The sequence below is a fragment of the Lactuca saligna genome, chromosome 8, assembly GCF_052625555.1.
Source record: "Lactuca saligna cultivar CGN05327 chromosome 8, ASM5262555v1, whole genome shotgun sequence".
Lineage (NCBI taxonomy): Eukaryota > Viridiplantae > Streptophyta > Magnoliopsida > Asterales > Asteraceae > Lactuca > Lactuca saligna.
Genome location: NC_136424.1, coordinates 263517817 through 263589905, shown reverse-complemented (window position 1 = coordinate 263589905; position 72089 = coordinate 263517817). Strand labels below are relative to the sequence as shown.

The following is a 72089-nucleotide window of genomic DNA, read 5'->3' as shown; positions in this document are numbered from 1 at the left end:
GATAGCATCGCACACACCACAGCTTTAGCTTTTATCCTGGGAATTGATTTAGTTTGTTTTGATTTGACATAGTATGATATAGTTTTCCGCACAGTGTTTTTATTATGTTTGGGATACATCACGTATGGTTTTATGATATGACACTCAGATTATGGTTTTGGTTATATTGAAAAACAAAATTTTTGGGTCGTTTAACACCATCACATACAGCCCCAACCACCTCTACCCCTGCCTCGGCTATCTCATCACCACTTTTCCCACCACCAGCAACTAGAACCCTTCTAGATATTGAACCAACAGCTGCATCTCCTAAGATAATTCCACCCACTGCCCCATCCCAACAGCCCCCACCTTCACCCATACACACCGCACCTTAGTCTCCTACACAGCAACCAACCACCTGCTCATCAAATATTGATCCGCCTATTGTATCTGTCACACCTTACCAACAATGAAACCAAAAACGGAACTCAAAATACTTCGACAACAACCTCATAAATACTACCACCCTACATCCAATACCTACAACCCTCGAACCTACTACCCATAATCAAGCTTCCAAAGACCCGAAATGGAGATCTGCAATGGACTCCGAGTTTAATGAACTCATTCAAAACAATACTTGGGAACTAGTTCCTGCCTCCACTCACACACCCATAGGCTGCAAATGGGTTTTTCGAATAAAACGCAATCCGGATGGCTCCATCTCTAAATATAAAGCCCGCTCGTAGCCAAAGGTTTCTTACAACAATATGGCAAGGATTAGTTTGATACCTTCAGTCAGATCACTAAACCTGTTACTCTACGCACTTTTTTATCCATTGCTCTTTCCAACAATTGGCCGTTAAGACAATTAGATGTTAACAATGCATTTCTTCATGGTACACTTCATGAAGAAGTATTCATGACACAAGCACCTGGCAACACTGATCCCAAATACCTTACTCATATTTGCAAACTCAAGAAATCCATCTATGGCTTAAAACAAGCCCCACGGGCTTGGTACATCGAACCTACCACCTTAATTCGGTTTGGGTTCGAAAAATCGTTAGCTGATGTGTCACTGTTCATTTACCAAAATAAATCAATCACTTGCTACTTCATGGTCTACGTAGATGATATAGTACTCACCGGTAACCATTCCCACTTTCTCGATCACTTTATCACTTCTCTAAGTGCAAAGTTCTCTCTAAAAGATCTTGGTGCATTACATCACTTCCTTGGTGTCGAAGTTATTCCTACACCCACTGGTTTGTTTCTCTCTTAACACCGACACATACAAGACATCCTTACTTAGTTTCACATGGAAGGTGCTAAGGAAGTCACCACTCCCCTTAGTGCCACTGAACCTTTATCCATCACCGATCAGTCCCCCACCGTAGATGCTACTTCGTATCGTAAACTTGTAGGTTCACTTCAATATCTTGCATTCACATGTCCTGATATCTCCTTTGCTATCAATAAACTTTCCAAGTTCATGCATAATCCCCATCAAACTCATTGGCAAGAACTCAAGCGTCTTCTGCGTTATCTTAAAGGCATCATTCACCACGGTCTTGTTCTCAGTCGAAACTCGTCTCTCACTCTTGCGTTATCTTGAAGGCACCATTCACTACAGTCTTGTTCTCAGTCGAAACTCGTCTCTCACTCTCTCGGTATTTTCTGATTCTGATTGGGGAGGTGTTCACAGTGCAGGTAGATCAACAACTGCTTACTTACTTTATTTGGGTACTAACATTGTCTCATGGAAGTCAACAAAACAAAAATCAGTTTCTCGCTCATCAACGGAGACCGAGTACAAAGCTCTTTCCAATGCTATTGTCGAACTCATATGGTTAAAGAATTTACTACAAGAACTGGGTATCACACCTACAACTACTCCTACATTATTTTGCGACAACACTGGTGCTACTTATTTGTGTGGAAACCCTGTTTATCACTACAGAATGAAACACATTGCTTTGGATTACCATTTTGTTAGGGAACAAATCTCTTCCGGTCTTCTCAAGGTTTTTCATGTCAACTCTCAAGATCAACTAGCGGATATGTTAACTAAGCCACTCGCTCGTGCTCCATTCCTCCGAAACAGATCCAAGATTGGAATCTCCGATGGATCCTCTATCTTGCGGGGGCGTATTAAGGATATACAGTCCGAGCCCATTAAACAACATCAATAGCAGCCCAATACATCAGTCTATGAGCAATCTGAAGATCCGATCCAAGGAGCTGATACAACACATTTATAATTCCCTTTGTATATTCAAATGTATAGTCAATTAGATTCTATATTTGTGCCTACGGAATCGCTCTCTTCCAGTTGTATAATCTGTTGTAAATAGCCTATATAAGGCATATCCATTAATGAACAAATTAATTCATTCGATCATACAATTATTTCTCTATATTATAAACATATAATACCAAATATTAAATTTGAAGTTACAGAAGTTATCCTCTAGTGATCTTGACACGTCAACTTGTTAGTCATTTACAAAATATTATACATTATCTTTGATTTCTAGGGAATATAAATGCTTTTTTGTTGAATACTAAGTCATATTCAATTCATATTCTGTAAATAAAATTTGGCCAGATTCAATTGCTTTGTAATGGGGAATAGACAGGCCACACAAGAATAAAATTTTGTCATTGACTTCCAAGTCTTCCATGGCAAGAAGCTGATATTCCTTTATGGATTTATATATCAACCTGGTCCTCCATCATAGGAACCCATCACTTCATCTTAACAATCCATCCTTCTACTCCAGCTCTTCCTTTCCAATCTCTAAATTAACTAACCGAATTAGGGTTGATAATGGGGAATCAAAGGGGTTTGGGGCTCCATCTCAATTTTGTATGTGCTTTTCTATTTGCAGGAGCCACGTATACTCCTTGTTTGGGTGATCAAAATACCAGTGTTACTGTTTGCTCTGAGCAAGAGCGACTTGCTCTTCTCAAGTTCAAAAACAGTGTTGAAGATGGTTCTGGAATGTTGTCATCATGGGTTGGCAATGACTGCTTCCTGTGGGAAGGAATCCACTGTAATGGTGTCACTGGAAAGGTAGAAAGCCTTCATCTCAGAGGAGATTTTGATGTTTGGCGTCAAGGCTACAAATACTTAGTTGGTAATGAGATGAAGTCTTCTTTGGCAGAGTTGTGGAATCTCAAACACTTGGACTTGAGTGGGAATTATTTCCAAGGAAGTCAGATCCTTAAGTTCATTGGATCCTTGAAACAACTGGCCTACCTCAATCTCTCTCATGCTTATTTTGAAGGTATTATTCCTCCGCACATTGGAAATCTTTCTGATTTAAAGGTTCTTGATCTCAGTTCAAATGGAGGTCTGAAGGTAGATGACATGGCATGGACCTCTGGCCTTTTGTCACTTGAGCATCTCGACTTGAGCGAAGTAGATCTTGGGGGAGCACGAAACAGGGACATGGTGTTTTACATGATTCCTTCCTTGAGAAAATTAAGTTTGTGGAGATGTGGACTTTCTAATGCTGATTTTGGTCCTTTTCTTAATTCCAGTAGAATACTTCCCAACATCAAACACCTTGATCTTGTCGGCAATTCTTTCCAAGGTCCACTCCCTAGCATTCTTCAAAACATGTCATCATCCCTAACATTTCTAGATCTTTCAGGATTCAATCTTAGTTTGGCATGGAACTTTGCAAACCTGCTAAGCATGATACCTTCTTTAGCAGAGCTGCATTTGTCAGCTTGTGGGCTCCATAAGACGCATCTATCTTCCCCTCGTCACAATTTCAGCACACTTTCTAACATCCAATACCTGGATCTAAGTGGAAATTTAATTCATGGCACATTTCCGTCTGTCTTCACAAACATGAGTTCCCTGAGAGCCCTTGACCTCTCAGGAAACATGCTGAATTCATTGGTTCCTATTATGCCTAACCTTTTAGATCTTTCCCTTTCCTATAACCAGTTAACCGGTCGCATTCCTACGTTCCTTGGGAATCTTTCCAAACTTGACCTTTCAGGTAATCAGTTAAATGGCTCAATTCCAGAATCTGTTGGAAATCTAGCAGGTTTAACATATTTGGATCTAAGCTCCAATCAGTTAAAAGGCCCCATTCCAGCATCTCTAGGAAGACTTATTTCATTACAATCAGTTTCGTTGGGTTCAAATTTCTTGAATGATACCATTCCAGTTTCAATTAGGCTACTTTCCAAACTCCAGCATCTAGATATTTCTAACAATTCTTTAGAAGGAGTAGTTTTTGAAGCCCATTTTGCTAACCTTTCAATGTTGAAGCATTTGTATGCTTCTCTTAACACCAAGCTGACATTTAATGTTTCAAGTGACTGGATACCTCCATTCCAATGGGAAAATTTTCAACTCCATTCTTGCAATATCACAAATGGATTTCCACAGTGGCTTCGAAATCAAAGAAAACTTTGGATGTTAGTGTTATCCAATGCTAGAATGTCAGGACCTCTGCCTGGATGGTTGCGGAAGATGCCCATCATTCCTCACTTAGATCTCTCTCACAACCAACTTAGCGGACCTTTGAAAAACCTTCCTAATGTGGCAACTTATGGTCGGTATCGATTTGGTCCTTCATTGTTTCTGGAAAATAATTTTTTCAGTGAGTCGATTCCAAGTTCATTGTGTAGAAGGAGAGATTTGGTATATCTTGATCTTTCCAAAAACAGGTTAACAGGTAAAATTCCTACGTGTTTTGTGGATCTGCAACAGTTGTATACCTTGATACTTAGCTCAAATTGGTTGTCTGGTGTCGTCCCAAGTTCTGTAGCTCTTAATTCATTACATCAGTTAAAATTGAACGACAACAACTTTGTTGGCGAGCTTCCTCGAGAATTAGCGAATTTACTATATTTAAGTATCTTAGATTTGGGTGATAATAGATTGTCTGGAAATATACCCGAATGGGTCGCAGAGAACCTCGCAAATTTGGTAGTTTTGAGGTTACACAAAAATAACTTCACCGGAAGAATTCCGCAATCATTACGCAAAGCTTCACATCTTCGAATTCTGGATGTTGCAGACAACAACTTAAAGGGAACCATCCCTCCTTGTCTTGGAGAATTGGATGCCATGGGTAATGATCACGATTATGGATACTTTCCAGGTAGCTTCTTGGACGATGACGAAAATGTTGAGCAGGTCATGAAAGGTGTTAGTCTTGAATACACAACAACTTGGGATTTGGTTTATAATATGGACCTTTCAAGCAATAAAACTGCACTTATCAAGTTGGTGGGTCTCAACTTGTCTAATAATCATCTCAGCCGCTATATTCCAGACTCCATCGGAAACATGACGGAGTTAGAATCTCTTGATTTATCTGGAAACGAGTTAAATGGGATGATCCCTCCGAGCATGGCAAATTTGACCTTTTTGAGCCGTTTGAAATTGTCACACAACAACTTGTATGGACGAATTCCAACAGGAAGGCAACTGCAGACACTTACAGATCCATCGATATATGAAGGGAACAAAGATCTCTGTGGACCTCCATTGCCTAACAATTGCTCAAAACCTGGAGAAGTCCCAACAAGAAGCAAGAAGAAACAAGGAGCATCTGATGAGAAGACTGAGGTATGGCTGTTTTACGTGGACATAATTTGTGGTTTTGCAACAGGGTTTTGGGGAGTTATTGGACTTTTGTTGTTCAAGAAGCAGTGGAGATGGATCCCTTTCATGTTTGCTGAGGAAACCATGGACAAGATATATGTTGCAATCGTGGTAAGAGTTAACAAGATCACGAGAGGAAGAGAAGCCGTGCAGGTCCTTTGGAATCAATCGTAGCTTTGCTTTGTAATACCGATAGTCGATAGATATTTCACTTAATTTGGATTTTGTTTTTTATAAAATACCCTGCCCTTTCACTCTGGACCTCTTATGCTCTCACAAAAGGTCAACAACCTGCTGATGCATTTGTGGCTTTTCATGTTCATGGCTATTTCTTGGATGAACACACACACACACACACACACACACACACATATATATATATATATATATATATATATATATATATATATATATATATATATATATTGGTTCTGCTGCTTTGTTTGTCGTATTTTATCTTTCTATTTCAGTTTTTTTTCAGGCTTCAAATCATAGTTGATTTAAATAACATAATTGTAAGGGATATCACTGAATTCACCAAAAATGAGGGCTGTTTGGAGTTTAGACAGTAAATGACCACCTTTTACACATTTATCACAAATTGACCAGTGACCACTTATTTCACAAAAAAAAAAAAAAATTTAAATTACTTTTACAACCATTTTTCGTATAATATGATAATTTTGCACAATGTATTTTATGAAATCTATTTTCATATTTTACAAGTTTACCTATTTCTTGCATTATAGATAGGCAAAATAGACGTGCACTATTTCAACACTAATTGGGCGACAAATTAACATCATTATGCACTATTTCAAGACAAAAGAAGCTCTCCAAGACTTGTTTTCAAGGATTGACTTTCTAATGAATCAATTTTTGCAAACCCGAAAACCATACTTACTAATTTTTATTTTAAGGTGCACTTATACATTAATAAGTTATGTCCTTAGGTGATATGGTCATGAGTTTTTTATACCTTTTTCAGTAGGCAGTGTCTCTTGTCTAAGGAGCAGTGCCTGTCCTTTTATACCATGAAAACGATACCATTATGTACAATATTTTTGCTTTCAGTTAGCTCCTGCAGTGATGATTCTTTATTGCTATAAGTTTCTTCGTGCACAAGCATTCCATTCTTTAAATATTTAATATATACCCCAAAGGCAATTTTTTTTCTTTCTAGAATATTTCATCTCAAATTCCTTCTTTAGTCATGTATTCAACTGCTCTAGAAAGCTATTTGGGAGTTCTAATTGTATTCAAATAATCAAAATATATGGAAATCATAACAAAATTGGAACCAAATACTTCTATAAAAATGCATGGCCAGATAGAACAACTTGTATATCCGTACTTCAACAAATATTCACCAAGGCGATTGCACCCCATTTGACGTTGTTTTGATCCATATAAAGATATTTCTTGATTTGATCAAATCGTGCTCTCGGATTGGGTCTTACATCATACATGTTTCTATTATTAGTTAAACTACCATGAAATTAAATGCAACAAAAGGGTACGACTGTCATTTCATCTAATAAAGTTGATGATAATTAATATTTTCTTAATCTGTTTGCTTTTTGTCCGTGGACCATATTTTTGAGATAGAAAGAGTATAATCTTATCCATTTCCAACTACATGGTTCAAAATTGTCACGTCTAAGTTCTAACACAACCGTAATGAATTTGACACAACAACTTTGTTATTTATTGATCATTTACAAAAATATTATGAATTATCTTTGATTTCTCGAGAATATAAATGCTTGTTTGTTGAATATTGTGTCATATTAAATTCATATTTTGTAAAAAGCTTTGGCCATATACAATTGCCAATGCAACGGGGAATAGACTTGGTCATAAACCACTTATTTTGGTCAAGATAAGACAATTAGCCAATGACCACACCCAATAATACAAGTCTTTCATTGACTTCATTCATTCCAAATTCTGTCTAATTCAAGTGGATATGATGCTTTGCCTTAACCTTGTATTTTAAGAAACAATGTTTTATATCTGAGTGTCCAATTAAAGTAATAATAAAAAAATAGACCAAATGCTGTATGCAATATTAAGGTGTCAAAAAAATAATGACAAAACATATACGTGAACTGTGAGGTCTACTATGAAACTAAATAGAACTCTTAATTATGTACTAACCTGTGATCAAATTGACTGGTAACCTTGAACAATAAGAAAATTTCAATGTAAAGTAATTATCCTCTATCGGGCTTGATATATCAACTTTGTTAATCATTTACAAAAATATTCTAATTTGTCATTGATCTATCGAGTATAAAATGTTTGTTTGTCAATTACTGTGTTTAATTCCGTTTAATTTTATAAGATTTGTGGCCAGATATAATCACTTATTTTGATCAAAAGAACAACAAATTAGCTATAGGACCACACACGACAATATAATTCTGTCATTGACTTTTAACTCTTGCATGGCTTTTAAAATCAACCAGTTCCTTCATTGTAGCAACTCATCACTTCATCTTTCTACTTCCAATTCAGTTTTCCAATCTCTAAATTGCTTTACTGTTGCTAATGGGGAATCGGAAAGGTTTGGGGCTCCATCTCATTTTCGTATGTGGTTTTCTGTTTGCTGGAGCCACATATACTTGCTTGGGTGATGGAAATACCAGTCTCACTGTTTGCTCTGAGAAAGAGAGACTCGCTCTTCTCAAGTTCAAAGACAGTGTTGAAGATCCTTCTAGAATGTTGTCATCATGGATTGGCAATGACTGCTGCCTGTGGGAAGGAATCCAGTGTGACACTGTCACTGGAGATGTCGTAAGCCTTCATCTCATGGGAAATGATGAAGGCTACTTAGTTGGTTATGAGGTGATGTCTTCTTTGGCAGAGTTGAGACATCTGAAATCCTTGGATTTGAGTGGGAATGATTTTCAAGGAAGCCGCATCCCAAAGTTCATTGGGTCCTTGAAACAGCTGACCCACCTTAATCTTTCTCAAGCTGGTTTTCAAGGTATTATTCCTCCTCACATTGGAAACCTTTCTAATCTAAAGGTTCTTGATCTCAGTTTAGGCAAACGCACGTGGGGGCTAAGGGTTGATGATATGGCATGGACTTCTGGCCTTTCATCGCTTGAGCATCTTGACTTGAGTCCGGTATATCTTGGCGAAGCACAAAACAGGGACATGCTGTTTTACATGATTCCTTCCTTAAAAGTGTTAAATTTGTGGGGATGTAGACTTTTCGATTCTGATCTTGGTCCTTTTCGTAATTTGAGTAGAATACTTCCCAACATCAAACACCTGGATCTTGGCTTCAATTCTTTCAATAGGCCACTCCCTGGATTTCTTCAAAACATGTCATCAACCTTAACATTCCTGGATCTTTCTAACTTTAATCTTAGTCGGACATGGAACTTTGCTACCTTGCTAAGCAAGATTCCTTCTTTATCAGAGTTGCATTTGTCATCTTGTGGGCTTGATAAAACGCATTTATCTTCCCCTAGTTATAATTTCAGCACACTTTCTAACATCCGACACCTGGTTCTCAGCCAAAATTCGATAGAAGGCCCATTTCCATCTGTTTTCACAAATATGAGTTCCCTGAGAGTCCTTGTCCTCTCAGGAAACATGTTGAATTCATCACTTCCTATTATACCTAACCTTATAGATCTTGATCTTTCCTTTAACCAGTTAACCGGTCCCATTCCTACACACCTTGGCAATCTCTCCAAACTTGACCTTTCTTCCAATCACTTGAATGGTTCAATTCCAGAATCCATTGGAAATCTAGCAACTTTAACATATTTGGATCTAAGTTCCAATTGGTTAACTGGTCCCATCCCAACATCTCTAGGAAGACATATATCTTTACAATTCATTCGGGTGTCTTCAAATTTGTTAAATGGGACTATTCCAGTTTCAATTGGGCAACTTGCCAAACTTCAATATCTTGATTTCTCTAACAACTCTTTAGAAGGAGTAGTTTCTGAAGCCCATTTTGCCAACCTTTCAATGTTGACGTACTTGGATACTTCTTCTAACACCAAGTTGAGATACAATATTTCACGTGACTGGATACCTCCATTCCAATTGGTATCACTTCTACTTCGTTCTTGCAATATCACAAATAGATTTCCGCATTGGCTTCGAAATCAGAGGAACCTTCATGTGTTGGATTTGTCTAATACTACAATTTCAGGACATCTGCCAACATGGTTGCGGAAGATGCCCATCATTGGTTACCTAGATCTCTCCCACAACAAACTCAACGGACCTTTGATAAACCTTCCTAATGGAGAAACTTATGGTCGGAACTATAAATTTCCGATATTATTTCTGGAAAATAACTTTTTCAACGAGTCAATTCCAACGTCATTGTGCAGAAGGACGGATCTCGAATATCTCGATCTTTCCAGAAATAGGTTAATCGGTCAGGTTCCCAAGTGTCTTGAGAATCTGCAACATTTGCGTACCATGATACTTAGCTCAAATCAGCTGTCAGGTGTAATTCCAAGTTTTATGGCTCCTAATTCTTTAGAGCGGTTAAAACTGAATGATAACAAATTTATTGGTGAACTTCCTCGAGAATTGGGTAATCTACGAGTTTTAAGTATCTTAGATCTGGGTAATAATAAATTGTCTGGAAACATACCAGAATGGTTCGGAGCAACACTTTCATATATGAGAGTTTTGAGGTTACACAAGAACAACTTCACCGGAAGAATTCCCGAGTATTTGTGTAAAGGTTCAAATCTTCAAATTTTGGATGTTGCACACAACAACTTAAAGGGACATATTCCTCGATGTCTAGGAGAGTTGAATGCCATGGTTAATGATGGCGGATATAGGTACTCTGCTCCTCCCTCTTTCGACTCTGATGAGAATGTTGATCAGGTCATGAAAGGTGTTGATCTTGAATATACAACAACTTGGGATATGGTTTTTAACATGGACCTTTCGAGCAATCAACTTGTTGGAGAAATACCTGTCGAGCTAACTGCACTTTCCTTGTTGGTGGGTCTCAATTTGTCAAATAATCATCTCAGTGGGGGTATTCCAGACACCATAGGAAACATGTCAGAGTTAAATTCTCTTGATTTATCTGGAAACGAGTTGACTGGTGTGATCCCTCCGAGCATGGCAGATTTGACTTTTTTGAGCCATTTGAATTTGTCTCACAACAACTTGTCAGGACGAATTCCAACAGGAAGGCAACTGCAGACCCTGATTGATCCATCGATATATGAAGGGAACAAAGATCTATGTGGGCCTCCACTGCCTAATAATTGCTCAAATCCAGGAGAACACCCAACAACAAGCAAGAAGAAAAACAAAGCAGCTGAGGAGCAGATCAATGTATTGTTGTTATATACGAACATAATTTGTGGTTTTGTAACAGGGTTTTGGGGGGTTATTGGAGTTCTGTTGTTGAAGAAACAGTGGTCAAAGAAACTTTTCAAGTTTGCTGAGGATATGATGGAAAATATATACGTTGTAGTCATGGTAAGAGTTGCCAAGATCAAGAGAGGAAGAGATGCCGCATAGATCCTTGGGAATCAATGGTTGCTTTGGTTTCTAATATTGATATTTTGCTTTTTATATATACTAGTATTTGGATTTTGTGTTTGTAATATGGATGTTGTTTAAAGGTGTCAGTTTTGAAAATATTTGTTGGATTTGTTATTTTATACAAGATCAAGTAGCCGGTTTTATTTGATTACTATTGAAATGAATTCCAAAACCTATGATTGGCTGGATTTTGACATGAAATGCACTGCTATGTAACTCTCGACCTGCTTCTGCTCTCACAAATACTTGCTGCTGCATTTGTCTCTTTTAATTAGCATGGCGTCAAGTTAGGATTTAGGTAGTGGCTTTTTTTTTTTTTGCTGCTGTATTTGTTGCTTTTCATCTATCAAATACCGTTTTTTTGGAGCTTAAATTCATAGTACATTTCAATGCCATAATTATAAGGAAGATCAATGAAGTGATCAAAATCAGAGGTGTTTGGACACCAACTTACCATCTATTACACGTTTATTAAAAAATGACCACATATTTTGCAAAACAAGTGATTGTCAAATTACTTTTACGAAAATATTCTGCACATTAACTTTTTGGGTAAATGTTACTGTAACCCAACGAACATTCAGATTTTGGTTTAAATGGTCCCTTGTGATATTTTTTTGCATTATAAGGGAACGAATTCAACTCTTATCGGTTATTTTGGTCAAGTCACCTGTAATAATAGGTTACTGATGTCAAAAAGAGTACCACATAGAAAATAATATGTTGATTTGTAATTATATATCTCTATATCGGTCCTAGTCAACAAATATTGGTCCCCACCACCTTCTTCCCTTATTTCCTTCTTCAGATCGTCTCATTCCCTCCTTTCCATCCTGGTTTTCTTTCTAACATAAATGAAAGCATTTTTTTTTATCTTGGGTATGAAATTGAAGATGAAGGTATCCCTGTCAAAATTAAACCCAAATCAAACCTCACCATTACTTCAGAAAAATAAAAACATCATAGGTTTGAAACCTATGACCGCCCTGTTTACCGAACCCTATATATTGTTGCTTTGGTTACCGTCAACGATGATGCCTCCTTTTTTCGTTGCTCTGCTTCATCTCTACTTTAGCCACCAGCCGGTGAAAGTCCTCCCCTCCCCTCCACTCACTAGTTGACCCTTCCCACTACCCAAATCAGATCAAGATTGGGAGAGATCAGGGGATGAAGATCATGTGTTTATGGCTGGACGATGAAATTAAGCCTAAATCAAACCCCCACCATTAAAAATTGAACCCAGATGAAATTAAGCCAAAATCAAACCCAACGTCCTGAATGTTCAAGAAAGAAGAAGTAGAGCTTTACGAGCATATGATGGATAGTCCTTACAAGCAGTTTTTGGATCAGCCTTAGGAGCTTCAAGGCCTCCTCAAATTTCCTCTCTAACAACAGTTTTTTGATCAAATTCTTGTAAGTCGCCTGCCATGGTTTCACCCCACCTGTCTTGTCTCAGTTATTTCAACAAGCACCTGGTGTGCTTCAATAGCCTTGTTTTGACTCAATAACCCATGTACCAAAACATCCAAAAGATCTGCATCAGCCTTGCAACCTTTCTCGATCATGTTGGCGAAAATGATTAGAGCTTTGTCAACTTCATTGGCTGAACAGTGTCCCTTGATTAGAATCGTCCATGTCTTGATGTCAGGATTGCAACCATTGGCTTGCATTTCATCGAGCACCTTGGCTGCATCTTCTAGTCTTCTGGCTTTGCATATACCAAAGATTAATTGGCTGTAGGTTATGTTATTGGGTTTGTATCCTGCATCTTTCATGGCTGTCATCATCTTCTTGGCTTCATCAAATTGAGCTACACTTGTTAATGATCTATGAATACCATCATAAACGCTTGTTGAAAGAGAGTTTCCCGTGGCTTCAAATTTATTTACTACCCGAAAAACAAGATCCAAATTTGGTGAAATGTTGCCTGCAATGGTTTTTAGAAGAACACTACAATGTTGAATTGAGGGCTTGTAAGGACTATCCATCATATGCTTGTAAAAAATCTGGTTGAGGACGCTCGACATCACAATCATGGGAGGTTAACGAAACGTTGGAGTCTATTCACGTTTTTGGCAGGGTCTCTTGACCTAGATCTGATTCATAGAGGTTGCAATATAGAGAAATTCATCGATCCCATAGAGGGTCATTGTGACGTCTCAAATATTTAGACATGTGGCAAGTGAAGTGGCCTACTTGTCTAATGGTACATGATGAAAAAGAAGGGGTTCAACGGGTGATCCTTTCACATTTTTGATAATGGCATTTTAAATTCTGAAAACATGAATTCGTTCCCTTATAATGCAAAAAAATATCACAAGGGACCATTTAAACCAAAATCTGAAAGTTTGGTGGGTTACAGTGACATTTTCCCTAACTTTTTAGTGATTTTTTTTTAAAATTTTATAAATATGCAAATTTTTTGCAAAAATAGACTGCGAATTTTTAGTCCGGCTATTCATAGGACTGTTTTGCAAATCCCTTTTTGCGATATAAATGTGTAACTTTTTTTTTTTAGTATTTTAGTGATTAGCATAATTCGAAGCATATTAAATCTAGTATTCCACTATTTAAACTTTTCTTATTTTAGTATTCAGAATTTCCCAAACATTTAGACACCTTTAATGTGGTTATCTTAAGATTTGTTGGGGTTTAATAAGATGATGCAAGCAACGATCATATATATTAGAGGACGTGATTAAAACAAAGTACTTAAGTATTAGAGGACGTAATTAAAACAAAGTACTTAAGATCTCAAATATTTGAGACACAGCCGCGTGGCTAAAATCTCAAATATTTCAGCCCTTGCTCTACGAATATATGCCCTTGATGCAACCATTTATTACGAAAAACCCCCAAAATTCGGACCCCAGAGAACCAATGACACCCAAGATCTAGTTCCAGGTTTGAAAATAAGACTTCTGAAAAGTCAGAACATCAACCCGAAGCATAGTCAAAGGTCAAGCAGCTCACATGTGACAGAGGGTTCAAGACCAAGAACGAGATAAAAGAAGAGGAAGAAAAACTCTGATGGTCGAAAAAAAGTAGTTAAAATTTGCAGCTTCTATTCTTTGTAGACTTGTAAATGCTAGAAAGATAGCTTTGATTCATTGATGCACATAGTGATCGAACAAAAGTTGAAACTGGACAGGTGTAGTATTGTGTTTTAAATATTTGTATGCTTTGTGTTGAACGTGGAAACGTACTACATTGCTTTGGTGCCATTGTGAAAGTTTTGGGAAAAGAGGCCCACACCCCGGCCAAATAGAACCAGGGTGATTTCTAGAGGCTTACATTGGTTTGGAACTATGATGTTGTACTGCGTCCAACATGTATGAGAATGGGTCTGAGTCTCTGAGATTGATGCTAATAAAACCATATTGTTAGTTTTTGTCCCATGGGAAAGTATGGAATAAAGGTGGGACAAAGACTCGTTCTTGAACTCGAGTAACTGTAGGTCAACAAACCAACAAGAAATGTTTTCAAAATAGTAGCAAACTTCCCCATGAGACTCCCTTTAACAATAGCAAAAATACGATTTCCCGGGGATTATCAAACAAACAAATAGAGGATAAATTTCATACTAATGTAAACAGAAGCGAGGAAACATAGATATGAAAAATTACTATCTCATGATCCATTAAAACTATATCAATGTTGTTTAATTACCACATATTTACGTATGTATGCTGGTATCATAACCGAACAAAACGTCCCTTGAACCTTCAGCCGTCCGTATATGTGTTAACCTGACTCAACAAATGATATTACAAACTCATAACAATTACAACAATGGAGATTTAGTAAGACACAACACCCACCAGTTACATAGCGAATTAATGACACAATTAAATAACCAAAAACTCCAACCATAACCCCTTACAGTACATGAAGATCAAAAGTTGCCATTACAACTACACATATTATTCACCATCACATCCAAAGCTAAACCATAACTGCAACCAACCAAAGAGTCACATATAATTGAATGATACGTTGCAAAACCAAGACAACCTATACCCGATTATTCCTAGATCAAGCTCATTCATGCACTCAACATGACATAGAAGTTCTCTCTCACTACAAGAAATATACCCTTTAGCGGCGACACTATTACCGGCGACTTTAGATATTGTCGCCGCTAAAAACCAATGTCGCCGGTAATTAGGCCTGTCAAATCGGGCCATCGTATCGTGTTTTTGTCTGACACGACACGACAATGTTTTTTGTAACACGAACACGCCATGACACGATGTCGTGTTTTTTTTCACTAACACGAAAACGAACCAATTAAAAAACGACAACACGACACGACACGACAAAGATAATATTACCTAACTATTATTTTATTTAATTCATATTTAATCATATATAACACGATAAAAACAACAAACACGAAAACACGACAAATACATGCTCAATCGTGTCAATTTCGTGTGGATTTGTAAACACGAACACGACACGACATCGTGTTTTTTAAACTTGACACGAAAACAAATTCGAATTTTGATTTCGTCCCGATTTCGTTTCGTGTCGTGTATTTTTGTCGTGTCGTGTCATAAATTGACACCCCTACCGGGTTGCCACCCGAATCTGCGCTTTCCCCCTCTGTTACATCTGAACCATTCGATGAGATATCCAATCCAACGGGTGGGGTGTCTTATCCTGTCTAACCTAATACCGACAACATATATGTCGCTGTTAAAGGTTAAAAAAAATCGCCGCTAATAGTTCACTAAAAATGACGCGGTACCCTTCCCTCCAGTTTGTCGCCGCTATTAGTGATTGTCGCCGGTAAAGGGTTCCCTGTCGCCACTAAAGGAGTCGCCGCTATTGCCTCTCGCAGATAAAAAAAAGTGCACGCAGAAACCCTCCATTCTTCTTCTTCTTTCTGTTTGCTCCCAGTTTCCTTTCGCCATTTCACATTATTCACCGTTTTTCTCTTCAATTTGCTTGTTCCAAGCAAATTTCTCTCCACATTGTTCCAAGCAAATTTCTCTAGGTGTGGTTAAAGCTTTTGGGACCAATTTCTAATTCCATTTCTTGAAGAAAGGCAACTTGATTTAGTAATTTCATTTTTAATTTGTATGCTAATTTCGATTTGTAGCTTCATTTAGTGATTGAATGGTAATAAATTGTTCATATTCTTGTTTTTGGTGGTGTTGTTTTGGATTAGAAGTAAGTTGTTCAATTTCTTGTTTGTGGTGATTGAATGACAATTAGTTGTATAACTTTCACTTGTAGTTTAGCCTTTACGGACATTTGATGATTATTAAAAGCTGAATTTGATGAGTAAATTGCAATAAATTGTTCAATTTCAGTGATTTTGGTGGTGTTATTTAGTTTTTTCGGTGAGGGTACTTTCGGATGAAGACTAGTTTTTCTGGCTACATATCCGTTGATTTCCGCCACTACAGGTTCTATTATTTCATTTTTTTTTGTGAATTTTGTATTTATATGTGAAATTATGTGAAAATTGTCATATATGAAAATTAGATAGTATATTTCGTATTTGTTTGAATATATGCCAATGTAAGTGTGTTTGATGTATATGTGGTATATTAGTATTTGGTAGAAATTATATGTATTTGTTATAAGTAGGATGTTATTGTGTGTATGTGAATGTATGTATGTTTGTTGTAAATGTGGTATATGATTGTGAAACTTTTGTATTTGGTATAAATAGGATCTAATTATGTATATATGTGAAATTATGTATATTTGGTTTAAGTAGAATGTTATTTTGTGTGTATGTGTATGTATTTGTATTTGGTGTATATGTGGTATATGTATGTAAAAGTATGTGAATTTCATCCTCTTATGTATTATGTAAAACTATGTGGTTTTGGTATAAGTAGGATGCTATAATTGAAAAAAAATAAAAATAAATTATTGTTATAATTAAAAAAAAACACAAAATAAAAAATTATAAAATTGTTTAAAAACTTATATACAAAAACTAGACAGTTTATAGTTTTTACCCAAACTAACTCCAAATTAATTAACCAATAAGTTATATAGTTAACTTATAATCTTCAAATTAATTTATAAGGTTATATTTTTGTAACCAATAATAATTGGTTACCATAAAAATAGGTTAAAGGTTGCTATAATTGAAAAAAAAAATTATTGTTATAATTGGAAAAAAAACACTAAAAGATTAAAGAGTTTATTTATTTATGTCTTAAAGAGTTTTTAGATTGTTTTATATAAGATATAAATTTATTATTGATTTTTATAAGATATAATTTATTGTGGTTTGACATCACTAATAAGCACTTTTAAATGGTTGTATAAAAAAGATTAAAACCATTTATTAACTTGAATGATATATTTTTGATAGGTTGAATCATCTTTTTTTTATTTGAAATTGTTTATATTTTACATTTCTACGCTTAATCATCATCTCCTATCATTAATGCTCCTCGTTATTGGCTTATGTTAATCCCACATGCTATTAGATACTATGATGAATTATTGATTTAAATCTATAATTTGTGTTGAAATTTCACGTGATAGGATTTTTTTTCATCATCTCAATTTGTTAGCAAAGAACATGTTAAAATAATTTGTTAGCAAAGAATCTATTAGCACATATTAAACAAAGAACCTGATAGAAATAACAAGAAGATATTGAATTAATTTGTACTGGATTGTGAAGGCAATATAAATTATTGAGGTTTGGGTTCTTTTGCCCTTCTAAACCACTTAAAGCATTTAGAATTATCTTATACCTAGTGTCTACCATTATCTTTTTCTGTTAGCATATGATGAAAAACTAAGCGCATCTTCGCGCGTTGCGCGAGAATAGAATTATATAGTTATAATAATAATTTTTACCAAATTATTATTTAATATTTCTACTTTGAAACAAAATGTTAGTAGTAAAGCAAACATTTAGTTAACATATTGGTTTTATTAAACATTATACTTTAATTTTTAAGTCATTGTGATATATACAATTATCTGATAATTTTATAAACCATTTAAAATATTGTAAATTATATATCAAATGAATGATAAAATAACGGCTAACAAAACGTATGAATAAAAATATAAACTGCAACTTTTAGTAACATAAAAATAGAAAAACATCTATTATAACATTTGTATTAATATATATATATATATATATATATATATATATATATATATATACACACACACACACACACACAACAAATAATAAAAAAATATGAAAAATAAATACTATAACTTTTAATAATATAAAAACACTAAAACATTTATTATAACATTTATAATAACTCTTCATATTTAAATCACAAATCTTTTCAAATACATTAATGTTTTAATGAGCAAAACTTTACAACCTTATAAAAGAAAGGAAAATAAAAAGGTATTAATGATTACTAATTAATAATAATAAGTTAAAAACTCTTAAGTTGTAACTAATAAATATACATAAATTAGAAAACTTTTGAGTTGTAGTGTGAGTTTCAAATGAATATGGTACTTCCAAATGTGTATTTATTATTATTATTATTATTATTATTATTATTATTATTATTATTATTATTATTATTATATTCGTCTAAATAATTGATTTTGATGTATCATTTTAATCCCTTCAATTATTAATTTAAAGATATTTAATAATAAATTTATAACATACATAAGTGCATATACATGTCAAACACACACACACACACACACATATATATATATATATATATATATATATATATATATATATATACACGTAAATGTCATATGTAAATCTTCTGGTACTAATATGGATAAATTACTTTCATAAGAGGAACATATCATGATAAGTCTATCATAATTATATATCAAATGTTAAAAATTATGTTATGTTTTAAATATTGTCTTTTAAATATGTTGTGTAGGATAACCAAACAAAAAAATAATAGAAAATAAACATAATTAAAATAGAAAAACTACAATCAAATAAATAAGAGTATTGGGTGGTTGAATATATAAATAAAGATGTTACATAAAATACATTTAAATCAAAAGAAAAAACTAACATTCGTCAACTTTGCTTAAACAAAAAAACCCTATATCCGTTTTATGAATTTTTCCATTCAACCATAGAAACTTCATGACAATTCTTCACTAACTTGCAATCAAAATATTTTTCTTGAAAAAGAAGAATCAGAAAAATATTCCAAGCAAGACATTGATGTTTGGAGAGTCACAATCAAGAATGTGTAATACACACAAATCACATATAAAGATTAAATGAGAAACTGAATATAAAGAAAAGATAGAAAAGCTTCATTTGTTTTGGTTGAAAGAAAAAATCATATTATAATTACCATCGATGTGACATAACCCATTTTTTTCAAATAATCATATTTGGATCGTGAATGCTTCACCTATATGAAAACTTTTGAATCACAATATCTTCAACCAAATAACGACTTTTTGTAAGAAAAATGTACTAATATAACTACATATATAATAAGAGAATACAAAAAAATTAATGGAAATTTATAAATATTATAAATGGTTTTATTTAACGAATATAAAAAGTTATGTAGGTTTCAAATCAATATGGTTTGAGAAAACAAAATATCTCTAAACATATGATTTTGAATGATATGGTTTGAGAAAACAAAATATCTCTAAATATATGATTTTGATTGGTCTTATTTGTATTACTTGAAAAAAATATAACACGGATCAAATTATAAGTAAAAAATGATACATTCATCCACAACCTTGACTTGTAGAGCTCTTTTAGGGGACTCCATCACTGTAAATACATTATAAATGAATTGTGCCTATTGAAAAAATTTTCTTTTCATTTTCTTATGACATCCTTCTTACATGTAAGATTTTATATAACACAAAAGATTGCATTTTTATAATAAACTTTTCACTAAATGCTAATTAAACATAATAGAAGTTATAAAACTTTTGAGTGTTAAATCATAATTAAGAAAACTTTTGAGTTGCATTAGTTAAAAAAAGAGGATTTCAAATGAATGTGGTTTGAGAAAGTTAAAAAATGGGGTTTCAAATGCATGAGATTCAAGAAAAAATACTAGCTTTATAAGTATGTATGATTTTCCATTACTATTATAAAGTATATACCTATTTGAGTTATTAAATATATATATATATATATATATATATATATATATATATATATATATATATATATTTTTCATGCTATTGTATAAATGCTAAAAATATTATTATAAATAATGATAAATAAACTATTATGCATATAAAGGGCAACGATGTCAATATTTTTATTTATTTATTTATTTATTTTTATCAAATTAAATCTATAAACTAGTTTGTTAAATATTTAGACACGGCATATATATATATATATATATATATATATATATATATATATATATATATATATATATATATATATATATATATATATATATATATATATATATATATATATATATATATATATAGGGTTAAGTTCATGTGAGACGGTCTAATTTTGTGAGACCGTGAAACGAATTTTTCTATTTTTTTTAAATTTTTTTTAGTTAATTCAAGTTCCGAAAATAATATTTAAAAAAAGAATTTTTGGATTTTTCCATTTATTTTGCATTTTAAAATTATTTTTTAGAATATATCAGTGTGATATTCTATTAGAATATTTCACGTATTTTTCAAAAAAATGGAATTTATTTTTATTTTTTTTAGTTAATTCAAGTTCCGAAAATAATATTTAAAAAAAGAATTTTTAAAATTTTCTGTTTATTCTGCACTTTAAAATTATTTTTTAGAATATGTCAGTGTAATATTTTATTATAATATTTCACTTATTTTAAAAAAAAAAACGGATTTTTTTAAAATTTTTTTAGTTAATTCAAGTTTCGAAAATAATATTACTTTTTTTTTTTTTTTATTTTTCCATTTATTTTGCATTTTAAAATTATTTTTAGATTTGGTCTCACGGTCTCATAAAATTAGAATTGTTTCAAATAAAACTGAACATATATATATATATATATATATATATATATATATATATATATATATATATATATATATATATATATATATATTAAAAAAATATAAAAACTAAATATTAGATTATTGTTGTTCCTTTTTGGCGATTCTAATAAACCAAAACAAATTGAAGAAAAAAGACGAATAGAGAGACGCAAAAGAAACGAGACAAACAGAAAGACCCAGCAACAGTGAAGTCTATGAATGCCAAAGAAAGCGGGCATATTGAAAGTTTTCTTCATGGGTCGTCGGTCGAAGTTCAGATATTGATCAGATCAAAACTCATTACGCAGACGACGACGACGACTAGGTGAGAGTGGAAGGGCAATTAGGTCAAAACCCACCTCGGACGATAAACTTCACTAAAACACTTTTCAAATTCCAAAATGCGGTCAATCTTTTTAATAGTAGCGGCACTGGGAATCGCTATTTTCTTCACGTCGCTATTAACTGCACGTACAACCGCAAACATTCCAATGTATCCACTGTACGCTTTCAACAGAAGAAAAGCTCTCGAAGACTTGTTTACAAGGAACGACTTTCTGTGTTAAGCTGCAGTTTTACATTAGTAAGTTATATCTTTATGAGAACGTATTATAAAAAATAAAGTCATGAGCTTTCTAGACCTTTTTCAGTAGGCAGCGTATCTTGTCTAAGGAGCTGTATCTAGACAGTTATATATGGTGTTTGATTATTTTTATAATGACTTAATGGCTTAAGCAAAAAAACCTAGCGTAATGCATGTTTAAAGGCACCAATCAATTACCTATTTGCATGGATTCTTTTTTACTCCCAACTCCGCTCATGCTAATACATGTACTTTGATACACATACATTAGATGTAGATAAATGTGGTACTCTAAGAACAGCAAATTTACAAAGAATAATATATCAAGTTGTGTATGATCAGCGAGATACTTTAATGGTCCAACAACACTTAATTAATTCTGGTACATATACATTGATACACATACAAATACATATGATATTTCCCATCTTAGCATCTTTTGTATATAACCTTCTTGGTGCTCAAGTATTCCATTCGTTAATATTCAATTTATAACAAAGACAAAGTTTCCTCCTTCCAGAATCTTTCATCTTAAATTCCTTCAGGTATTCAACTGCCTTAGAAAGCTCTTTACAGATACCAAGTATATTCAAATCATCAAGATATACGTGAATCATAATAAACTCAGATACATGTCTATTCATAAAAATGCATGGCCAGATCATATAAGAACTTTTATAGTCTTCCTTCAACAAATATTTACCAAATCAATTGTACCCCACGTGCTGTATTTATTTTCATGAAGTAACTTAATTTACTTAATTCGTATTTTGTTAAAACTTGTGATAAGGTACACTTACATCTACCATGGGGAATAGACTTGACCAAAAGCCATTTAATCAAGTGAAAACGAAAAATAGTTTAGAAGCAGAAAGAATACTAGTTGGTGGATACAAACTGTTGACTAAGTTCCGAGTCTTCCCTGTCAATAAGTAAATATGCCATAGGGAAAAGATTTAGCCAACAGAATACAAGTTAGTGGATACAAAGTCTCCATTAATTAATTTCCAAGTCTTCCATGACAATAAGTGAATTCCATTATAACTGTGAGTCAAAGCCTAAATTATTTCATATCATCAAGTATCGGTTTTGACAAAAGAATCCAATTTATATTTTCATGCATGTAATTAAATTATCGTAATTATCAACAAAGATGTAGCCTCTTATACGCATTAAATGACAACCTTACAGACATGATCTCCAGCATGCAACAATAGTTTTATTTGAATTTAATAAATGTAAATATGATTTGGAATACCTTTGAGCATTTTTTTTGTTAAAAATCAATAGATGAATCAGCAATTTAATCTGTCTATTGTATTAGGTGTGAATGTTGGTAAAAGCTAGCTTTATGAAGAGCTTGATGCCAGCTTCAAGTAGGCAAAAAAATCATTTTAATTGGAAGGGTACTTTCTTGAAAATTTGCAAGATATATTAAATTAGCTAATTAGTGGGATTTGATAAATTCTTCGTTTTGTTTAATATTTGACTTGATTGTTGGTAATGCACAAATCTAACTCGCTATCTGGTATCCGAAGTATAATATAAGAGGGTGTTTGGCTTAGCTTTTTAGAAGCCAAAAGTCCTTTTAGGAAAAGATAGAAAACAAAAGATGTTTGACAAATGCATTTTAGAAGCTACTTTTGGATTTGGATACAAGTAAAAATGAACTTTTTGGAAAAATCAGGAAAACCTGACTTTTTGTAACTTTTCCAAAAAGAACTTTTGCTCCCTGAAAAGCCAAGTCAAACACCCTCTAAGTTTGTCAATATTAATCTTTTATTGACTTCCAAGTCTTCCAATATTATTGATTTCTATTCATACTTTTAATAAGTGTCTTGATGTCTTGATCACCACTTAATTTCTTCAAACCAAACAACACATTATGCGCATGGAAGAACGGATTCACAATAATCAAACAAAGTAATTCAATTTCATGACCACAAGTTAAAAAAAAAAGTTGAACGCATATTGATTCATTATTTCAAGGCTTCTTGTAATTTGATATTATTGATAATAATATAGTTCGATCTGTTTGATCCGCTTGACCCATCTGCAGCTTGGGGCCATTTCACTTATTCTCCAAGTATCTGGATTGAAATTTTCAGGTGTAACAACTAACAAGACTGTAATGCATTTCACAGACTGTTATTTCTAAAAAGATAATACCAAATATTGAATTTAAAGCTACAGAAATTATCGTCTATATATCCGGCTTGACACATACAGTAAATAATAAATTATCTTCTTTCTCTAAAAAAGGTGAATGCTTGTATGTTGAATACCGTGTTTTATTTTATAAAAGAGTTGATCAAATACAATTGGGTATGTAATGGGGAGAAGCCTTGTGCATAAACCACTTATTTTGATCAAGAGAAAAAGAAAATAGTCAGTCATTGAATAATTGACTTCGAAGTCTTACATGGTATAATGAGTTTCTGTTTATTTATGGCTCTATAAAACAACTAGTTTCTTCCTCATAGCAACCCATCGCTTCATCTTAACAATCCATCTTCTTACTTGATTTTTTTTCCCAATATCTATCTAGACTGCCTTAGGGTTGATAATGGGGAATCGGAGGGGTTTGGGGCTCGGTTTCATTTTTGTATTAGCTTTTTTGTTTTCCACCACATTTACCTGTTTGGGTGATGGAAATGCCAGTGTGATTTGCTCTGAGAAAGAGAGACTTGCTCTTCTCAAGTTCAAAGAAAGTGTTGAAGATGCTTGTGGAATGTTGTCATCATGGGTTGGCAATGACTGTTGTCTGTGGGAAGGAATCCACTGTGATAAAACTGTTGAGGGCCTTGATGTCAGAGGATATAGTGGCTGCTTCCTAGATAGTAATGAGGTGAACCCGTCTTTGGCAGAGTTGAGCCATCTTAAACACTTGGACTTGAGTGCGAATAATTTTCATAAAAGCCGCATTCCAAAATTCATTGGGTCCTTGAAACAGCTGAGCTACCTCAATCTCTCATATGCTGATTTTCAAGGTATTATTCCTCCCCACATTGGTAATCTTTCTAATTTAAAGGTTCTTGATATCAGTTCATACGAAGATGGACTGATGGCAGATGATATGGCATGGACTTCTGGCCTTTCATCACTTGAGCATCTTGAATTGAATTCAGTATATCTTGGTGGAGCACAAAACACAGACATGTTGTTTTACATGATTCCTTCGTTAAAAGTGTTAAGTTTGTCATGGTGTAGTCTTTCCAATGCTGATTTTGGTCCTCTTCTTAATTCAAGTAGAATACTACCCCACATCATACGCCTGGATCTTGGCTTCAATTATTTTGAAGGTCCACTCCCTGTTTTTTTTCAAAACATGTCTTCCCTATCATTTCTAGATCTTTCATCCTCTAATCTTAGTTTGGCATGGAACTTAGCAAACATGCTAAGCATGATACCTTCTTTATCTGAGCTACATTTGTCAGGTTGTGGGCTTGATAACATTCATCTATCTTCCCCTCATCTTAATTTCAGCAGACTTTCTAACATCCAGCACCTGGTTCTTAGCGAAAATTTAATTGAAGGTGCATTTCCATCTGTTCTCATGAACATGAGTTCCATAAGAGTACTTGACCTCTCGACAAACATGTTGAGTTCATTGGCTCCTCTTATGCCTAAACTTCTTGATCTTGATCTTTCCTATAACCAGTTAATCGGTCCCATTCCTACATTCCACATGAATCTTTCCAAACTCGACCTTTCTTTTAATCAACTGAAGGGTCCATTTCCAGAATCCATTGGAAATCTCACAGCTTTAACATATTTGAATCTAGATTCTAATCGGTTAACGGGCCCCATCCCAACATCTCTAGGGAGACTGGTTTCATTACAATCAGTCCGTGTATCGTCAAATTTGTTAAATGGGAGTATTCCTGTTTCAATTGGGCAACTTTCAAAACTCCAATATTTAGATTTCTCTAACAATTCTCTAGAAGGAGTAGTTTCTGAAGCCCATTTTGCCAACCTTTCAATGTTGAAGTACTTGGATGCTTCTTCTAACACCAAGTTGACATTCAATGTTTCATGTGACTGGATGCCTCCATTCCAATTGGTAGTTCTTGATCTCAGTTCTTGCAATATTGTAAACGGTTTTCCTGAATGGCTTCGAAATCAAAGGAAACTTGGGTGGGTAGCATTGTCCAAAGCTTCAATTTCTGGACAGCTGCCGACATGGTTGCGGAAGATGCCCATCATTCCTCGCTTAGATCTCTCTCACAACAAACTCAATGGGCCTTTGATGAACCTCCCTAATGGGGAAACTTATGGTCGGTTTATAATTTTACCGGTATTACTTTTGGAAAATAACCTTTTCAGTGGGAATATTCCAAGGTCATTATGCAGAAGGACAGATCTGGAATATCTTGACCTTTCCAGAAATAGGTTAACAGGTGGAATTCCCAATTGTCTTGAGAACTTGCAAAAGCTGTATACAATGATACTTAGCTCAAATCGATTGTCTGGTGTCATTCCAAGTAGCATAGCTCTTAATTCGTTATATTGGTTAAAACTGAATGACAATTACTTTGTTGGTGAGCTTCCTCGAGAATTGGGGAATCTACACAATCTAAGTATCTTAGATGTGGGTGACAATAAGTTGTCTGGAAATATACCGGAGTGGATAGGAGTGAAACTTACATCTTTGGTAGTTTTGAGGTTGCATAAAAATAACTTCACTGGAAGAATTCCGGAGTCTTTGTGCAAAGCTGCAAATCTTCAAACTTTGGATGTTGCACACAACAACTTAAAGGGACCCATCCCTCATTGTTTAGGAGAGTTGAGTGCCATGATTAATAATAGTGGATCTGGGGAAGTTGGTTACTATCTTGGTAATGATGGGATTGTTGAAGAGGTCATGAAAGGTGTTGATCTCAAATATACAACAACCTGGCATATGGTTTTTGACATGGACCTTTCAAGTAATCAACTTGTTGGAGAAATACCGGTGGAGATAACTGCACTTTCCATGTTAGTGGCTCTTAATTTGTCTAATAATCATCTCAGAGGGAATATTCCACACACCATAGGAGACATGGTGAAGTTATTTTCTCTCGACTTATCTGGAAACGAGTTGAGTGGGGGGATCCCTCCAAGCATAGCAGCTTTGACCTTTTTGAGCCATTTGAATTTGTCACACAACCACCTATCAGGACGAATTCCAACGGGAAATCAATTGCAGACCCTCACTGATCCATCAGTATATGAAGGGAACAAAGATCTCTGTGGATCTCCATTGCCTAAGAATTGCCCAAATCACAAAGATCCAACACCAACAACAACAATCAAGAAGAAACATGAAGCAGTTGTTGAGCAGATTAAGGTATGGTTGTTTTATGTGGATGTAATTTGTGGTTTTGCAACAGGGTTTTGGGGTGTTATTGGGGTTCTGTTGTTCAAGAAACAGTGGAGACAAAAGCTTTTCATGTTTGCTGAGGAAACCATGGACAAGATATATGTTGCAGTCGTTGTAAGAGTTGTGAAGATTACCAGAGGAAGAGAAGTCGCATAGATACTCTGGAATTAATGATTGTGTTGCTTTCTAATATCTACTGTACTTTTTTATACTATTATTTGGATTTTCTATTTGTAATATGAATGTTGTTTAAGAGTGACACTTTTGAAATTCTTGTTAGATTTGGTATTTATACAAGATCTCAAGTAGTTAGATGAGATTGTTTGAATGAATTCAAAAATATCCATGAGTAGTTCTTGGTTTTCAACATTATTTGATTAGAAGTTCTTTGATTAGATATAGATAACTAATGCGAGATGGTTTAGGACTACAAATCTAACTGTGGGTCCTGGTAAAAAAAGATACAGCTTCACGAGAAGTCTATTTACGATCTTCTTGAACTAGAAGGTAGCATATATATATATATATATATATATATATATATATATATATATATATATATATATATATATATATATATATATATATATATATATATTAAAGTCCCTTTTTATAAATGTAATATTGTGTTGCTGATTTTTCTGTTAATCAGATGATTTTAAGTAGGGAAATCCTGGAGAATCGCAATGTACTTTACAGATAATAAAAATGTACTTTATTTTTTACCTATGTACTTGCATTTTGTTATCAGTACGGACACGGCATTCTAGTTTATTTGTTACATATCGCCATTATTGGTAAAGAAAAGTTAATATGTTGCTATTATGAGTAAACACTTGTTTCTACGCCGCTATTATGTGTAAAACAAATGTAAGCTCAAGTGTGTTGTTGTTATGAGTTACATATTGCAATTATCGGTAAAGAAAATCTCTAAGTGCCTGCTATTATGGGTAAAGAAATATAAATTTATTTATATTAATTTATGAGTAGAGGATAAAGCAGGTTGCCTATATCTGTACAAAGAGTAAAGTATGTTGCTACTTCCTACAATTTGCCTCTCAACTAATATGATTTCATGTTCCATTTTAGGGGAATATAATGCAATTATCATATGCCTAGTTGCGAGATCCACTTTCCTCCTAGAGCTCTCACAGGCAACCTTCCATAAGGATTTGCAGAGGTGTCACTACCCACTTCCATCCACCTGAAAATATTAGGTATCTGATAAAACAATTTAGCACAAATGTGCAGCACTAAATCAGATCAAGTTTATAATAAAAATGTTAGGTTTACTTGTCCTCCAGAATACAAGATACTTATTTACACATGGGAGTGGAAATCTTGCAACTACTAACAAAAAAGTGTCAGTGGATGAAAGCTTCAAAAGCTTTGGTAGATCTTTTAACAAGTATATCCTAGTGTAACAGAATGGAAAACTTATAATGGAGACCAAAGTTAATCATGAAATGACCGTAGTTTCTCTTTTCAGTCTAATGTTGAACATTGAGTTTAAACATTCTATAGAACACTAAGTTTATACAAACTTCGAAAAGCAAGCTTAGATACAAAATTACAATGCTCTTTGGTTATGCATTACCCACTTGTACTTTGATCTTAGTCACTAACTGCTAGGTCATATGATCAACGTATATGTTTATTACAATATGTCTTTTGTGTATATTAAAGTTCTTAAGGTTGTATTTCTTATGTAAAATCTTGAAATCTACATGCTAGCATCTTCTCTAATCTATCCATTTGGACATCTGTGATGAGTAGAAATATGTTCACATGATGCCTTTATTTATTATATTTGTATATAATTAGTTACTCATATTATTATTATTATATGAAGTACACAATATTTTCAATAATTGTTAGGTTTAAATATTATTTTGGATTAAAGTTTAAATACAACAAATTTGTTAATAAGAAGTTTAGAAACTATCCTATGTACACGTTTTGGAATTTACTATACCACATTAATTTAAAGAAGACAAGTTTATTTTCATATGGGTTAATTTTATGGTTGTTAGATGCTTTACCCTTATCTCTTGATGGCGTATATTTTCTTAAAGTGCAAGTTATTTTGTGAGCTAACTGCAAGAAACAACCACATACTTCCATTTTGTTATGTATTATAGCACGCTACCTTCATTTCTTTATATTACAAAATTATGCTTTCAATCTCTTTTTTATTCAGAAATTGTACTTTAAAATATCTATCAAATCATAGCATTGTACTTTCAATTTCCTTCTTATTAAGAGCATCGCACTCCAAAAAGTCTGCCTAGTTAGAAATTGTACAATCGGTTGAAACGGTTTTCATAGTTATGTAGATAAAAACATACGTAACTAGATATGATTTTCTAAATAACAAACATGTGGGTAGAAACAAATGTAACATCAACATTACAAGACTATCTAACTGCAAGAAAAAAAAAACATATTCGACTCTAAACATTCAAGTTATTGCCGATCGTTTTCAATATATTTTGTAAAAATAAGTTTTAAAGATAATTGCATAAAAGACACTATGTTTTTATTCTTTTAGTTATTGACACTATTTTTTTTGTTCAAAATTGAATACTACATTTTGGGTATCTGGTTACTAGGCGACACTGAAAAATGCTAAAAAAGTAAAAACTAAAGTAATTGTTGATTGCCAAGTTAGATTGACACTTGTTAATCATGCTATATATTTGGATGGATTAATTGGTCATGACATCTAGTGGTGTAATCGAGTCGAGTATTGCCAAGCTCGAAACTTGAGTCGACTAAATAACCCGAGCTCGAGCTCGACTCAAGCCTTAATTTCAAACTTGAATTCGAGCTTGATAAAGTAATCGACACTTTCGAGCTCGATTCAACTCAATTAACTACTAAGACAACAAAATTACATTAATTTACAACATTTATGTGATTAAGCTCGTAAGCTCCACTCGACTTGGCTCTATAATATGTAATTATGAATAAAACAAAGGGTAAATGTGTAAAAATAATAATGCTCGATTAAGCTCATGTGCTTCACGAGCCGAGTATACCCTCAAGATTTGCTCAATAGTGTACTCAAGTAGCTCAAGCTTTACTTGACATGAACTTATTCGATTTTGAGTATTTTTCAAGTTGGCCTCAAGTATCTCACGAGTTGGTTTGAAATACAAACTTTTTCATACATAATGTTCTCGAGTTTTTTAAGATGAAAACTCACCAATTTCTTTTCCAAGCTTCAATCTTCCCAACAATCGAGTCTCTCACGATTTAGAGTTTTTCTGGAGCACTCAGGGAAGATAGAGGCTGAAATGAAGGCATATCATTCTTTAAATAGGGTGCAAACCCTAGGAATTAGGGTTTCTCATTCCAGCATAGACTCGTCGAGTCCAGCCTCTGACTCGGCGAGTCCGATCACTTTACATGTGCCCAACACATGCTTAGACTCGACGATTTGCAACTCCTACTCGCCGAGTTCCTCTTTTCCAAACTTACACTTTACCCCCTGAAATCTTGATTCTGACTTGGGATGTTACACATCATCTATGAGTTCTTTGAAGTTACAAAAAAATCTTATTTTCAAACTATTCCTATGATCTGGAGGATCCTTTTTTGGATCAATTGGATGAACTAGTCTAAAAACATTGACATGACGCTACCTAAATTGGCCAATGTTTATTATCCTCTAACTTTTGGATCTTCTCATTTCCTGCTCAAATTCAAAACAAACAAATCACATTTAACTTTGAAAACAAAAAGATGGTGTCTGGAAAGAAATTTTTTTCTTTTTGAAACACAACTCAATGCAACGATGATCCCTAACCAATAAAATAAGTTAAAAAGGATAGGTATTTATTTAATTATGATAAGGATCTTGAAATTCAAACTTATTTTGTTTGTTTTGACACAACTTTCAAGTACTAGGATGTTGTTCAAGCAGCTGATGATACTAAGGTTAAGATTGAAAGCATTCTTGCTTTTCCTGAGCCTGGAAGATCATGAATGTTTAAGCATTTTAGCTTCCAAGAAGGTTCTTCCGCAACTACTCTAATGCCTACTGGTAAGGATCCTTCTATTTAATTTTTTCAATTCTGGGATCTTGAACCCGTGAGGGTTCTTTGCAATTTTCCGGATCTAAGGCTACACATTTAAGTGCAGGCTTCTCCCCCTCTGAACTTGATGAGGCCATTTCTAGTGGTCAACTCTTGGCAAGAAGGAGAATACATCCTCATAGAGCATGCCTTAGATATCAAGGAGGTGATTGTTGAGGTTAAGAGTAGCGCCAATGAAGCCATTAGGGAAACGAATATTAAGTTAGCGAAGGATGTGGTGAACACAGGATCTCGGAATTTGACTCATTGGCATGAAGATCTGTCCAAGTTAACTGGCAGGCACGTTAATGTCATTCAAGATCCTGTAGAGAAGAAGAAAAGAAGGGAGTAGGAGAAGAAGGAAACAGAGGATACCTCGATTGGGGGTGATCAAAGCTTCAGTTAGGTTTGATTAATTTTTAAAACAGTTTTAATTTTGTGATATATAGAACAATATTTTCTTTTGTTGGGTTGGAGGGCAACCCCTTAAAATTTGATGCTTTGCTTTTTCTATTTTCTTGCATGGTTGCTTTGGTTGTAGAAATAGGATAATAAATTTTTCAATAGCTTTCCAGATAATTAAGTGCCTAATAAGTTTAGAGTTTATACAAACTATTAGGATCTTAATAAATTGAATTAAATAAACATCTGATTGGGATCCTGTAATATCGTTGATCTTTAAAATTTATTTAAAAAATATTGAAAGTTTTTGCATAAATTTTTCAAAGAAAAAGAAATGTAAATGACAATCTTAGGTGTAATGATAGATAGAACCTAATGTCAGCCAAAACTCCAATTGATCTTTTGGTCGTCTCTCTAAACATTACTTTGGATAGGTTTTATCATCTTGAAGAGAGTTCTTCCAATTATGTTTTTGGGAGATGATCCCAACCCTAGAATTTACTAGGAACAGTCCAAACTCAAGTAATATTAGGAAATATCCCATATAGTAATTCACTAGGGAACATCTAAACTTAGAGTTTTACTGGGAAAAATCCAAATTAAGAAATATTGGGGAAGATGCCTTCTTTAGATAATAACTTCTGACACTTGGTTTCAGATTTTCTTCCATGTAAAGGGTAGTGGCCTAATAATCAATTGTCATGATGCTTAGGGACTTAGGGAGAGAGAATTTGGCCGTTTTCGAATGTGGGTTTTATGGTTTAAGCGATCCAAGTGCTCGATGGTGTCTTTGGAGCCCCGATGTATAATCATACTTTGATAACTCGGTCTTTTATGGATTTTAGGTTTTGTTCAGGAGCGTTTAAGGCTTGGGTGTGTTATTAGAAGTTTAGGGCTTCTCACCACATTTCCCTCGATATAAGGTTTGTTGGAAACGAACCTAAGATGAGGTAGTTAATGTATCTTGAATATGTTGGCAGAAATAGCCTTATTGACAAAGGCTTGTGTTTCAGTCCAATGCGTGCTTGTCACAAGGCACATACCTGGGTGAGTACACCCAATGTAATGATCAGATTTTCCAAACCCTAATTCTAGGTTTAAGCACTATTTAAACATCTTTATGAGCTCAAGGCTCTTTCTTTTCACAGCCTCCATTGCCTTCTAGCCTCATTAAGGAAACCATAATCTCTTTTTTAGTGTTTGAGAGATCTAAGTGTGGTTTTTGGTATGTTCTTGCTCATTTTCAAGAAAAGGGTGCTTGGTGCTAGCTTGTGGTTCAAAGGCGGACGTTTAGATCTAGACCTTTGGCTTTATTTCAAGTTCATTCAAGGTATAAAGTTCTAATATTGACTTCTTATTATGCAAGTACGAGTTTAGGGCAAGATTAAGGGTTTTTATGGTGTATTTTAGTTCCCCTTGTGAGTTTGAGCCACTCCAGGAACTTAGAGTGATAGATCTTGCCTCTTCTTATGTTGTTAGTCCATAAAAATGCTTGTTTCATGTTTAGAAATGGTCCATGCATGTTTTAGATGCATTATGTTGTGTCTTAATGGATTAAGTTGGTTGTTGGGTCCAATTGAGTAATGTAAATGCATAAAGGTGCCTACTTTATGCCTTAAGAGCTTAGTTGGAAGGTCTTATGAGTTCTGAGGTTTTTATGCAAGGACATAATGGATTAAGTTGTATTTTGGATTTTGGAAAGGTTTTGGTTATGTGACGCGTAACTAATTGTACGCTAAGCGTACAAAGATATGGTCGCGATCTTCATTCCTCGAGTACACCCAATGGATGAGCATATGCCTCGCGCTCGGTGTAGAGTTAGGCTTAGTGTGATTTTGCGCTTCGCACCTTTGGGCTACTTTATTGAACTTGTTGTTTTGGGCCATTAGGCCATTTGAGATTTATTATTGTACTAAGATAATTTTTGGGCTTGAAGATAAGGCCCACATGGAGTTGGGCAAAATTTTGCAAATTAGGCCATCAGTGGGCCTTTATTGATCTTGTAGTTTTGAGCCTTTTTGGTTTTGGGCTTGGGCCTCAGTTTTGGTTCTTATTGGGTCAGGGGTAAGATGGTCATTTAACCCCATGTATGGATTATGGATAATAGTTTGGAACCCAATTGCTAATTGGTTGTTATTTTAGTATTGATAGCTCGAGAAGTCGTCAGGGAAACAACTAGGAATTTCTTTCAATGAGCTCATGCATTCAAGCTGAGTCTCCTCACTATTATATGGGACGAAGGCACCAATGTCAACATATTTAGTTGATGTATTGTAGGAATACCTAGGGGTAACCCTTGACATTTTGTATGAAAGACCATGAGACGGCTCCTGGAAAACTGTATGCAAGACCAAAATCTGAACTCCTGCAGTTAATTGGTTACGTAGTGTAGATTGTATGATAGTTGTATTTGTGATGCTTACATGAAAGACCCGGAGGTGGCTCCTAGGACTTGTTTGTAAGACCTAGGGTTTTGGCCCCCAGCCTATCAAGGAAGACCACAAGGCGGCTCGCGGCATAACAACAAGACTATGGTTGGCATATAGCACTTATATTGATTGATTGGATATGTTTGACATTTATGGTTCATATAATATGTATGGTATGTGGTACTTAGGGAATCACGCTAAGATTTGTGCTTACAGTTGGTGGTTCATGGTTTCAGGTACTTCTGGTTCGAAATGGGATGGACAGGCTTAATCACAGAGCACACACAATATGTTTTTCCGCAACATATGATTTTGGGAGTTACTCTGAGAATTTATTTTTTAATTTGGAATACCTTAATATTTGGATAAATGTAATCGGATGTTTTAATTCATATATTGAAAATGAATTTTTTACCGTTGATTTTCAGGATGTTACAAGTTAGTATCAGATCCTTGGTTTGAGAGATTCTGGTATACTCTTGGGTGTGCCTAGACTCAAACTAAGGGTTTGGTGTGATGCGTGCAATCGGTCGAGCTCAAGTAAGTGCTTCCTAGAATACCAATACATGTTTATTATCATATATTCTATGACTATGATAATTACATGCTATATTAAGGCTAAGGATCCGCGCAGTATTATATGATAGGAGAGATTCCTTTCTATGCCCGATTGTATGAGCTTTAGAATTGCATTCTAGTATGGATTCCAGATGAGTGGATAAATTCTTGCTTAGTGTATGTTGGTTAGATTTTTTCTGTGTCTGAATGTTTCTTGCTTAGTGCTTTGTGGGACTCTTAGTGATGTGAATTGACTGCTAAGTGAATATGCTAAGTCGCATGTAGCACAAGGTTAAATAATCTTAGAGGGATTGATTTGATCCTATTGCACAACTCTTGCTTGAGTCCAACCATTCTAGGGTTGAGTCTTTAACTCCAAGGATTATCTTATCTATGTTGCATGTGACTATATTCATGAGGAAGCTAGTTGACATTAGTGGGAGTCCTTCAGCAGCTAAGTGTTAGGTAAGGACAGGCACCTAGGAGAGCCTATGATATGCTTCATTGGGTTTAGTGGTGCGATCTAGTGAGTTTTGGTGCATTGGTTTGAGGAAGTGACTTAGAGGATTCGAGGGGATTTTTAAGGAAAGTATGGATAGGTGTGGAAGGTAATATTCTGCCCGCACTACTGAAAGTACATGATACATACTCAAATCGATCATAGTCTTGGAGAATCTAAGAAGCTTATGGGAGGAGTATTCTTGGGAAAATTCTGAACTATGGTATGGTGTAGTTCGTTTTGGAGATGAGCACTCAGGGAGGTGATTCTGGTTCTAGTTCGGGTTCCTGCTTAGGTGCAGGTGATGAGTCGATCAGCAAGCAGATGTGGGAGTGCATCTCATCGGAGATTTCTCGTAGTATTCGGAGATCTTGGGTGAGCGCTTGGGCATGTTCCGTGCTGAGATTATGGATATTGTTGGAGATCGCACTCTTTATTTCCCGAAGTTTCGTGCTTATGAAGCTCCTGCATTCCATGGGAAGAGGGACCCCATTGTCAGTAGGAGGTGGTTAGTGGATATGCCTAACGCGTTCAGTGTCACACCCCCGAACCAGACAGCGGAAACATCCGGGGGCTTGTGCGTAACTTCATCTTGTAATATCATCACAATGTATATAATTGAAACAAGACAACACTATCATCATACATATCAATATGTGAGAGTCTTGGAGAATCTATGAAGCTTATGGGAGGAGTATTCTTGGGCAAGTTCTGAACTATGGCATGGTGTAGTTCGATTTGGAGATGAGCACTCAGGGAGGTGATTCTGGTTCTAGTTCGGGTTCCTGCTTAGATGCAGGTGCTGAGCCGATCAGCAACCAGATGTGGGAGTGCAACTCATCGGAGATTTCTCATAGTATTCAGAGATCTTGGGTGAGCGCTTGGGCATGTTCCGTGTTGAGATTATGGCTATCGTTGGAGCTCGCACTCTTTATTTCCCGAAGTTTCGTGTTTGTGGAGCTCCTGCGTTCCAAGGGATGAGGGACCCCACTGTCAGTAGGAGGTGGTTAGTGGATATGCCTAACACGTTCAGTGTCACACCCCCGAACCAGACGGCGGAAACATCCGGGGGCTTGTGCATAACTTCATCTTGTAATATCATCACAATGTGTATAATTGAAACAAGACCACACTATCATGATACGTATCAATATACAACCAACATTGTTTATATCAAGTATAATTTCATAAGTTACATGCCAAAAAGAATGTTCAATGTATGATAATAACAAAAATAAAATAAATTCCATATTCCCTGCTGACCTTTCCGCTTAACGATTCCCTGAGAATACAAATCATTTTGAAAACGTCAACATATCTAATGTTGGTGAGTTCATAAGCATGTTTGAATGAAATACTTTGTATTGTTCGCAAAACACAAGAAAATCCAATATTTTCTGTTTAAAAAGTTAATTTGAAAGTGATTTATCAAATCAAGTATTAATGCATGTGTGATTTCCATTTTTGGAAATGTATATAAAAATGCAGCCCATAAAATTATGTATTTTTTGGCGTAAGTAAAAGTAATGTATAAATGTATTCAGCCCAGAAAATCTAATATTTTCTGCTTTTAAGAGTATTGTAATCATGAATTTCCAAAACCGAGTGTCGATGAATGAATGCTTTTAGTTTCGTCAAAATTTGTATAAGTATACCGAAATCTATGTTGGAGTTAATCTCTAAGTGAGCTGTTACAACCATGCTTGATAATGACTAGTTTGCCTGTCTTCGCGTTTTTAGGTTCCGGTTTGATTAAGGTAAGGTTTGTCGCCCTAGAGTGGGCTACTCTAGCTGTAGCGAACAACTAAGGTGTAGGGGTGTCACCCCCGTATAGATCTATACACAAACTCTCGCTCTCCCTCCACGAGACTCTGGTTATGACTACAGGCTACGATTATACACTCAAAGGTGTCAACTGACAAGTCTCACTAGATCCTTAACTTGTTTACGAGTACTATATCACACCATGTACAAGGTTTACGTATATGTTTTAAGTTTTCAAATCCAAAGGATGTAAGTGATTGTATGAAGTCTAATAGATATGTAAGGGACAATTTAAGGCCCACTAAACATATGATTTTTAATCCAAGCCCAATTAGCATATGGGTGGACCACGAAGGCCCAATAAACATGTAAAAGGGTAATTCAGGCCCAATAGGCATGTAAATGCACCACTATGGCCCAATAAACATATGATCCATAGCTCAGGCCCAAGTTAACATATAAATGGACCACAAAGGCCCAATAAACATGTCATGGAAATATTAGGCCCAATATACACTTAAATGGACCCCTAAGGCTCATTAACCATGTAACGAGAGTATTAGGCCCAATAACATGTTATCAGTGTATTCCGTCCATTTGTCGTTATTTCATTTTTCTTGTTGCACACAAAACAGTCTAATTTATGTAATAGAGACATTTTTTGCCCATTAGACTGAAATTATACATTTTTAGTCACCTTTTTGGAAAATTTGACACTCTAAATCCATTAAGACTTAAAAGTTTTCATTATATTGGATTAATTCTTAATAAAATGATATTTGCAGCCCATTTTTATTAGAAACTTCATTTTGCGGCTCATATGTATATAAATTGACGTTTTTGGCCCAAATATGAGTATATTGATATTTTTGGCCCATTATTATAAGAATTTACATTTTCAGCCCATTTTTATAAGTATGACAACTTTGGCCCAATCTTTAGCCAAGAAAAGAGACAAAAGAGAGGTAGAGAAGAAAATTGGTTAATGCATGGAAGATTAAGGTGCAAGTATTTAGATACATGGGAGGTAATTAGCATGGAGATCCTATGGGTAAAGATGAGGTGTCACCTCCTATTTCCATGAAATTTTCTCTCTTTACGTTACTGTTGTTGTTGTTGTTAGGCCAAAAGAGAGGGAAAAGAGAAGAAAAGGAGATGTAGTTTGGGCCTTTCATCCTTGATTTTGATATTATGAGGCCCAAATGGATGGTTCTTGGCCTATTGGTCCCTGATATGGGTTGACTACCCAATGAAATAAAAGGAATGGAGTTTATGGCTCATTAGGGCTAACTAAATCATTTAAGGCCGATCATGGCCCCTTAGAGGTAAAAGTGATTCATTCTAGGCCCAAATGGCCCAAAATGCTATAGTTTCATTAATGTGGGTCCATTGTGGTGCCAAATACGGTTCCTAGGCCGAAAGTAGTTAAATTGGAAGTTTATTGGTCCATTAGGTGCTATAGAAGAATCCTAGTCTATAATAATCTTGAACCGGGATTTTTAGGGTTTTCAACCCATAGTTGAACATATGAGAGGTATTGTATTAGATTTTGACCTTCATTCAAGAGTTTAGATTCAAATGGATGATTTCATGCTTAGCATATAGCATGATATTCACTTAGAGTACAAGTTTTACAATAGATGATGTTTACATGAGAATAGAATTTCATAGCAAAAATGCTAGTTGTGACATCATCCCCTCGTTATAGGGAATTTCTTCCCGAAATTTTTTCGAAAGGTAGGATCATGAATGAGAGAATAGGTGAGGGTAATTCTGCTTCATCTGGTCTTCGCGTTCCTATGTGAATTCGGGTCCACGCTTAGCGTTCCATCGAACCTTCACAATCGGGATGCGGCTCTGCTTTGTATGCTTCACTTCCCTATCTATTATCTTGACTGTTCTTTGACGAACAGGAGATTATTGTTTATTTCCATCTCTTCCAAAGGGATGACAAGAGTTTCATCTGATAAGAACTTTTTCAGATTTGAGATGTGCAACATGGGGTGTACATTGCTGAGCTCGGCAGGTAGTCGCAGCTTATAAGCCACTAGGCCAATTCGAGCAAGAATTTTGAATGGTCCAATATATCACAGGTTTAGTTTCCCCAGTTTCCCAATACAGATCATCCCTTTCCAGGGAGAGACCTTCAATGGTGCTCGATCTCCGACCTGGAAATTCTAGATGCTTTCACTATTTGTTAGCATAACTCTTCTGTCGGTCTCGTGATGCTTGAAGTCGGGCTCTGATTTGGATTATCTTTTCTATCGTTTCGCAAATGATTTCTGGCCCTGTGAGAGTGCTGGTTGGTGATTTCCCTTTTGCTAGTTAGGTGTCTCCCACCTCAGTCCAACATAGAGGCAATCTGCATTTGCAACCATATAATGCCTCAAAAGGAGTAACCTTGATACTCGTATGATAACTATTGTTGTATGAGAATTCAACCAAAGGCAAAATAAGTATACCGCGACTTGTCGAAGTCAAGAACACAGGTTCAGAGCACGTCTTAGAGGGTTTGGTTGGTTTATTCGCTTTGGCCACCGGTTTGAGGGTGGTAAGCAGTGCTCATGTCTCGTTGTGTTCCTATTGCCTTCTGTAGCGATTGCCAAAATCGTGAAGTAAATATACTATCCCGATCTGAGATTATAGACATTGGCACTCTATGGTGTCTCACGATCTCTTTTTATATAGATCCATGTTAATCTTTCCATCTTGTACGATTCTTTTATTGGCAGGAAATGAGTAGATTTGGTTAACCTATCAACGATCACCTAGATAGTGCCCAATCCAACCCTTGTAATAATAAGCTTCATCTTGTTGACTGCGAGGGTTTTATCCAATCCACAGAATGCTTCCATCGCAATATTCTTTGGTTTCGATGCCTCCCAAACCGGTCATAAGTGTTTACAATGTTTGTTATTCTTTCGTGAGTAGACGAGTATGTTACCGATGAAAATAATGAAAAGTTTGACTAGGAATGGTTGGGAAAGCTCTGTTCGTTGGGCCCATGAATACCGTGGGGGAATTCGTTAGACCAAAGGGCATCACAATGAATTTGAAGTGGCCGTATCGAGTTTGGAAAGCAGTTTTTGGAATGTCCTCTTCTCAGACTCGGAGTTGATGATAACCGGATCTTAGATCTATTTTTGAAGAAGTAACTAGCTCCTTGAAGCTGGTCAAATAGGTCATCAATTCGATGGAGTGGGTATCGGTTTTTGATGGTGAGCTTATTCAATTCCCAAAAATCGATGCACATTCTGAAGGACCCATTTTCTTGATGAACAAGACTGGAGCTCCCATAGGGTGAGGAGCTTGGTCTGATGAATCCTTTGCACAACAATTCTCTTAATTGACTGGATAACTCCTGAATTTCGGTGGGAGCAAACCTGTACGGTGAATTGACAATTGATACGGCTCCTGGTATGAGGTCGATTCGAAATCCAACCTATCTTTTTTGGGGGTATTCCTAGAAGTTCTTCAGGAAATACATCTGGAAAATCACATGCCACTGGGATGTCTTAAATGTTGATTTCTTCTTTGGCTTTGTCTACAACAGGAGCGAGGAACACATATTCTTCTTGTGCAGGCACTTCTATGTTTTTATTCACGAGATGAGACGAAGATTGGCGCCAGGTTTATCACCATAGATTACGGGGTTTCGTGATTGGGGAGATGAAGGCGAATGGCTTTTTCACGATACATAATTCTAGCATGGTAGGGGCTTAACAAAACCATGCCTATAATCACGTCAAAAGATCCTAGTATTTGTTGGCATCAAGTCGATTTGGAATGAATGATTATTTAATGTGCGAGTGCACCCTATGTATATACATCTTTTGTGGTTTTGGATTTTCCCTCATTATCGGGAGGGTAGGCATTAGTGTAGTGTCTTTCACCTAAATTTACGCATTCCTAGTCGTTAGCGAGTGCTCAAGGATTTTTTGTTATGGTTGAAAGAGTGTTTATTCAGTTGAGATAACAATTTGGTGATTCCTAATTGATTTGGTAAAAGTTTAATGTTTAATTATCGTTGTTTGAGGACGTACCAAAAATCTAGGTGGAATTCCTCTTTGTTTTCTTCACGTCCAATTGCTGAATTCCTCCTGTTTCTCTGTCATTACTCTTTGTTGGGCAATTCCTCCAGAAATTCCCTAACTCACCGCAACTGTGGCATACGTGCTTCATCCAGATACCAAGTTTGGGGTGGTGTGCTGGACAAGAATTTTGATTTAACTGGATGCGTGTCTCTTCTTGTTGCATTTATAGCAATACCGTTCACGACATACTCCATGATGATGGAAACTGCACTTGTTGCATTTTGAAAGGATTCCAGCATATGGTCTTGCTGGTATTGATGTAGTATAAGTGTCATGGTCGTATGGATAGCAACAACATGTTGTTTCTTTGAGGACCCTTGAGTTGACTACCCCTTTCTCTTATTCCCAGACTCTCGCTTCCGGTTCTTAAGTTTGGGGTTTGAAGTACCTTGATAAGCTGTCACTCGTTGGTTTCTGTGGTTGTTACTTCGGTTGGAGCCGTCGACACTATTTCCACCTCTGTTGATGTTGTTTACATTGAGTTGTGCCATAGAAGCGGTTACTACAGCTGTTACAGCAGCTTGGAATGTAGCAGAGTTCATTTGTAGGATTGGTGTCGCACAGTTGTGCTTGTTATATCTGGAGGGTGACATTTTCTGGTGCATGAGGACAAGCAGGATCGTAAGTAACGATGGTCATTTCTGGTTGTACTCTATGAATCTCGTGTTTTGTCGTATGGTCTACATCTGTATGATATAGTCATGGTGGTAAGTAGTAATAGATTTTGTATGAATGCTAAGTTTATCCATAGTGTACATAGATTATTTTGGTTTGTGAGATCCTTAAATATTCAGCGGTTCGATGGTTTGTTTGTGCATATAAGTGAATCCATATTAAAACACATAGCATTTGCATTAGTAATAACCATTTTAATACAGAAAAATTTGCCAAAAAGGCATACAATACATAGGAAAATGTATGATCCGACAACATGACGACCTTATGAGTAGTCTAATCACTTAAACATAAGGTCGATAGTACGTAGAGTAGTACACATAGATGAAACACGATACTAGTAGGAGATACGGCTGGTCCTACATAATGTATTACTTATAATAGTAAACAGAAGAGCAAATTCCATCAGTAGTGATGACGATGACACTTAATTATCGAGTTGATGTATCAGAAGTTCAGCCAGTTCATTCAACTCTTGGGTGGTTACCTCTTCCCTTCACTCGGATCGAACGGCCCTAGCTTTGGCTGCAAAGAGTTGACGCTTGAGATTGGTTATTTCATCCTCAAGAGAGCGTATATTGTCTGTGTCACTCTCCTGAATCGTGTGTGGATTTTATAGGGCTTCCAATAGGTGGGGTTCATTAGGTGTCTCCTTAACGTCCTTTCCTTTATCTAACTCCTAGTCAGATTCACCATATTCGTAATCAGTTACCACATACTCTTCTGGTCTCCCATCTGGGTTTTCTTCTGGATCCTCTTCCAGATCCGCCTCAATCTCCCCAAAGGCTACTAGAGCTTGATAGTAAGGGTCGTTGTCACACCCCAAAACCAAGAACGGTGGAAACGTTCTGGGGCGGAGGACGTCATGTAAGTATCACAACACAGTAAATGTAAATAAGCAAACAACATCATCCATTGCATTAAATATATAATTTTAATACAAGCGTGTTCTGTACAGTATAGACACCAAAAATAATGTATATCAAAATAATAAGATGAGTCTTGAATGCGCTCCATCTTCTCAAAAGCTGGCCTCGGTACCTGTCTACTGATGACCTGAGAATACAAGTTATTTTGAAAGAGTTTATCAGCATTAAGCTGGTGAGTTCATAAGTATTTTAGTGTCGGTATTTGTCATCCAAAAATGTTTGAATATGTATCAAGTATAAGTTTGTAAAATGTATGTAAAGGTTTGCAATTGTTTGTAAAAGTTTGAATCTCTCAGAAAAACCTATATTTTCTATTAAAGTAGCCTTCTACCAAGGCTTAACTGTTTTGTATGCTCGTTTGATGTAAAAGTGTGTAATTTCCCAAGTGTAACTATCATTTAACAAAATATAGTTTGTACATTATCGTTTAAGTGAGGTTATCACTAAAATATGTAATGGGTAAGTCATTGTAGTACTGTAGCCTTGTGTTATAAGAACTACTGTTGTACTAATTACCTTAAACCAGATTTGTATTAAGGCATTATGTGATAAATTGCACCATGCTATCGACTAGTAACAACAACATAATGAATGGTCGTAATAACGGAATGACGTTTGGCACCCGCAGACCTGCAGGTCCGGCTGTAGCTAGCAGCAAGGTGTAGGATTGTTAATCAAGTATAGATCTATACGCAAACTCACGCTCTCCCTCCAAGAGAATTCTGGCTACAACTCGAGCCATGATATTTAAGTCATGCTCCGATTTAAATCACAATAATTAAAGTATTCATGTATATGAAATGTTTCTCGTTCTAGTATAGTTGTATATGTATCGTTTTTAGTATCGTTTTATATGTATTGTTTCTAGTATAGTTGTATATGTATTGTTTCTAGTCTAGCTGTATATGTATTGGTTCTAGCATCGTTGTATATGTATTGTTTCTAGCATCATTGTATATGTATTGTTTCTAGTATCATTGTATATGTATTGTTTCTAGTATAGATGTATATGTATTGTATTACCCCGATGGTAACTATCTATCGATGTATTGGTAAATATGAATATGGAAGTACTTTTTATGTCTATACATGTATATATGATATACAACTAATATGGGAACGACCCTCAGATGGTCACCCGAAATCCTACCAGACCACATCTCAGTGCGCGAAAAGGAAATAGGGCGGATGGCCTTCCTAAGCCCTTTAAACATTACTTATATATATATATATATATATATATATATATATATATATATATATATATATATACATATATGGGCATGCAATTTATAAGAAGTAAAACAAAGTTTAATAAAAGCATTTGATAAGTAAAAAGAGTTTGTAAAACATTTGAAGTGAAACAGTTTGATAAACAGTTGAACAGTGATAAAATCATTGGTTTTCTAGTTATTAATCACATGTGACTTGTATTCCCCCCCCCCCCCCCCCCCCCAATAAAGTATTTAAAACAGTTAAAAGTATTTCAAAGGTTGATTAAAGGGGTATGAACTCACTTGTGGTGAGTAGATTGGATTGATGTATCGGGTACCGTGCTAGGTGGCAAACGGAGACTTGTTCACACGTTCGAGCCTAGTTATCATATAATGAGCATATATATATAACTAATTAGCCAAATAATAACTTAACAAAGTAAGTTAAGACACTTAGGAACATGTATACACTTTATATAAGTGTTATAGGTCCTAATGGTTGCATCTAAGTTGATACGAGACAAGGCAAAAGGGGTTTAAAGCACAAATGGCCTTGTATATGAGTTCACCACCCAACAAACCCCACCCTTTGGAGTTTACGGCCATGAACCCATGAGTTTATGGCCGTGAACTCCTCACATGGTGGTTTTGAGTGTTTTGAGGTGTTATCTTGATCCTAGAATAAGCCTAGCCTTGTTGGAATAATCTTTGAAGTAGTTTAAGGCCTTGGAATGCTCCTTTGGGGAGTTTACGGCCAAAGGACCATATCCCCTAGAGTTTACGGCCGTAAAATCCTATGGGGTGTTGGTTTTAATTCATTTGAGGCACTTGCACATGTAGGATAGCTTCCATGTTTTTATCTAAGGCTAAAGGGGACAAGAGGCACACATTTGTGCCTTCACTTGGAGTTTACGGCCCAAGATATGTTCCTTGGCCGTAAACTCCCTTTAAGGAGTGATTTTGATGTCTTTTGTTCCCCATTCAAGTCCCATGTGTTCAAGGGTAATTGTCTTAAAGCCTTAGGGTGTTTAGGGCATCTTTAACACTTGTAAAAGGGGTTTACAGCCCAAGAGAGTTCCTTGGCCGTAAAATCCTAAAACCTTATGGTTTTGAAGTGTTTTGGTGTCAAAAATAAGCACAAGTATTAGAGGGTAAAGTCCTTAAGCTTTAGGAGGTGATTTAGGGCATTTATGACCCTTAAAAAGGGGTTTACGGCCCAAGAGAGTTCCTTGGCCGTAAACTCCTATAACTTGTGTCTCTTGAATGATTTCTAGCCTCTAATGATCATACACTAAGTCCTTAACTAGTGACTTAACAAGAAAATGGGACTAGGTAGCCTTTAGGCTTCGTTTTGGAGTTTACTCCCTAAGAACGTTCTTGGGCGGTAAACTCTCGGATCTTGCAGTTTAGACATGTAATTGATGTTATAAAGCATATAACAAGTATTGAAACACATTTAGGAAAGTAGACTCACAATCCGGGATGAAAACCCGAAGACCCGTCAGAGAGAAATGGCTTTTCTCTAGTTGGAATTGTGAATAATGAATTAATTAAATTCAGAAATCTATTAATAGTCCAGAAATATTTTGACAGAAAATATTTTTATTCCAGAAGTCGGACTATAACATTATGAAACTTACAATGTTCAAGTTTCACAATTACAGGAGCATCCACTCTCCTGATATATCCAGAAACGTAAACCCTAATGTACACAAACTTGTTCGGACAAGTCTGAAAATTACTGAAATTGGACTAGCTTCTATTGAATAGATAATGTTCGTACAAATGGAAATTTCGGGTTGTCACAGTCGTCTTGCTGCATTTCTGCGATATCGCCTATGTGCATGGGGTGTGTAACGATAGTATTCTTAAAATACTCCTACAACATTTATTTTGCTTAAGTTTGGTTCCTTTAACCTTTTTGGGAAGGTAGATGGTAAGTTTTTGGTTCATTGATCATCACAATTACTCCTAAACATATGTTGGTCGTATCCTGAAGGAATGTAGTTGATCAGGCTACATTCATCCGTATTACGATTACACGGTGCCCACATTTAATCGCAACGTCAAATTTCTCCAAAGACTTTTATTTTTTAGTATTATGCTGTTATTCTAAAACGTGCACATAGGTAAGATTTTTATTTATTTATTTTTGTTCAGAGTTATTTAGTCCCAATTGTGTTTTACATTTGCATATCATGTATGATTAGATATGCCAGTTCACTATAAACAATGCTCTGATACCAATCTGTCACACCCCTGAACCAGACCGCGGAAACGTCCGGGGGTTGTGCGTGACTTCATCTTGTAATATCATCACAATGTATATAATTGAAACAAGACAACACCATCATCATACATATCAAAATACATCCAGCATTGTTTACATCAAGTATAATTTCATAAGTTACATGCCAAAAAGAAAGTTCAATGTATGACAATAACAAAAATACAATAAATTCCACATTCCCTGCTCACCTTTCTGCTTAACGATCACCTGAGAATACAAGTTATTTTGAAAAAGTCAACATATCTAATGTTTGTGAGTTCATAAGCATGTTTGATTGAAAGACTTTGTATTGTTCATAAAGCACCAGAAAATCCGATATTTTCTGTTTAAAAAAATTAGTTTGAAAGTGATTTATCAAATCAAGTATTAATGCAAGTGTGTTTTTCGTTTTTGGAAATGTATATGAAATGCAGCCCATAAAATTCTGTATTTTCTGACGTAAGTAAAAGTAATGTATAAATGTATTCTTCCCAGAAAATCCGATATATACTGCTTTTAAGAGTATTGTAGTCGTGAATTCCCAAAACAGAGTCTCAATGCATCTATGCTTACCGAAATCTTTGATGGAGTTAATCTCTAAGTGAGCCGTTACAACCATGCTTGATAATTACTAGTTCGCCTGTCTTTGCGTTTTCAGGCGCCAGTTTGATTAAGGTAAAGTTTATCGCCCTAGACTGGGCTACTTTAGCTTTAGCGAACAACTATGGCGTAGGGGTGTCACCCCCGTATAGATCTATACACAAACTCTCGCTCTCCCTCCAGGAGACTCTGGTTATAACTACAGGCTACGATCATACACTCAAAGGTGTCAACCCGACAAGTCTCACTAGATCCTTAACTTGTTTACGAGTAGTGTATGACACCATGTACACGGTTTACGTATATGTTTTAAGTTTTCAAATCGAAAGTATGTAAGTGATTGTATGAAGTCCAATAGATATGTAAGGGACAATTTAAGGCTCACAAAACACATGATTTTTAATGCAAGCCCAATTAGCATATGGATGGACCACGAAGGCCCAATAAGCATGTAAAATGGTAATTCAGGCCCAATAGGCATGTAAATGAACCATTATGGCCCAATAAACATGTAATCCATAGCTCAGGCCCAAGTTAATATATATATGGACCACAAAGGCCCAATAAAAATGTCATGGAAATATTAGGCCCAATATACACTTAAATGGATCCCTAAGGCTCATTAACCATGTAACGAGAGTATTAGTCCCAATAATATGTTATCGGTGTATTCCGTCCATTTGCCGTTATTTCGTTTTTGTTTTTGCACACAAAAAGGTCAAATTTATGTAATAGAGACATTTTTGGCCCATTAGACTGAAATTACACAATTTTAGTCACCTTTTTGGAAAATTTAACACCCTCAATCCCTTTAGACTTAAAACATTTCATTTTATGGGCTTAATTCTTAATAAAATGACATTTGCGGCCCATTTTTATTAGAAACTTCATTTTCGGCCCATATATATATATATATATATATATATATATATATATATATATATAAATTGACATTTTTAGACCAAATATGAATATATTGATATTTTTGGCCCATTATTATAAGAATTTACATTTTTAGCCCATTTTTTATAAGTATAACAACTTCGGCCCAATCTTTATTAAAATAACATTTTTAACCCATTTTTAAAAAGAATGGCATTTTCGGCCCATAAATCCAAAGATTTACATTTGAAGCTCAAAATTTGTATTAAGTGACAATTTACTCCATAAAAATCAAGGTTTTTATGCATTAAGCCCAAGAAACCGTAATGGCCTATAATATGGACCATTATGCGAAAATTTCACTTTTGGCCCTTTTGAAATCATGAATATCATTAAGACCCATTTTGAAATAAAATGACTCTTTTAGTCCTTCTAAAAACCGAAAATAACTTGAAAACCTCAACTTTTTGCCTATTTGTCAAAAATGGTCCTTTTTCAAGATTTTGTTTAGTTTCTTATGAACCCTCCCATGAATAATGCATTTATCTATATAGTAAGTTGTATGAGGTGTTTTAGTTTGTAAATAACACTACCTTTGGTTAGAAATTTTTGAGAACTTTAGAGTTTTAACACATAATCACATCTTAACTCAAGAAATACACACATAACATGCATAACACTTAGATTTATCACATATCAACTTGTATTCTCCCCCAAAATCATATAAAATCGAAATTAAAGGGGGGTATGAACTCACTTGAGGTTTGGATTCAATTTTGATGAAGATTTGAGTGGAGATGAGGTGGTTTTCGGCCTTAAGTGCTTCCTTGGAAGAAGTTTTCAAACTTAGTTAATTCTAGGAACATGAGATGAAGCTATTGTAAGAAGGAGTTCTTAGCATTAAAATGGAAGGTAGCAACTTGTATGAGATGATGACTTACCAAGAGGTTGAAACCTTGATGTACACTCTTGAAATCACCCACCAAGTCATGAAATTTTGAGGAGAATAAGGGATTTCTTCAGAGAATTTTTGGAGAGTTTGAAAGTGGAAATGTGTGTGCGTGTGTGTTTCAGCCGAGAGTAAAGAGAAAAGAGAGGTAGAGATGAAAATTGGTTAACGCATGGAGTATTAAGGTGTAAGTGTTTAGATACATGGGAGGTAATTAACATGGAGATCCTATGGGTAAAGATGAGGTGTCACCTCCTATTTCCATGAAATGTTCTCTCTTTTGTTGTTGTTGTTGTTGTTGGTCTAAGAGAGAGGGAAAATAGAAGAAAAGGAGAAGTAGTTTGGGCCTTTCATGCTTGATTTCGATATTATGATGCCTAAATGGATGATTCTCGGCCCATTGGGACCTTATAAGGGTTCACGGTCCAGTGAAATAAAAGGAATGGAGTTATGGCTCATTAGGGCTATTAAATCATTTAAGGCCCATCATGGTGCATTAGAGGTAATAATGATTCATTTTAGGCCTAACTGGCCTAAAATGCTATAGTTTCATGAATGTGGGTCCAAATAGGGATCCTAGGCCCAAAGTAGTTAAATTGGAAGTTTATTGGTGCATTACGCCCTATAGGAGAATCCTAGTCCGTAATGATCTTGAACAAGGATTTTTAGGGTTTTCAACCTATAGTTGAACATATGAGAGGTATTGTATTAGGTTTTGACCTCATTCAAGATTTTGGATTCAAATGGATGATTTCATGTTTAGCATATAACATGATATTCACTTAGAGTACAAGTTTTACAATAGATGATGTTTCATGAGAATAGAATTTCATGGCAAGAATGCTAGTTGTGACATTCAGGACGAGTTTCTTCCTCGAGGAGGCAAAGGTCAGATATGCTTCTTGCCTATTGAAGGACACGGAACATGATTGTTGGGAAGAGGTTGGTAGTGAGTTGGGTGATATTGTTGTTGATGCTATGTTATGGGAAGACTTCTCGACCAGGTTCTAAGATGAGTTCGCACTGACGGTGCAGTAGTTGGCGCGAGAGTTTCTAGACCTCGCCAAAGTACTAAGATCACTGCGATGTTCTGGGAGGGGCCTTTATTGGTACCACATTATGCAACATATGAGGAAATGAAGAAGGTGAGGTATCATGATATGCTTCGAGATGATATCATGGAGTTTGTGAGTATTCCACGGTGCGAGACCCTGAATGATATGATTTCTAGAGCCCAAGAGCGGGAGTTCTATTTGGAGCACCTCAGGAAGAGGAGGCTAGATCAGGTGCATATAGTGAAGGGTCCCGAGAAGGGACCTAAGACTTCTGATCGTCATTTGGGAGGCCAGCAGGGCCGGAGTCAGTGCAACACGTATGGGAAACTGCATGATGGAGGATGTCGTTCCAGGGGTTTAGGCTACTATAATTATGGCATGGTTGGTCATGTCAGAAGGGATTATCCTCAGGGGGCAAGACTGTTATGTTGTCACTATGATAAAGTGGGCCACAAGAGGGCCTACTACTCGATGTTGAGGGGAGGAGCAGTAAGTGCGCCTACTCCGACTACTTTGAGGATCACCAATGGACGAGTGGGTAAGGCAATATCCCCAATGAAGAGGAGTCGGGCTTTGCAGTGTCAGGCAGGGGAGGTTAGGACTGCAGGAGGCGATGTTGCAGGTATGTATCTTTTGCTTTCTTTTCAGTTTTATCTATATGTTATTATTTGGACTCTTACATCTGTATAGGTAAGCATATCTATGGTTTATTTCTTTGCTTATGTTTGGGTTATATCTTCAAGAAATGTTATATTTCATTTGCATGCCAGGAATCATTAGTGTTTTAGTGAAGGGTTGTTTCTCTTATAGCAAGTTTGGAGTGTTCGGTGTTATATTGGTTTGTAATCGAGATCCGTTCAGGGGCATTGTTTGGAAGGTTTATGGTAAGGATTCAGTGGGTTAGTTATCCAGTATCGCTAAGATTCAATGGTTTTAGCAATTATGCTTGGATTGGCTTTTGGGGGTGTCGAGGGCAGTGGTTTGTTGCTCAAGTTTGGTTGGAACATCCATCCTTTGGACTTCAAGATTTGAGTGTGATTTAATTTTAAGCATCTGGGGTTATTACTGTTGTTGGGATTCTAGAAGTGTTCAGCCGGTCCTCATGTGAAGAAACAACTTCTAATATCAACACGGGTGCTCTATGATCACCACATTCATACTCCCCTCTCCACCCATGTGGCCTATTTCCCAATCTCAATACATGTAGTCAGTGCTTCCGAACATGCTGGAAAAACCATATCTGTCTTCACGTGTTGCATTTACTTATTGAACATCGGTCAACGAAGATTTCCACAAATAAATATCACTAAATAATTCAACGACACAATTTTCCAATCTATAAAAACATTTCCTTGCATCAACCAAATTGATGCAGTACATTTCTGCAATGGAGTGAATCTTAGCCTACCTTTGACATCATATTTTAATTGAAAGAAACAATGCCTAAAGATATATTTAATAGGTATATATATGTATTTGTTTTGTAAATATATATATATATATATATATATATATATATATATATACACACACACACACACATACAAAATGAGTACATATTTATACCTATTAAAGACACACACACACATATTATATATATATATATATATATATATATATATATATATATATATATATATATATATATAATAGGTATAAATATGAAAGAAATGATACATGTTCTACAAGGCATTACTATCGGTAGAAACAAGTTCCTACTCAAATGAAATATTCGTTGAAAGCATATGAGTTGTATACATTTTCAATTACAAAGTAATCATGATATACATGTTTATGTACAACCGCACGATTTTTGTTTTTATCCGCACAGTTCATGTTCATAGAGCGGTTTTATTTTCTTCTTGTAGTTCATTAATATAACACTCGTACATTATGCATATCATAATCTTCGCAAGATGATTCAAATATAATCATAGGTTAATAAAAATATGTTGGAAATTTTTTTAATATATAGCTAATTGTATAAAGATAGAAAAATGATAGTAGTGTGTAAAAAATGAATAGAGTTTTAGTTATAAAGAGGAAAAATGAGGTTTTTTTTTTTCTTTTTTTGTAATATTACTATTGGGATAATGACTTAAAAAACCAATGAAGTTTACAAATCGTTCAAAATACCCCAATTATCTTTTGATCGTTCAAGAAATAACAACCAAGTACGACATCGTACAAGAAACACCAACAAAGATTGTCTATTGTTCAAATAACACCGGGTGGTAACCGGTTCTTGTAGGTGAAGTAGGAGTTCGATTAAAAATTGACGAGTTGGCAAAACAATTGATGACATGGACGTGGGTGACATGGCATCTTTATTTAAAATGGGATTAGGGCTAAAATGAGGAAGACCACTTTTTCTTCTCCTGCGTTTCTTCTAGTGGTTCATCTTCTTCTTCTTTTGGTTCTTTTGGTCTGTGATGGCTTCAAGCTCAAGCTCCAATATTTGGAAGAAAAATAAGGTTTTTGAGGATTCTTACCCTTGTGGTTGTGGGTTCCCCTCGCGTATTTTCAAGTCTCACAGCTTGTTTTTTTAAAGGTTTTCTGGTAGAAAGCAAAGGCCACACAGCTTCCTTTTACAGTTTAATGAACAACACAACAGATGTTTATGCGACTGGTTAACCATTAACCAAAACAGATGTCCCCACTGATAAAATAATTGCAGGGAAAAAAATGGTCCAATTTTACACAGTTTTAAGAACAGGTTTAATAGCAGGGGCAAAAGGGTCTATTTTTACATAGTTTGAATTACAGGGGCAAAATGGATCGTGAATAAGATGTTTTTTTTACCTTATCAATAGCTTCTTCATCTCTGAGCTCCCTCAACCCATCCACGAGGGACCGATTTTTAGAACAGTAATACACATCCATGTTACATATGTCTAGATAGGTCTTGAAGACCTTGAAATCCATGTTACATATGTCTAGATTTGTAACAGATACTTTCTTATGATGGAAGTAAACGAAGGGATTATAACAAAATACAGCTTGGTGGTAGACATCAATGGTGAGGGAGTCAACATCTGTTGACATGCTTGTTGCACTCGTCGATTTCCCTTTGTGTAGAAATCGATTTTACCTCCTGTGAGTGAAAACCCTAGATCGCCAGGTAATTTAGTGAGGGTGGGTGTTTTTAATTCCACGTAATCAACAAAACAAAGCCATGTCATCTTTTATTTTGATTGACTTCCATTTCCCGGTTAACAAAAGGTTTTAACCCACAGCTGTCGGTTCCTCTTAACTACAAGTGAACAACCCGGTAACTTAATTTGGTTTTTTAAACAAAACGATAATTTTATTGGTATTTTTTGAACGATAGAAAGATAATTGGGATATTTTAATCCAGTCATCTCCACCATTTCCTTCTCTCCCTTCGGCATTGCTAAGCGTTCCAATCTGGACGAACACAACAAGGCATGTCTCTATGATGATATTCCTGTGACGAGCACGACGTTTAGGGAGGCCACCTCAGCCTCCTCCACGTCGTTTACATATTGGATGATCAACTAAAAATATTGGATCGCCAGTTGTTGTTGCAAGTAGTCATAGAAGAAGTCATCTTCTATCATACGCAGTTTTTGGATTATTGCAATTTGCAAGGCCAGTAGTTTAAAACTTTATTTAAGAATACAAGTACCAAAGTTTTCAAATAAAAATACCATATTGCATTTGAAACTTTTATTCAAGAATACAAGTATAACGACTTAAAAATTCTCTCACCGTTTCACTGGGATAGCCATGAGTGGTATAGTTTTTTGCAAAGTGATCCCAAACTTTTCCCCCATATCAATATCTTGTGGTCTTGTGTACCCTACAACCTTCCAATCAAACTTGTGAATCAAAGATGACAACATTACATGTAACATTCTATTCGCAAGATTTAATCCCGGACAAATCCTCCTCCCTGTACCAAATGGAATGAGCTCGAAATTATGGCCTTTGTAGTCGATCTCGACGTCCAAAAACCTCTCTGGCCTAAACACTTGTGGGTCTAACCAGATGTTTGGGTCTTGACCCATTGCCCAAATGTTACACAAGATTTGTGCATTTTTAGGCACCATATAACCTTTGATTTCAATATCGTTTATGGCTTGGTGAGGGATAAGAAAGGGCCCCGGTGGATGCAATCTAAGAGTTTCTTTTATCACAGCTTGTAGGTAAGTGAGTTGAGAGATGTCAGATTCTTGTATGCTCCTTTTGTTGTTTTGCATGTGTTTCATGACCTCAAATCGTGCTATTTCCATTTTCTCTGGGTTACGAATGAGCTCGGACATTACCCATTCCAATGTAATGGATGTTGTGTCAGTTCCCGCGATAAACAATGCCTATAATATAATTTATGAAACAGTTATTTATAGGAGACAATTTCCGGAAGTTTTTAGTATGCATGAGGGAATCAGGACAATCTTTACGGACAACTTTTCGAAGACCTACATGGACGAATTTTGTCATCTCTAAAAATACATTTTCTTGTAGTAATGATGGAATCATGCAATGGATTTTCATTCTAGTGGAATGGAAAAAAAACATTTCTGATAATAGATGGAGTGGATCATTCTTTTTCATTCCACCACGGAATTAATGACTCATTACCTTCCTTATTCCATCACATTGTCCATTTGATAATTCATCATTTAAGGAGTTACTTACTAGAAATAGATGTCTGATATCATTTAGACTAAATTCTGATTCATCGTTCTGGTTCAGGTTGAGGAGCAAGTCTAAAACATCCTTCTTTGTGGTTGAATCGCCATTATGTGAAGATGAAGTCGATCTACTTTGCAACCTTTCATTGATGACCTTATCAAAAATACTTAGTAACTTGTTAGCATAAACAGTTCCCTCTCGTCTTAACCCTTGTAGATCCAATGATTTAAGTATCGGAAAAAAGTCAGGTAGATTCGGCTTTCCGCCAAGTTTCATCAAACCGCATACCGCGTCCTTGAATTCTTGTGATGACATGGAATCGTATTGAGCAAAATCCCTAGAAAACATGAAGTTGGAGAGAATGTTAAGAGTCGTGGTAAATGCAGCTGCACCTATATTCACAACCTCTTCATTTGTACAACATCGATTGACATGGTTGAGAAATTCCTGAACCTAAAATATATGAGCCGAGGTTAAATGGAGATGATACATTTATTCCGGATACGCATCACATTAGTTTCTCTTAATAATAATAAGCAACTTTCATAACAAATAAACAGCAATAATATAAATACTAAAAACTAAATATAGTCTTGCAATTATCAATATAGAGTTAAGCACTTCAAATAAAGTCGACCCAAGCTTAGGTTAATTTGAATCTTAAATGCTTCAACATACGGTGTCCTATTGTTCCTTGAAAAATATATGTACTAAACTACTAATATTACTACTTCTATTCTATAACACTGAAAAAATGAATTTATATTATAGTCTAACTGATTTCTTGTTACAAAATAAAAAATTATCTCTATATCTGTAAAGAATTCTTGAGAATGAGACATCTTTGTCTCTTTCACAACTGCTAATGACATAGGGGAAGGCTCTTTGGCAGTTTGAAACAATTACTTTGGATAAGTAAATACACGATCAGCTCTTATATCATTTGTTAGGATCACTACTAGCCTAACCCATGCTCAACGTAGAAGAACAATAAAGTTTCATTTTCTAAAAGGAATTTGTGTAGAAGAACAATAAAGTTTCATTTTCTAAAAGGAATTTGTAATAAAAGGATTACTCATTGTCTTATATGTTACCATCTAGTTTTTTCTCAATACTTAATAAAGTCTTCATATATACTATGATTATATGTGCATTTGAATAAGTTACAAACCATGAATAGTTTTAATTTTAAGTTTTAACCAAACGAGAATACTACATACATTCAAAACACATCGTGCTCTCATACCTTCTCCTGCCTGAGGAGTTCACTTGCATCTAGCTGTTGCACAGAGAACATATATTCCTTAGTTATTTTTCTTAACTTTCTCCATTGATCTCCGGCTGGCAGCCACACCATTGAAAATTTATGGTGGTCAGCTGCTCGGACAGTGTCAGGAACCGATCGGCTAGAGAATGAGATATCATGTGTGTGAAAGAATTCTTTGGCGATTTCAGGTGATGAAAGGACTATGGTTGTCTTGCTTCCAAGCTTAAGTGACATCAAAGGACCATATTGTTTAGAGAGTATGGCGAGGGAGCGGTGGGGGTTGTTGCCGACTTTTAAGAGGTTTCCGATGATTGGAAAAGGATATGGTCCCGGTGGAAGCCGTGAGTGGCGTCGTCGGATATTGGTGAAGGTATATATGAATGCGAAAAGACAAGATAGCAAGAGAAAGAGAAAGAAGGTTTGATCCTCCATTTGCTTTTGTCGAATTCAGTTAATCTTAACTTTTTTTAGATTCGTGTAGCTTAGTAGCTACCTCGTTGATGTATCTATATAACAAATACAATATTACCTAGTCAAGTGGTGCCATGAATGATCTGTTCATTAGCTAATAAAAAAATAAGAAAAAATTCAAAAAGAATTAAGTTTCTTTTAGTGACTGTTTGCACGATGGCTAAGCCGTGTGGAAGTATTTGTACCAATCACATCCGACATGAGATTTTGTTGGCGGCAAATACCGCCCTGTATTGGTGGCAAAGGTTGGCGTCGAAAATGGCAAAATATTGTTGCCAAAGGCTTAAAAGAGCCGAAAATGGCTTTAAAGAAATAAATTTTAAAAATCTTTAATTTTAAAAAGCTAAAGTTGCATTTAGTTGTGGAAAAATGGGTTGTTTTCCGGAAAATTTTTCAAGAAAAATAAGAATTTTGAAAACGCGCTTAGTTGATCTATTTTTCTAAATTTTTCACGGAAAATGAAAATTTTCTGTTTTCTAAATTTACAAAGAGGTTGGAAATATTTGGAAAACTGATAATCATTGTTTTCCATATTTTTTTAATTTCAAAATTTTTCTAAAATATAAACACACACTCACTCCCACCCCATCCACCTCTACCTACCCCACCTTAACACCCTACCCACACACACATACATACCCACCACCACACACACCCATCCGCACACACACACACACACACACACCAACCCACAAACACACACACAAACATACATACCCACACACACACCCACAAACACACACACATACATACCCACCCACACACCCACCCACAAACACACACACACATACATACCCACACCCCCTCAAACACACCCACATACACACACACACAAACTCACACCTATCTACACCCTCATAGACACACACACCCACACACACACAAACCCACACTTACCCCCACAAACACACACATACACACACTCGCACCCCCACTCACTCACCACCACCACCACAATTACCGACCTACCATCACCATCACCACCACCACAACCACTAACCCGTCACTAGCACCACTACCACCGCTGCCGCTGCCATCACCACCACTAACACAATTGCCGCCGCCGACCCGCTACCGTCACCGCCCTCACCCACACCCTACCACCGCTACCATTTTCTAAAAATGAAAACCGATAGAAAAAATACACATCCAAACACGTTTTTTAATTTTCTAAAACTGAAATGAAAAATGTATAAGTTTAACTAAACGCGTTTTCAAAAATTTTCAATGGAAAATGAAAACGGAAAATGAAAATCGAAAAGGGAAAACAAAAAACGGAAAATGAAAATTGTTTTTCCGTAACTAAACGCAACCTAAGAGTGCGTTTTGTTGCGGAAAGATGGGCGGTTTTCCGGAAAAAATTTCCAAGAAAAATGAAAATTTTGAAAACGTGTTTGGTTCGTCTATTTTTCTAAATTTTTCACAGAAAATGAAAATTTTCCGCTTTCTAAAATTACAAAGAAGTTGAAATTTTTTAGAAAACTGATAATCATTGTTTTCCACATTTTTCTAATTTCAAAATTTTTCTAAAATATAAACATACACCCACTCTTACCCTATCCACCTCTAGCTACCCCCACCTTAACACCCCCACCTATACACACATACATACTCACCCACACACACCCACCCACCCGCACACACACACACACCAACCCACAAACACACACACATACATAGACACACAGACACACCCACCCACAGACACACAAACATACATACCGACCAACACACCCACAAACACACATACACATACACATACATACCCACTCACACACACATACACCAACCCACAAACACACATACATATCCACACACACACCCACACACAAACATACTCACATACATACCCATCCAGACCCCCACAAACACACACCCACACACACACCCACACCTACCCCCACTCCCGCCCTCACAAACACACACCCACACACACAAACCCACACCTACCCCCATAAATACACATACGTACACATCTAAACAAGTTTTCTAATTTTCTAAAACTGAAAATGAAAAATGAATAAGTTTAACTAAACGCGTTTTCTAAATTTTTCAATGAAAAATAAAAACGGAAAACGAAAATCGAAAAAGGAAAACAAAAAGCGGAAAATGAAAATTATTTTTCCGTAACTAAACGAAACCTAACCGTTTTTAACAATTATATTTGTTGGAACTATGAATTCTGACATGTCCACGAGAATAAGGAAAATTTTGCATTCATTATATATACATGCAATACGTAGAACATGTAAGTATATCAAAAGAAAAAAGTGTCTCCTCTCCTCAAAAGTGCCATAGAACACCGTACACTACAATGCCATAAGAAAGGTGTTACATAAAAATAACATACTATCACCGCTTTTGCAAAGATTTGACAGAACAAATATGGAGAATTAATCATAGCGATATCAACATGAAACACGTAGGCAGCCGATGCTCAAGTTTTTTCAGATTGAAGCATTTGTTTTAGTAATTTTTAATTTCTTGTATTTTGATAATTTTAATTTCATGTTATGGTTTTTAATGTAATTTATGTTTTTTAATTTTAATGTTATGATCGTTATAATTTAGATGTTATATTTTTTATTTTTAGTGTAATGAATTTTTGGTTTTTAAAAAATAAAATAGCAACTGTTTGGAGGCACCAAACCACTCTGAGTTTGCGTCTATATGACACCAATTAAAGGCCAATTAAGACATCTCACGCTTTACTCTTAGCTAATAGTTTCTTCTCGCCATAAAGGCAAATTAAGGCAAATTCAAGCTTCAATTGGAACAGATTATACCTAACAAACACTATTTATATAGATGATACCAAAAATTCAAACTTAAATTGATACTGATGATACCTAACAACTAATCATATATCCTATGGACTAACAACCCCTTGTATTGTATGTTGAAGGTCATCACTAGCCCAATAGAATCATGTTATTGTCTAGAAGAAGTTAGCATGTTCTAGAATGATCTGGAAGATTCTAGAACATTATGGAATACTATGGAGGAGTGTTGAAGATGCTGGAAGATTCTAGAATACTCTAGAATGAGATGGAAGACCCTGGAAGGCTATGGAACAATCTAGAACACTATGGAAGACACAAGAATGTCTATACTTATCTAGGACATTATAGAACATTCTAGAAACATATAAAAGCTTGTAATAGATATAGAATATGGTAGATAGTTCTAGAATAGCCATGAATGTATGTAGATCTAGAAACTTCCTATAAGGAGGTGGAAACACCTATAAATAGGTGTGGATCTCATTTGCTCCAAACAATCCAACATCCAAACCATCCAAGAAAGCAAAGTGTGTAGTAGTCTCACAAAGTGTAAGTTCTCCTTAAGTGTCTTAATAAAAGTCTTGTTGTTTCCCATATAAAAGAGTCGTGTTCAACAATCTGGTATCAGAGCAAGGTTTCTTGATAGTGAGAACGAGTGATTCTCATTGTATCGTGAGTAGTTTGTGACTCTGCAAGTTTAGTATCAAAACTAGCTTCTTTGGTATTACCGAGGTACTGCCAACACGATGGGTGATCTCCAAGTCATCGGAGGAATCAAGAAACTCAACAACAACAACTACAAAACGTGGGAAACATGTATGAAGTCCTACTTACAAGGACAAGATCTATGGGAGGTCGTTGGTGGAAGCGAAACTACGCCACCAGAGGAAGACGTTAATGGTGCTTTACGCAAATGGAAAATCAAAGCAAGCAAAGCAATGTTTGCCTTGAAGACCACAATTGAAGAAGAGATGTTGGAGCATATTCGGGATGAGAACACCCCGAAAGAAGCTTGGGACACGTTTGTGACGCTTTTCTCAAAGAAGAATGATACGAGACTACAACTTTTGGAGAACGAGCTATTATCAATCTCACAACGTGACATGACGATTGCTCAATATTTCCACAAGGTCAAGTCGATATGTCGGGAGATTACTGAACTAGATCCACAATCCATCATTGCAGAAGCTCGAATGAAAAGGATCATCATCCATGGACTCAGGCCAGAATATAGAAGCTTCATTACTGCTGTACAAGGATGGCCCGTTCAACCATCACTTGTAGAGTTTGAGAATTTGCTGGCCAGCCAAGAAGCTATGGCTAAGCAAATGGGAGGCATCACGCTGAAGAGTGAAGAAGAAGCACTCTACACAAGTAAAAGTTGGAGGAATTTCAAGCCACCTTCTAAAGAAGGATACAAAAATGCTGACAAAGGGAAGAGTCAGCAAGGAACCTCACAACCATGGAGATCTCAAAAGACCGACATTAAGAGTTCTCGGGGGAGGAGGTTCGAAGGCAACTGCAACAACTGTGGAAAGTGGGGCCACATGTCCAAGGATTGTTGGTCAAAGAAAAAGTCTGTGGAAAGCAATGTAGTAACTTCCAAAAAGGAAGTAGAGGATGAATGGGATGCTGAGGCATTATGTGCTATAGAAGAGAATAAGATTAAAAGAGGAAGGCTAATGTTCGTGGATGCCAGGGTAAATGGAGGATACACCAAGGCTTTAGTAGATACAGGTGCATCCCATAATTTCCTTGCTAAAGATGAAGCTAAAATGTTGGGCATCAAATACATCAAAAATCCAGGCCGGTTGAAAGTCATCAACTCTTTATCCAAGCCTATCATTGGTGTTGCATATGGAGTACCTCTTAAGATAGCAGAATGGGAAGGCACCATAGACTTGATAGTGGTGCATATGGATGACTATCATATGGTATTGGGAATGGATTTTTTAGAAAATGTACGACCCTGGTCATTTGAGAGAGACGATACCATGCGTATCACCAAGGGTTCAATAATTCACATTGTACCCTTGAAGAGAAATATGATTGGATCCCAAATGCTATCAACTATGCAACTCGACAAAGGTCTCAAGAAGAGTGAGACAGAGTTTATGACAACCTTGAAGGAGGAAGTTATTCCCTTGAAGATGGACATTCCAAAGGAGGATAAGAACATGACATCACCAGAGTTGCATAAAAAGTCGCATCTTAGACGAAAAATGGAACATGTGATGGAGAAACTTGATAAGGCGAAAAAGAAGAAAAACACATTAATTCGTAAGAGAAAAGTAGAATATCTCAACCGGGCAACCTCTAAAAGAGATGAGCAGATCAATAAGGGATTACATCATAACATGTTAATATTACGGAAATTTTCCAAATCTTGTAAAAGGGACAACCCACATGCTTACAAGTTTACCAAAGGGAGGCGTAAGAAACTATACAAGAGAGTTCAACGGGGTCAGGAACAATATTATGGTACGACAAGAGGCAACCACGAATGTCGTCGTCAACTACGGAAACAATATACGGAGCAACGGCTGCAGCAGCTGAGGAAAAACAAAGCATGTGGAAGAGAAAAAGTTCTCAAGGAAGAAGTCAATATGAAACATATCAAGACTAATGACTAAGTAGCAAATGGAGTTCATAAAGGGTTAAGTACTGACAAATATGAGGGCTTTAATTATCAACTCAACATGGTACAACGAATAGGGGCTAGTGCTGAGGGGGAGTGTTGAAGGTCATCACTAGCCCAATAGAATCATGTTATTGTCTAGAAGAAGTTAGCATGTTCTAGAATGATCTGGAAGATTCTAGAACATTATGGAATACTATGGAGGAGTGTTGAAGATGCTGGAAGATTCTAGAATACTCTAGAATGAGATGGAAGACCCTGGAAGGCTATGGAACAATCTAGAACACTATGGAAGACACAAGAATGTCTATACTTATCTAGGACATTATAGAACATTCTAGAAACATATAAAAGCTTGTAATAGATATAGAATATGGTAGATAGTTCTAGAATAGCCATGAATGTATGTAGATCTAGAAACTTCCTATAAGGAGGTGGAAACACCTATAAATAGGTGTGGATCTCATTTGCTCCAAACAATCCAACATCCAAACCATCCAAGAAAGCATCCAAGAAAGCAAAGTGTGTAGTAGTCTCACAAAGTGTAAGTTCTCCTTAAGTGTCTTAATAAAAGTCTTGTTGTTTCCCATATAAAAGAGTCGTGTTCAACATTGTAACTTGTAAATCTAGCATTGTTCAGTTTTAATAAAGTGTAGTTGTTTAAAAAAAATCATATATCCTCGACAACAATTTAAAATATAGAAAAAAATCAATATAATTTCCATCTACAAATTGAAAATCAACTTGAAAAATTTATTACATCTCCAACTACAAATAGAAAATCAATAGATTTTCCAAAATAAAATAAATTATTACATCTCCCACAACAGGTTGAAAATTTTATTACATCTCCAACTACAAATAGAAAATCCAGATTTTCCAAAACAAGAGAAAATGGAAAATCATATAACGTTATAATTATTCAACTTGTGCCATGGTTTAGTGGGTTCATAGTGTTATCCGCATTTTCTTTTGTTTAAAAACCACACAATATTTGCAATTTTTGGTTACACTTTTGTATTGTTTCATGCCAAAGTCTGCAGTGAACACCTCAAAAAAAAATCTACTTTCGTCAAAAAATTTAAATGATCAGGCAAATATCAAAAAATAATACTCTAATTATAAAGATATTATCATATACAAATAAATAAATGTATTTGTAGACACAATGAACCCCTTAAATACATATCCTATCAGCGGCGATTCCAACATTATTTTTGTTAGGAGCACTTTTTTGATTTTTTTTTTCAAAAACAAAAAGGGTTTTAAAATAAAGTTTAAAACAATTAGAGTATTTATAATCATAAAAATTTCCTACTCCTAAGATCATCTCCAACCCACTTTCATTTTTCCTCCTAAAAATAGAATAAAAAATAAGATAAATAGTAACTCTACTTCATTTTTTACCCTATTTTTACCCTCAAAAAGTATATTCCATTCTTTTAACTTATATAAATTTTCAAAGGCACCCTTCTACTAATTTGGTTTTAACAAATATATAGTCTATATTTTTTTTAATGATAATAATATTAAATAAATAATACCATATTTATAATACACAATTATAAGCTTTTGTAAAATACGTAATTGTGTTTTAAAAATTTAATGTGTTTAAATTTTAATATGAATCTGAAAAACAAAAAGAAAATTTATATCTATAATTAATTAATATAATTTAATATATAACACAATATTATAAATATTAAATATTGCATTTAAATAATAATTAGTAATTAAAAAAACTAGAAATATATAAATATATAAAACGAGGGACTAAAACCGATAACTCAAAGTTCATCCCCCTTTTGGGGGAAATGAATAGTATAACACCATATTTGGTGTTATACTATTCATTTCCTCCAAAATAGGGGAAGAAATGGCGTAGGGTTGGAGAGGAATGAGAGAAGAAATGGAGGAAATTATGGAAAATGGGAGTGGGTTGGAGATGCTCTAAAGCTTTGCGTCCGTCACTCGACTGTATCTTAGGATAAATATAATAAAGTTGAGTGAATGTTTGTGATTAATCTGATAACTAAATTTTTTTGAGAAGTTGTCATTAATCCTGAGACTGACATTATTGGATCATTACATAATATGAATGAATATGCTGAGTCTAGGGGAGATATTTTTGCTGGTAGACAACTTAGAATCATAAGATTAATAACTTGACTGATCAAATCAATTTAGGAATCAGTGAACAACAAACCAATATTCATTGCAAATGATATAAATCATCAATTCAACTATTATGGATTGAATACAAATACGATTAGCTTCATATTATGTTATCTATACAGTAGATAACCATAGTTGTTATTTGATTATTTGTTTTCTAGTTTATTTGAATTACATTTATAATAAATCTCTTTACATGCTTTCTTTTAAGATTGATTAATAGGATGGTATTTATATGTTATATGTTAGTAAACTTCAGTTCTCCATGTGTTTAATATCATTACTTACCTAAGTTATGTTGTCATTGATCCAGTTCATTGGATGTTGTAAATAGTCCGTTTAGCTTGTTAGGTATTATAAATGTAAACTAGATTTCTATTTTCAAACCTATATTTTTTATTTCATAAGTTTTTAGCGCCATTATCAAATGGAATGGTTTTCAAGTTATCTGAAGTTTATAGATTATCCTTTACACATCAATTTTGGCGTCGTCATCGGGAATAGATTTCAACAAATATTGTTGTATCTAATTGTTGATCAATCGATCATTTTTAAAAAATAAAATTATTTTTATTTGATTTTGAAATGTTAATTTTCTTTGATAACGGTTTCCATTTTTGAAAAAGTGTTTTGTTGTGCAAGAACAAAAAAGACTAAGTGAGGGCTTATAACCGAAGGAATCTGGTTCAAGATTATGTGAAGCTTTTAGGCATATATTCACGCCGTGATTATGATCACGATGCGATTAAATCGTTTAATCATTTATAGCAACATGAATTTTTTATCGCGCCACGATTTTAATATAATTTATACTCTTTTCTTGATTTTACTTTTTGTGTGGAGTTGACTATTGCAAACTACTATGGATTTCTTGACTTACTTAGTCTACCAATTTGGTGAATTGTCCAACTCGATACACGAAGCAACGTATTGTGAGGCGTTTTTGGTTTAGCAGAAGATTGGATTCTTGCTACTCTTGAGTAATTTGGTCACATTATTTTGCTTTCTAGTTAATGGTATAATTGTTTGAGTGTGGAAGATACCCCTTAGGGTTTGCATTATATTTTCATCAGTGTATAGTACATGGTACAAAAGAATATACAGAAAGGATACCTACCATATAGAAATATATAAAACCTACACTAATATATATTAATTCAATAGACACATTAACACTCCCCCTTTATTTAACTTGAGGGTTCCCTGATGCTTAAGTTATCCTAAAAATCTAAAATTAGTTATGTATGTAGTCCTTTGGTGAAGATATCGATGAACTGATGAGCTAAAGGAACATGTAACATGCAAAATTGACCAATGGCAATGTGTTCCCTGACAAAATGCAAATATATTTCCAAATGTTTCGTTCTTTAGTATTAAATTGGGTTAGAAGTTAAGTACATGTCACTCACCTTATCATAAAAAACAATCGTAGAGTGGGTCAAAGGACAAGAAAGTTGAACAAGGAAATTTTGGAGCGAAGAAGTTTCATCGACTACATTGGCTACGACACTACACCGTGAGACTGTGTGTTGAAGTTTGGAAGACCATGAAAAAGATTATCATCAAGACAAAATGGAGAACCAGATGTAATGTTTTGGTCAAAAATCGATCAAGTGCGATTGGACCAAGTTATATGAGAGGATATGGTGTTAGTACAATGTAAGTATAGAATAATTATCAATGTGAGACAAGTGAGTTAAAAGGAAAGCCCTTCATCCTTTGTAGGATCTCTGAGATAAAACCTTGGGAGGCGATAATGATCACCTGGCTTGTTGTGTTTAATTGATTTCAATCCAAGATTATAGAGATAATGAAGATAAAAAGATTACAAGTGTAATGGTAGAGCTAATTGCATGTTGTGTGATAAATACATTTGTTATTTATAGTCAAATGCAAGTAACATGTATATTGATAATTCCGGGATCCTTCAAAATCAGCATGTGAACAGTTTTTGACTTGGTGTTCTGGGTCTTTTTCCTGGTTGCGACAACTCTCTGTTAAGAATGAATCTCATGTTGAATAATTACGCACATGTGAGAAATAGTAAGTGTTTTAGTCAAAACATGACTATGTGGAAATCAACAAAATTGTATGAGAGACTATAGTGTTGTTAGTGAAATGATTAATGAAATTTCAACAAGATTACACAAGTGGTTTACAAGGAAAGCCCTTGATCCTTGCTAGGATCACCGACATAAAACCTTGGGAGGTGATAATGATCACCTGTCTTGATGATTTTATTGATTGAAATGAATGATTACAGAGAAAAGATAGTGAGTACGAGTACAAGTGCTAGTATACTGCAAAAAATTGTGTTGTGTGATGAATACATGTCATATATATAGTCTAAAGTTAATAACAACAATTCCGAAAATTTTGGGATCCTCCAAGATCAATTTATAGTCGTTGCATGACTTGGTCTTCCATGTCTTTTGCATGGTTGTGGATATTCGTTGAGACTTTGAGTAGTTAATTTTATACATATGAGAAAGGCAAAAGAATATATAGCTGTTATAAATAAATAAACAAATATTAGTTAGGATCCTAGAGTATATTCTAGATCTTGAGGTTCACGTATCGTGGGCCTTTGAGGATCCTTAGACTTGAGGATCTCAATGTAGTTCCAAGATCCTAGCCCTAACAATTGCCCCCAAGTTATTCCTAAAAATAAGTGAGTTATTTATGAGAATATTGAAGAGATAACTTAAAGAAAATAAATGAAAAGAGAGATAAAGGTAAGTTTCGAATTTAATCCTCAACGGCTAGGATAATTCAAATTTTGACGGGCGAATTACTAGTCGTTATAAGGAGTAAAATCAAACCCTTCAATATAAACAGAGATGATTAGCTTCACAATTTTCTTTACTTTTCCTTGTTATCTTTTGTCACACCCTCTGGACTAGACGGCGGAAACGTCCGAGGGTTGTTGTGACTCAATTGAATACCATCACAATGAATATACATGAAACATAACATCATTCATCACTAAGCATTGAATTAATACAACTGGTAGCGTTTACATTTAGTTCATTGTTTCATAACATTACATTCCCAAAAAGTAGATTGTTCGATACTAGTTAAACAAACAACAAGACATCACTGGGTACATTTTTCCTTCGATTTACCTGTTACCTGAGAATACAAGTATTTTGAAAAACGTCAACATATGAAATGTTGTTGAGTTCATAAATAATGTTTGAAACATAATGTTTTGTATTATTTTGAAAAACCACCAGAAAATCCGATATTTTCTGAAAAGATTATTGTAAGTAAGAAAAAGTGTGAAGATCCGTAAGTATGCTTGTTTATTTCTATAGGTGTGAAAAATTGTTATACTTGGTATGCATCACGTAGGTGTAAGTGTTGAAATCCCTAGGAAAACCCGATGTTTTCCTAAAACTTGAAATTACGCGTTTTATGTTTGGTTATATCGTTGCGACGTGTGTATTTGATAATTTCAGGTGACATTGGATTAATTAAGGGTGGTGAGTTGTTGTAATCACGCATCAATGAAAATGGCTAGCTTACGACTATACAAACGAACCCTTAGGCATCGTCTGTACTACTCACCTAATCCAACCACCCTGACTTCCCATAGCCCCACCACTTAAGAAGAAAGGAGGGTGTGAAGCCCTCTTTAATTCCATGAGTCGTTCAAGGCTACCGTGAATGCGAAAGACCCTTGGTCCGACTCGCATTTGACTTCTCGACTTTACTAACTGTGCCAAAGGACCCTTGGGGCCCAACAACACAAAAGCTATCGAAAGTCCTTTTACATTGTATTAGGTTGTATAAGACCCAATAACATGTAAGCGTGTTTCCTTCGGGCCTAAAGATCATGTCATTGGGCTAGCTAGGCCCAACAAGCACGATTTGAAACTTTCGGGCCCAAAGATGGTGTATCGACGTCTGGTGAATTCTCACGTGTGTATTGACTTCTGGTGAATTTCCGCGTGTGTATTGAAGTATCGTCGTGTATTTATTTTTGATTCGTTGTTGATTCGAGACCGAATCAATTCATTTGTAACAATTTTTGGTATTGAAGGTGTATTATACTTCGTCGGTAGTCGTGGTGCTAGTATTTTTATCATAAAGGATTTATTGTTTAAAACTATAGAATTATTCTTTTTGAAGCTCCTTCTTGGATAAATTTACACTTTTAACCCTTTATATAAATTTTTTTCCATTTTAGTCCTTAAACCATTTTTCTTGACACTTTAGTATCAAAACTTGTTGAAAAGATATTTTTCAGCTCTGATTTACTTGAAAAACAGTTTTAATCCCTCAAAATGGAGTTTTTCTCGGTTGAAACCTCTATTCTCGCAATTTTTACAATTTTGACCCAAAATGGAAATTTTTTACATCTTTGGTCCCTTCTAAAATTGAAAAGCATTTTTAACCCTTGAAATGGACTTGGTACACTAGTAGTCTCCTGTTTTACAGAAAAGTGCAGTTTCAGCCCCTCTAATTTGAAAATCTCGCCATTTGGGCTTTATTGGGCCGAAAAGTTCATTTTTGGCCCATTATGTTTAAAAAATCACATTTTAATCCTTCAAAAGGGTAAATTTCCAGGAAATACATTTTTGAAACTGTTTTGACTCATCTCATCCCTTAGAATTTGTATTTTGACATTTTGGGCCCTTTAGTTTTATATTTTTAGCATTTTGATTCCAAAAATGGGTTTTAAGGCCAAAGATGTTCATATTAACCAACTTGGTTATTTTTCTAGAAATGATTTGTGTATAATAATATAATTTATACTTATTTCATACAACTTAATGTAGATCTCGATTTTAAGGTTTTTTTGACTAGATCCAACACCACAATCACATAAGAACATATATATATATATATATATATATATATATATATATATATATATATATATATATATATATAAACATTGAAATCACACAAAACATACATATACTCATAGATCTACACATTTGCTTGTATTCTCCCCCCACAAAATTTGTAAAAAACGAAAAATAGGGGGTATGAAGCTCACCTTGAGTTGTGGTTTTGACTTGAAGAAGAAAAAGGGAGAAAGTGAGGTGATTTTCGGCCCTAGCAACACCTTGATGAAGATCTCGAATTTGAGGTGATTTTAAGATGCAAGATCATGATTTCTTATGAGTTAAGAAGAGATTTTTGTATAGAACAAGGAGTCTAGAGTGTGGATTCAAGCATCAACTTACCTAGATGATGATTTTTGTGAAGAATCCTCCTTGCAAAGCCCTTGAAGCTCGAAATTTTTGAAGGGAAAGTGAAGGGATTTGTGGTGTGTTCTTGAGAGAATGAATGTGTTCTTGGATTTGGCTGAGAGAAGAAAGAGAGGGGAGAAGAGAGAGAGGTTTGACAAGATACTTGCATGGAAGTATGAGTGTTGCATGGAGATCCTTGGTGCAAAAGTGAGGTGGCACCCAACAAAGTCAACCCTTCCTCTTTGTGGGCTTGGGCTGAGAATGGAGAGGGGAAAGAGGAGATTTTTGGGCTTTTTTCCCCTAAGCTCATATTATAGTTTGGTTGAATGATTGTTGGCCCAAAAAAATATAAATGTGATTTTATGCTTTATTAGGTTAGATTAGGTTAATCATGGTCCAAAATGATTCATAATATTACTCTATTTCATTCTAGGCCCAATATGGCCTGAAAATATTGAATTAAATGAAAATGGGTCCAATTAGAGCCCATTTAAGAGTTCTAAACCCAAGATGGTCAAATTGGAAGCTTATTGGTCCATTGGGCCCAATAAGGAAGTCCTAGTCCAAAAGTGGACTTAAACAAGAACTTCTAGGGTTTCCAATTACCTATTGACTACTTGAAATGCTTGCATGGTGTATTTGAGTGAATTTTTGTTGTCATAAAGCAAGCATCATACATTCTCTTAAGTTTTTGATTCAAAATTTTACTTAAGTGTTGTAGTTACAAGGCACAAAATTTCTAGTTGTGACATCATCCCCCCCGTTAGAGGGAATTTCATCCCAAAATTCTGTTTGAAAGCTAGATTTGAGAATGCTAGAATAGGTAAGGGTACTTTTGGTTCATTTGATCTTCGCGTTCCCACGTGAATTCTGGCCCACGCTTCGCGTTCCACCATACTTTCACGATCGAGATGCGACTTTGCTTAGTACGCTTCACCTCCCTGTCCATGATTTCAACTAGTTCTTCAACGAACAGGCGATTCTCGTTGATTTCAATCTCGTTAAGGGGAATGATGAGTGTTTCATCCGATAGACACTTCTTTAGATTAGAGACATGGAACACGGGGTGTACACTGTTTAGCTCTGCGGGTAGTTGCAGTTTATACGCCACTGGACCTATTCGGGCGACGATCTCGAAAGGTCCAATGTATCGTGGGTTCAGTTTTCGCCGTTTTCCGAAACGAATGAATCCCTTCCAAGGTGAGACTCTTAACAGTACTCGATCCCTGACCTGAAACTCTAAGGGCTTTTGTTGTTTTTCGGCGTAGCTCTTTTGTCGGTCGCGCGATGCTTGTAATCGAGCTCTGATTTGAACTATCTTTTCCGTGGTTTCACGAATGATCTCCAGTCCCGTCAGCGCCTTGTCCGATGTGAGTGCTTTTGTTAGCTGGGTGTCGCCCACCTCAACCCATCATAACGGTGATCTACACTTACGCCCGTACAGTGCTTCGAAAGGAGCGACCTTGATGCTCGAATGGTAACTGTTGTTTTATGAGAATTCGACTAAAGGTAAGTGGGTATCCCAAGACTTCCCAAAGTCTATCACACATGCGCGAAGCATGTCTTTGAGCGTTTGAATGGTTCGTTCGCTTTGACCATCCGTTTGTGGGTGGTAAGCGGTGCTCATGTCGAGATGGGTTCCAAGTGCTTTCTGGAGTGATTGCCAAAAACGTGAAGTGAACCTACTGTCTCTATCCGAGATAATTGACACTGGTACTCCGTGGAGTCTCACGATTTCTCGAATGTATAATCGCGTCAGTTTCTCCATCTTGTAGGATTCTTTTATTGGCAGAAAATGAGCGGATTTCGTCAGTCGGTCGACTATTACCCATATGGTGTCTAATCCGTACGATGTCTTGGGCAGCTTGGTCACAAAATCCATAGAAATCCCTTCCCATTTCCACTCGGGAATCAGCGGTTGCTGTAATAACCCCGAGGGATTCTGGGACTCCACCTTTACCTTGGCACAAGTAAGGCACTTACCGACATAAGTGGCAATCTCTGCCTTCATGTTAGGCCACCAATAGTATTGTTTAACATCCAAATACATCTTGTCCGAGCCGGGATGGATGGAGTATCGCGTCTTGTGAGCTTCCTTCATGACTACCTCCCTAAATCCTCCGAGTTTAGGGAACCAAATACGGTTCATGAAATAGTATACTCCGTCCTCTTTTACCTCTAGATTCTTCTCCATTCCGCATAATGCTTCGCTTGCTCTGTTTTCCGTCTTCATGGCCTCTGACTGGGCTACCCCAATCTGAGTGGTTAAGTGGGATTGGATGGTTATTGAGAGAGTTTTCGCATGACGATTAGAGTACTCCTTCCGGCTCAATGCGTCAGCTACCACGTTGGCCTTGCTCGGGTGGTACTTGATTTCACACTCGTAATCGTTTAATAATTCGAACCATCTTCGTTGCCTCATATTTAGCTCTTTTTGATTCAAGATATGCTGGAGACTTTTGTGGTCTGTGAAGATGGTGCACTTCGTACCATAAAGGTAATGCCTCCAAATCTTCAGAGCAAAGACCACTGCTCCCAATTCCAGATCATGGGTTGTATAATTCACGTCGTGCGTCTTTAGTTGGAGGGATGCGTAAGCTATCACTCTTCCACACTGCATGAGAACGCAACCTAAACCCTGATTTGACGTGTCACAGTAGACCACGAAATCTTCCATTCCCTCTGGTAGAGATAGTACCGGGGCACTACAGAGAGCTTGTTTCAGGGTTCGGAATGCAACTTCTTGTTTTTCCGTCCATTTGAATGGTATGCCCTTTTGTGTAAGTGAGGTAAGTGGCTTGGCGATCTTGGAGAAGTCTTAAATGAATCTCCTATAGTAGCCTGCTAGACATAAGAATTGGCGGATTTCCGTGGGTGTTGTCGGGACTGCCCATCCTTCAATAGCTTTGACCTTAGAGGGATCCACATGAATTCCATCTTGGCTAACAACATGACCTAGGAAGTTCACACTACGGAGCCAGAACTCACACTTAGAGAGTTTTGCGTACAGCTTTTCCGATCGTAGAGTTTCTAGAATTTGTCGGAGATGTTGACCATGCTCTTCCTTGCTTTGGGAATAGACTAGAATGCCATTAATGAATACAATGACAAAGTTGTCGAGGAATGGTCGATAGATTCGGTTCATCAGATCCATAAATGCGGCAGAGGGATTTGTTAGCCCAAAGGGCAGTATGACAAATTCATAATGTCCGTAACGAGTTCGGAAAGCGGTTTTAGGAATATCCTCTTCCCGGACTTTGAGTTGATGTTATCCGGACCGTAGATCTATCTTAGACAAGTAACTAGCTCCTTGGAGCTAGTCAAATAGATCGTCGATTCGTGGGAGTGGATAGCGATTTTTGACAGTGAGTTTATTTAACTCTCTGTAATCAATGCACATCCTAAAAGATCTGTCCTTCTTT

General features: G+C 35.6%; 4 protein-coding genes and 1 pseudogene across 4 annotated transcripts; 3 read left to right on the top strand and 2 right to left on the bottom strand.

Moving 5' to 3' along the window:
* The first annotated feature begins 2762 nt into the window (after positions 1–2762).
* On the top strand, positions 2763–5847 carry LOC145012340 (receptor-like protein EIX2). The gene is made up of 2 exons (XM_078971136.1): positions 2763–3883; positions 3944–5847. The coding sequence occupies exons 1-2, from the start codon at positions 2816–2818 to the stop codon at positions 5792–5794; spliced, it is 2919 nt and encodes a 972-aa protein (XP_078827262.1). The 5' UTR covers positions 2763–2815; the 3' UTR covers positions 5795–5847.
* A 2238-nt stretch (positions 5848–8085) lies between these two features.
* On the top strand, positions 8086–11321 carry LOC145011187 (receptor-like protein EIX2). The gene has a single exon (XM_078969845.1). The coding sequence runs from the start codon at positions 8174–8176 to the stop codon at positions 11144–11146; it is 2973 nt and encodes a 990-aa protein (XP_078825971.1). The 5' UTR covers positions 8086–8173; the 3' UTR covers positions 11147–11321.
* Positions 11322–12430: 1109 nt separating this feature from the next.
* Positions 12431–13197, bottom strand: LOC145010642 (uncharacterized; annotated as a pseudogene).
* An 11079-nt stretch (positions 13198–24276) lies between these two features.
* LOC145011968 (receptor-like protein EIX2) lies at positions 24277–27328 on the top strand. The gene has a single exon (XM_078970722.1). It carries the CDS (start codon positions 24277–24279, stop codon positions 27226–27228), a length of 2952 nt encoding a protein of 983 aa, XP_078826848.1. The 3' UTR covers positions 27229–27328.
* Positions 27329–52849: 25521 nt separating this feature from the next.
* LOC145011412 (cytochrome P450 76T24-like) lies at positions 52850–55858 on the bottom strand. Its single transcript, XM_078970127.1, has 3 exons — positions 55376–55858; positions 54133–54582; positions 52850–53807 (listed from the first exon to the last, which is right to left on the bottom strand). Exons 1-3 carry the CDS (start codon positions 55826–55828, stop codon positions 53199–53201), a joined length of 1512 nt encoding a protein of 503 aa, XP_078826253.1. The 5' UTR covers positions 55829–55858; the 3' UTR covers positions 52850–53198.
* Positions 55859–72089: the final 16231 nt, after the last annotated feature.

Coding starts and splice junctions, on each gene's coding strand:
- LOC145012340 (XM_078971136.1), top strand. CDS start 2,816: ATGGGGAATCAAAGGGGTTTGGGGCTCCATCTCAATTTTGTATGTGCT. Junction 3,884..3,943: donor CCCTTGACCTCTCAGGAAAC/ATGCTGAATTCA, acceptor CTTTCCTATAAC/CAGTTAACCGGTCGCATTCC.
- LOC145011412 (XM_078970127.1), bottom strand. CDS start 55,828: ATGGAGGATCAAACCTTCTTTCTCTTTCTCTTGCTATCTTGTCTTTTC. Junction 54,583..55,375: donor AACTCCTCAGGCAGGAGAAG/GTATGAGAGCAC, acceptor CATATATTTTAG/GTTCAGGAATTTCTCAACCA. Junction 53,808..54,132: donor ATATCAGACATCTATTTCTA/GTAAGTAACTCC, acceptor ATTATATTATAG/GCATTGTTTATCGCGGGAAC.
- LOC145011187 (XM_078969845.1), top strand. CDS start 8,174: ATGGGGAATCGGAAAGGTTTGGGGCTCCATCTCATTTTCGTATGTGGT.
- LOC145011968 (XM_078970722.1), top strand. CDS start 24,277: ATGGGGAATCGGAGGGGTTTGGGGCTCGGTTTCATTTTTGTATTAGCT.